Here is a 60,948-nt window from a genome sequence, read left to right on the forward strand (position 1 = left end):
AGGTTTTTTTTTTTTTTTTTATAAGGGCAGCAGGAGAAGAAGACAAGCTCATCTGCATTTAAATCAGACCTACAAACACATCGCACCATCCTGGCAAGATGCAAAACACTGTTAGCGTAAACGGTCACTGAATTAAACGACTCTATGTTGAGTCACTTGAATGAGGCTGTCACCTTTTGAATGAGGAGAGTTTAAAAACGGACGGAGACTCTGGAGCCTCGATACTCTGAAGGGTTACGTTTTCATTCATACCACAGTCTCTATCCTCTTCCTCCCAGGCCACAATCATGACAAGGACCTTTGGTGATTATCAGAGCTAGGAAACAGTTGGATGACAGCCGGTGTGGTGGCAAAGGAGAGTTATGCACTTATTTAAGGACAGTTGATTAAATAGAATCTTCCATGGTCCTCATGTGGTACCTTTTGTTTATCTGACTGCGTGGGTTCCTCGAGGTTTGACTCACAACTGCAGCCTTCTAACTCCTCCACCTCTTCCCTCCTACACAGGATGGAGGTGCTGAATGCACAAGATTTTATCCTCTTATCTTGTATATCTTATGTGTGTGCACATATATATTTACAAATATATATTTACACACACATATCCTCTCCTTTCCCCTCCCCTCCCCTCCCCTCCCCTCCCCTCCCCTCCCCTCCTCTCCTCTCCTCTCCTATCCTATCCTATCCTATCCTATCCTATCCTATCCTATCCTATCCTATCCTATCCTATCCAGGCCTATTTATACTCACAATCAGGGGAATAAGAGGGTGCTCTTATTTACCTCACTTGAAAAGGTTTGGAAAACTACTCACAGGATCACACAGTTGTAGGTGGGGATTTTAAATGCAACACTGATTTCATTCTGGACAGGACAGCTGAGGAGCCACATCCTCCATCCGATCCGGGTTAGCACAGTGTGAAATAGTTCCAGTTGGTTTCAAAGATTACCATTTAGTCACTGCTAAGTTAGTCGGTTCACCTGGCGTTAGGGTTAGGTCTCACTGGTGTGTTCATAACAAGCTTCTCCTGGAGAGCACCTTCTGCGAGAGCTTTAGGTGCTTCTGGCAGAGGTGGAGACACATGAAGCCCAAATTTGGTGACCTGAAGCTCTAGTGGGAGGTGGGGAAGGCCCAGATTCAGGTGGTCTGTCAGCAGTACACCTCCAGCTTCACTACTAAGCTGAGGATGACAGTAGAGGAGCTGGAGGCCAGTGTTAAAGACATTGATATGGGCGTACACACAGACAGTGACCCCACACCTGGTCATTGGTTCCAGGAGAAGAGGAGGGAGCTGATCGCCCTCCTGAGGGAGTGAGTGAAGGGGGCTCTGGTAGGATCTTGCTTCTTCCACCTGGAGGAGATGAACGCTCCAAGGTCTTTCTTCTTCAATCTGGAGAGATCGGTGACCAGGAGAAAGCAGACTCTTGGAGGGCAGAATTACAAGGAGGAAATGAGAGCCCATGTCAGGAGTTTCTATGGCAGTCTCTTTTGGGCCGAGCACTGCTGCAGCCTGCAGAGTCGTGAGGAACTCGTGGAGCACCTCCCTCAGCTGAGTCCCGATGAGAATACCTCCCTTGACTGCGAACTGACCCTAGAGGAACTGACAGTTGCAGTCAACCAGATGGCTTTAGGACAGGCACCAGGGATCGACGATCTCTCCACAGACTTTTAAAACCTTTTTGACCACTGCTTGGCCGAGACTTACACTCGGTGCTTTTGGAGTCTCTGACATCAGGATCTCTTATGGTCTCCTGTCAACGGGCTGTCTTCTCTTTGTTGCCAAAGAAGGGGGACTTGGCACAGCTGAGGAACTGGAGGTTGTTGGTCGTCCTCTGTACAGATTATAAAGTTCTTTCCAGAGCCTTGTCCAACAGACTGAAGGGAGTTCTGGAGAACCTTGTAGGCATTGTGTGCCAGAGAGGTCAATAATTTTCTTATTAAAGACAATATTTTCTTATTAAGAGGCATGATTGAAGCTTGTAAATATTTTAATGTGGATATGGGGATTCTTTCATTGGACCAGGAGAAGGCTTTTGGCAGGGTGGACCACTCATTATTTTCGATGTTGAGAGCTTTTATTCATGGGTTACTTTGTTGTATCAGAGTGCACAGTGTTCAGTTAAAATGGGGGCTCTCTCTCTACCCAGCCAGCCATCAGCGGCTGGGTAGAGAGAGAGGAGAGGGGGAAGGACACGTAGAGAATAGAATGGAGAGGAGAGGAGAGGAGAGGAGAGGAGAGGAGAGGAGAGGAGAGGAGAGGAGAGGAGAGGAGAGGAGAGGAGAGAAACACATACAAAAATACACTATGCAAGCAGCCGGCCGGAGGTCATCATGCAGCTCCGAAGGCGGCGATACCTGTAAATCAATACAGAAGGGAAGGGGGGGGGGGGGGAGCAGAAAAACTACACAAGAATCAGCATAACTGGTCTACTTGATGAGGAGGAGGAGAAGAGAGGAGAGGAGAGGAGAGGAAACCATGACCCAGTGGGGTGACAGAGGCCTGTCAGGTGATCATGTTTCCGGACCCCGGCAGCCTCGGCCTATAGCAGCATAACTAAGATGTGACCTAACGATTAGACGACCCCCTAAGTATGATAATTTGTCTGTCTATGATTGTAACTGGAACTACAGAATTAGTAACAATAAGCTTTTTCAAAGAGGTAGGTTTTAAGTCTGATCTTAAAAGTAGAGATGGAGTCAGCCTCCCGTACCTGGACAGGGAGCTGGTTCCATAGCAGGGGGGCCTGGGAGCTAAATGCTCGGCCCGACATTCTACTTCTAGAGACTCTGGGAACCACAAGTAGACCAGCATTCTGAGAGCGGAGCGGTCTATTAGGCTGGTAAGGTGTCACTAGCTCCTCCAGGTAGGATGGAGCTAGGCCTCTGAGGACCTTGTAGGTCAAAAGAAGGGTTTTAAAAATTATTCTAAATTTAACGGGCAGCCAATGAAGAGACACCAGTACAGGAGTTATGTGATCTCTTTTGTCAATACCTGTCAGAACTCTGGCTGCAGCATTTTGGATCAGCTGGAGACTTCTTAAAGAGGTGATTGGACACCCGATAATAATGAATTACAATAGTCCAGCCTGGAAGTAACAAATGTATTGACTAACTTTTCAGCATCATGCTGCGTCAGTAGTTTCCTGATCTTTGTGATGTAGGAAGAGGAAATTTGAAGACATCCAGGACTTTATGTCTTTAAGACAGGTCTAAAGCTTCACTAACTTCTCTGTCTCCTCTGGTTTCATGGATAAATAAAGCTGAGTGTCATCAGCATAACAATGAAAATTTATCCCATGCTGCCGAATAATGTTCCCTAAGGGAAGTTTGTACAAGGTGAAAACGATTGGTCCAAGTACAGAACCTTGAGGAACTCCATGGCTAACCCTACTGTATGAGTAGGGAACACAATGGACATAAGCAAACTGGTATCTATCAGATAGATAAGATCTAAACCAGTCTAGTGCTGTCGCTTTTATCCCAATCATATTAAGATTAAGATTAAGATTAACTTTATTCATCCCCGTGGGGAAATTGAATATGTTCCAGTCTCTGTAACAGGATGCTGTGATCAACTGTAAAAGCAGCACTGAGATCCAGCAGAACCTGCATAGAAACCAGTACATGATCTGAAGCTATACGAAGATCATTTGTAACTTTAATAAGTGCTGTTTCTGTGCTGGGATGAGCTCTAAAGCCTGACTGAAACATCTCAAACAGGCTGTTTCTCTGCAGGTGCTCCAGTAACTGAGTCACCACCACCTTCTCAAGAATTTTAGAGATAAAAAGAAGGTTGGATATTGGCCTATAATTTGCTAACACATCAGGATCCAGTGATGTTTTTTTAAGCCACGGCTTAATTGCTGCCACCTTGTAGGAGCGGGGTACATAACCTGTCACTAAAGAACAATTGATCTGGTCCAGGATAGAGCTGCCTATCAATGGTAAAACATCCTTCAACAGGTGTGTTGGGATGGGATCTAAAAGACACGCGGTGGTCTTGGATTTCTGAATTAGCGATGACGCCTCAGAACAAATATATAGGGCTGAAGGAGTTTAAGGGCTCGTTGGAGAACCTGTATGTTCCCACAGTCAGCACATCTGGTGATGGTCCAGTTGTTGGGATGGCCTGGTTAGCTTTCTCTCTGATAGCTAGAACTTTATCAGTAAAGAAGCTCATGAAGTCTTCACCACTAAGGAAAGAAGGGATACGTGGATCTAAAACACTGTGACTCTTGGTTAATTTGGCCACAGTGCTGAAAAGAAACCTGGGGTTGTTCTTATTTTCCTCAATTAAAGAAGAAAAATAAGCTGTTCTAGCCTTACGGAGGGCCTTTTTATCCAGGCTATATGATAGCTGTCTATTTTACAAGAATGCCACTTCCTTTCTAGTCTGCGCGCTTTCTGCAAAGTGAGGCTCTGCTGTTGGGTTAGTAGAGGAGCACAACAGTACCCAGGTGCCTGGTGGGCTGACAGTGTTGGGTTACAGAGGGTTATGAGAGGAAAAACTGGGAGGGAGTGATGGAGAAAGTGTGTGCCAGGTTATTTAAGTAGAAATGGCTGCTGCCCCACCTGTCATATAGGGGAAGTGGTCGCCAATAGGTTGTCTCGTTTTGACATAGACTCATCATGGTGACACCACCTAGAGGCTGGATAGAGAAAGTCCAAAGGACCAATTGATGTGATTCTGATGTGGCCGGCATTGGGTGAGAGCTGCAGTCCTTTATCTGCCTGTGAATGAGGGAGGTCAGGGGCTAGTGGACATCGCAGCAAAGATGGCATCTTTCCGATTGAACTTGGCCAAGAAAAGCGGACCGCTGACCTCCAGTGGAGGGTTATACACGGGACAATAGCCTCAAACAGGTACCGGACACATCTTGATCCAGAACTGGGGGAAGAGTGTGTTTTCTGCTCACGGGTGGAATCTTTAGAGCACCTTTTTGTTGAATGTTGGCATCTCACTGCACTGTTTGTTCTTTTAAAAGGATGGGTTGAGGGTTGAGGGGATTAAAACCGAAGCCAGTCCACACCCTGAGTAACTTTCTCTCCCCCTCTGCTAAGATAGCCATTTGCCATCAGCAGGAGGGTCCCCCTACATGAGCCTGGTCCCGCTCAAGGTTTCTTCCTGTTAAAGGGGAGTTTTTCCTTGCCACTGTTGCTTGTTTGGGGTCAGGCCCTGGGATTCTGGAAAGCACCCAGAAACAATTTTGATTGTAAAAGACGCTATATAAATAAAGATTGATTGATTGATTGATTGATTGATTGATTGATTGATTGATTGATTGATTGATTGGTTGATTAATTGATTGGTTGATTGATTGATTGCTTTGGCTAACCTGCAGAGATATTCTGAAGGGTATGTGGGTAGGGTGGGGATTAGTTTGTGTTTGTTGTTGGTTTGACCCCCTACTAACTTGCTGTGAAAAAGTGAGAACAACCTGAATATTTTGTTGTTGTTAATAGTGTAAATGGCATTTGAAAACCAAACCTCTCCCTCTCTCCTCTTTTCTCTTCTCTGCTCTCAGGGCTACAGACAATTATGATTACAGTGTCTATTATAATCCTAATTGTCTGTAGAGAGAGAAATGGTGTGAGCCTGTTTGGGTTAAAACCATTTCCCTCTCTTGCTGGTTGTACTAGACAGAAAACCTGATGCAGTCTCAGTCATCCAGGTCATGTATTATAAAGTTGTTCTAGGTGCACTCAGCATAACGTCTGCCCTTCTGGGCCCGGTTACAGGACAAAACTGAGTTTATAGTCATTTGTTTCCATAAACCTTACCCTGACTCTGTTTGATAGCTTCATTAAATCAGCAGAGTGGAGCTGCCATCAATGGAGGAACTCTGCACTGCAGGAACAAGTCCAGATGGAGCGAAACAGACAACCCTCACCAGCCCTGTACCAGACTGTCTGGTCCAGGGGGCAAGGCAGGCATCGGGCCCACACAACCAGAATCGGGAACAGTTTTATTCCACAGGCTGGAAGACTGTTGACCTCTCTGACCAAACAAGGAAAACTCCACTTCTACAGCTGCACATTACTTGATGCATGTTTATATGGTTATATTTTGATTGACGTTTGACACCAATCATTTCTAACAATCATTTCATTGTTAGTACTTGGTGCTGTAATTATTGTGTCAGCAATAAAATCTTCTATGTTAAATTCCTGGTCCGTTAGTCAAATTTTCACACAGTCGGAAAGCCAATCAGACGTCAGTGTGTGCTGCGTTGCCCCGGTGATGCATTTTCATCCTCGTTGAGCCCACCCACACTCCGAGACCTTGATGCTGATTGGCTGACAGAAGTTGTCGTTTTTCCGTGATTGGCTAAAATATCCTTCAATTAGTTACCGGGTTATATTTAGTTGATTGTATTATCGGATCAGGCTTAACCTGTAGTCCAACAAGATATAGTTAGGTACGTATAGTTTGTTCTTTTTCAGCAGCCTTTAGCTGGTACTTCCATGCCTATATCAAGCTTATAGCGAACCGTAACGGCAGAAGTTTGGTTATCTCAGCAGATCGAGGGTTTTCTACAGGGGACGTAAAAAGAGGATTTGTGAAATGTCTTCAGACGAAGACAGAGCCAAGGAAATACTGAAAGGCTTCAAACTGTATCCTTTTACTGTTGGGCGCAGAGATGTTGCTGTTCGAGAGTGCTGAGGAACATTAGCAACATTAGCAGCCACAGCTTGGTGTTGCGGTGGAGTACAGCTAGCTAATGCTAACCCCTCACTTTAAGGTGTCATTTTGTCCCCGAAGCCACAGAATTGTTAAATGTCCACAATGCGGAGACGACAGACGATCCTCCCGCAGTTGGAGCCTCGCTAACGGCTTCATGTGCTGAACGAGTGGCCTCTTTATCAGCTTAAAGCGTCAGGCTAAATGGACAGTGCGATTCCTAAAGTAGTCGGAACGTTACAAGGTGAGGCTGAGGTAGATTCAGAGCTGATCTGTGGCGATATTAGGCACCGAAACTAGGAAACAAACCTGGATCTTCTGCCATTTGGGCCACTAACAGATGCCAGCCGGATCAGCCCCGAAACTCTTGGTTGCTACACGTATTTCTAAAGACTTGACAGACTTGAAGCCCAGTTCAGGTGATTGGACAAATCAATTACATTAAAATGATGGAGGCTGAGGATGTGCCTCTGAAAAGCTCAGGCTTACAGGAGACTGGTGCAAATAATGCTCTTAAAACGATATTTAGGCTAAACATTGACAGCAGCTTTCCTCTGGAGGCTCATTAATGTGGATGTGTGCCTTCTGACATATTTCTGCAGGCACCCTGGTGGTTTGCACATCCATGCACAAGCAGCCAGGAGACGAGGTGTTTTTGACTTGAATCCACACTAACTTTCCTTTTACTGAGGAAGGAAGTCAGAAATACTGAACGAAAATGGCACCGGTGCCAAGTGTGACTGTGAGTTGGGCTTTTTCGCTCTCTGTGTTCAACAAACTCCAGAACAAAGATGTTTATGTAATGTTCTAAAGATTTTGCATGGCTCTGGATCATTTGTGGAACGTGCTGAGAGGATCAGGCTGATGTTAATTCCGGACACGCCACCTGGTTGAGGTTAAACATCCAGTAAAGTGACGGCTCGTCATCGTGGCACGTTATTAGTTATCAAAGGAACATTCCACCCAAAGTTGATGTGACTGAAGCAGGAAACATGGGGGATGAAGGTTTGAATGCTCTGGTGTGGTCCCAGTCTGCACTGGTTGGTATCTGTCAAAGAAGGTTGGTGACCCGACTACCGGGTCATGGGGGGGCCAAGACTCATCAGTGCACGGGGGGGTAAGCCTGACCTGGGTGGTCTGGATGCACAGGTTGCTGCGTATGTAGCTCCAGACAAATCCGCTTCAGGAAGGGTCTGGGAAAAACAACCACTTTCCCAAATCTTACTCCAGTCCAGTGACGGTCAGCGCCATTTAGTGGCCCCGTATCGGACAAGTGGTGATGCTGTCACACTGGATCGGTGCGGTTCCCTTCATTATAGAATAAGCAATAGCATTTTAATCCTGCTCTTTAGGACCTTCCTAAGATGGAAAAAGCTCCCTAACTACAATAGGAGCCACTGGAAATGTGTTGTGAGCGCAGCGGGGCGAGCGTGCAACAGCAGGTGTGGGGTCGAATGTGCGTGACACTAAGGACTATCTGAGGGTGACAGGATGCTGCCAGGAGATCTGCCGACGCGTGGCTGCACGCCTGCCTCTAAAACCACCACATTGCTAAGGACCCTTGGAGGTGATTCCTTTCCTGGATCCTCCACTTGCCCTTCAGCTAGACGAGCTGGACCATGTCCAGCCTGTAAAAACGTAAATGCCCCGCTTGCATCTGTCAACACCTTAACGCTGAATTCTAATGCTGGATTATTTTTCCAGTTCTTATCTCGTCAGCGTTTGTAAGGAGCAGAGCTTCCGCGGCTGTTGAGACAGCGAGCGCATGTGTGTGGGGTGGAGGAGTCGGTGACTGCCTCCTGTCTGCTTGCTGACAGTTGTATTGTCTTTTAATGGGGAGGAGGTCACAAACAGCTGACTGGCATGCTGCTGCAACAGCCAGCAGGCTGCACACCGAGTCCGGCTGTTGCTCCTCGTCCAACTGGGGCTGAATCTTTCTTTCCATACTCTCCACAAATTAGTTAAATCCATTCAGATTCCTTTAACCTGGCACAGGTCTGGATTTGGTTCTGGTGTATTAAATTATGGGAATTTTTACTTTCTGGATTTAAATGTGAACATGAAGAGTTTTCTTCTTTAGACTTTGCAGTAGTAGTGTTCCTCTGTCCTTCACATAGAGGTTCTGCCCCCCCCTTGCTGAAGGGTCCTCCTGGTCAGTGACAACTAGTCAACAGAGCAAAAAACAGTTGACTTGTTGAAAACATCAAGTTCAGTTGCAGCCATATTGAGAATTGAGGAGCCGAAGAGGGCTGAGTGTTGGAGCAGCTCCGAAACTCCAGCCAACAGCATCTAATCCTCTAAATGAGAAGAAGCTTTGCAGAATGCAGGAATTGGTCACGGCTTTAATGTCGTGTACAGTTGGAGGATCAATCAATCAATCAATCAATCCTTGTTTATATAGCGTCTGTTACAATCAAACTTGTTTCTAGGCGCTTTCCAGAATCCCAGGGTCTGACCCACAACAAGCAACAGTGGCAAGGAAAAACTCCCCTTTAACAGGAAGAAACCTTGAGCAGGACCAGGATCATGTAGGGGGACCCTCCTGCTGATGGCCGGCTGGGTAGAGAGAGAGGAGAAGGGGGAGGACAGGGAGAGGAGAGGAGAGGAGAGGAGAGGAGAGGAGAGGAGAGGAGAGGAGAGGAGAGGAGAGGAGAGGAGAGGAGAGGAGAGGAGAGGAGAGGAGAGGAGAGGAGAGGAGAGGAGAGGAGAGGAGAGGAGAGGAGAGGAGAGGAGAGGAGAGGAGAGGAGAGGAGAGGAGAGGAGAGGAGGAGGCCATGACCATCACCCAGCAGGGTGACAGGTCTTTCAGGATCAATTATTTTTAATGTTTTTATTTTAATTCTGTGTATACATGCTAATAATTAAGTGAAGCACCATCAAAATGCATGTTGATACATTAGAATTAATTGAAAAATGACTAAATATTCAGAAATTTCCTAGCTTGATTTTTAACCTAAAGGCATGAGGATGGACTGATGATGATGAAGGTGACAAATGATGCAGCTAATATTCACGTTACTTTCGCATTTGTCCGCATGGTTGGATCTTAACCTCTTTGTCAGAAACTGGATGAATCTCCGGGATGCAGAAACTGGTAAAGTGCTGTGGCAGGGGACCGAGGACCTCTCTGTTCCAGGAGTCGAACACGAAGGTACATGAGCCCTTCAGAACTCTGGCTCAGATCAAAGGTTCCCCAGAAGGAGTAACCAGGGGTCTGTAACTAGAACCCTTGATTTATTTGCTGAAAGCAGCTGATAATTTTTGTTGTTTTTTCGCTCTTTAACCAAATCATCACCTGAAGTTAATCAGTAATTTTAGATCTAAATTGTTGTTGTTGGTTAACCCTGGAACCAAAAACGTAAGACGGTTTGAAGTGGGCTTTTAGGTGGAGGGTAGTAAACAGGAAGTTAAGAGGAAGCCCCCTCATCTTGGAACACAACACCACAATGTGAAATAATGACGGTCACAACTGAGGGGGGGGGCGGTTGGTCCATTTGCTGCTACATCTTTGGCCTCAGCATTAGCTACAGCATTAGCCTCAGTGTTAGCAGCTAAACTTCAGTCTGCATTCTTATCCACTCTTTCTTGCTATTATTTCAGCTCGGGTCCCCAAGAAGATCCTGAAATGCAAAGCCGTTTCCAGAGAACTGAACTTTTCCTCCTCTGAAAAATTAGAGAAGTTCAGACTGGAACAGAAAGTTTTCTTCAAAGGACAGTGTCTAGAAGGTAAGTGCTGAGTGGGGCCGGCCTCGCGCTGAGCGGCGACGTGCATGTACACCTATAAACAGAAGTATGAAGCAGGAGATTGGCAACAATATAATGATCTTCTCCACCTCATATCATACATGAGTGGATCTGGTAATGCTGCTCATGACAGCCCCATAATGCAGGAACACTGCTCCCCCGTATCCAAGCACCTTCTGATGGAGCTGGGCCGGTTTAGGCAGCAGTTGTGGTGGTTTGTTGGTTCAGAGAGCTTGTCTCTACCTGGTTAACACTGGTCATTTCCCATCTCTAGAGTGGTTCTTTGAGTTTGGCTTTGTTATCCCCAACTCCACCAACACGTGGCAGTCTCTGATAGAAGCGGCTCCAGAGTCCCAGATGATGCCCGCTAACGTTTTAACGTGAGTCCTCACTCTGAGCCTTTTCTATTCTCTTTCTCTCTCCACCTTTACTACATCTGTAAATTAGTGTGTTTCATTTGTTTTTTTGGTTTTTTTAAAAATCCCCTGCATTTTTAAATTTTGGGTTCTAGAACCAAAACGACTCATTTTTCTGATTTTGTGCTTAATTGGAAAAAGGATAAAGGGTTTTTGTCCAATTTTGATGACCGTGAAGTGAACTTTGACCCTCTTCTGGTCAAATCAGCAGCCTGCAGTAAAGGCACCGAAACGTCACCAGCGCTGTTCGGTTGTGTTGAAATAGTCTTTAAATAAATGTGTAATTTTGGCTAATGCACTCAGACATTACCCACCTCATCATGAAAATGTAATCTTTCTGGATATTGAATTAAAACATTTTTAATTTGAGTGTATTACGTACGCCAAAAGCAAAAGTTGTTCATGTTATTGGACGTAGTCGTTGACCATGGATTCAATATCCAAACAGGATTCATGATGAGATGCTCATTTAGTAGTGTTTGACCCAGTAAAAGTACTTAATTCTAATTGTGGCAGCTCTCAACATTACAAAGACATGGGTCTGACTCAGGGACTGAGGAAGATTTTTTAAAAAAAAATAAAGACATTCAAATATCCAAAATGGAAGTTGGTTATTTGACTGTTTGTCTGGTTAAAACATTATTGCAGTGTCACATCTCTATTTAAATTCTTATTCAATAAAATCAAACAGCCTGTTGATGTTTCAGCTCTGTTACTGTTGGCCACGATCATTCACACATTCCAAAAGGAAGAACAGCGGATTTGACTGCAGATGGAAATGGAGTTCCTCCGCCAGTTCCTCCGTGGTCAAACCTTCTGGCCTCGCTGTCCTGCTTTTCCTCCCCCTCAGCAGCACAAACGTGGCCTGTTTTGCTGCTATCTGCTGCTGTCTTGTTTCATTTTTTGTGGCTGTTTGTGTTGATAAGGTTTTCTGAGTCTAACGCTGGTCTCTTTCAGTGGAAACGTGATCATAGAGACCAAGTTCTACGATGACGATCTCCACGTCAGTACCTCCAGGGTTCGCCTTTTCTATGTCTGACCTCCTGACCACTTACTACCTTCCTACGCGTGGACTTCCTGTCAACTTTTAGTTCTTGGTGACTTTGAGTCAACACTTGGGTTTGAAAGCCATCTGCAGCTTTGTATTTGGTCACCCTTCTTTTTTAAACATGACAGATCCTTGTAGATGTGTGGAAGCGTCGAGACCATCGTTGCATCTTGTCCCTCAGAATCTTCTAAGCTTGATTTGACTCAGGAATAGAACTGGATAGTTGCAACGCTGCTTAATGTGTGTTGCTGTTTTACACATCAGGTCCTGTCTGAAGCGCCGCGCTCATGTTTCAGGCCATTCCTTGTAGTTAGTGGCTTGTAAAAATCCTGTCTTATCAGTAGAATGAGGCTTTTCCAGGTGTTTGTCATTTTTAAATTTCCCCAAACTGTTGAAAGAGATGTCGAAGTTTACATTGACTGTTTTTGTGGTCTCCCTTATTGAAACATGTCTTATTCTTTTCATGCACCACCATAAAAATTATGTCAAAGTAATGGTATCTTTACTGTACTCCAGGGGTGTGCGTTGCCGCATCATATCATCTGTCATACCATTTTGTATGAAAGCGTCCCAACATTCAGCATGTTTAACTACAGGAAGCAGCAGCTTTTCTCAGCTGTGCAGTGGATGTTGAAGCAGGGACACACATGCAGCAGGAGCGTCTTCTGTCGTAGCTGTTCAGCGGGATTAAATGTGAAAAACGTCTTTAATGCTAATATCAGCTCATTTCTGCTGCTCTACTGGCACCACCACTTTTGTCATCTCCCAGTTTGCCCTGAGAAGGCAGAAACCATCGGAGCTGTTTGAAGACGGACCACGTGTTGGTTACGGAGTGCAGGAATATGTGAAAACCGCTTTGATCTCCGACATCCGTCCTGTTTTCTGATTAAAGTCACAGAAGATTTCTGATCAGTTCTGCGTGAGTAGAAGCAGGCCGTGCTTTCGTGTCGCTATCCAGTCTATCCCAGCTGTAATGCAGCTCATTTTTATAACGGACTTCCCATCAAATTCTTTTCTTTTGTTGGTTTTTTAGCTGAGATGCTATGTAATATAGGAGTGTTTTTATTATGACAGTTGTGGATTAAAATCATCCAATGTTATTATAACATGGTGCTTTGTCTCTTTTATTTTTTTATTTTTTTTTAACAAACAAAAGCGCGAACAGAGTGGCACAACAGACTCCTCACTGCTGAGGTGAGAAGTCTGACATTGAGGTGCACAGCTAATGCAGTGTCGTAACAGTCCTAAGAGGTGTGACGCATGATTAAGGAATCTGTGCAATGTTGGAATATTGGCCATGTCTGTGAATCCTCAGCTCCAGGAGTCTCTATAGAGATTCTATAATCTCTATAGGATTATAGAATCTCTCCATTTTCTCCAGGATTTTCTTTACATTTTTTGGTGGCACGCTTTGATGAGAACGTCATCGTTTCCATCATCAGTTCCTGAACTATTTCTCTCAGTTCTGTTCCTGTTGGAGGTTCCTTGCTCAGACATGTCCTGAGTTACTGACTTATGATGACCGATGAGGATTAACGCGCACAGGGGAATCGTTACAGACCACCTACCAGGATCAGGACAAGATGATGAGTGCTTGGAGCTTTGATGTGAACAGTCCTTCATCGAAGCCTCGGCGGGACTGTGGAATACTGTCAAGGCCACCCCTGTGGTTCTGCTCAGGCTCAACCCTTCCTGATCAAATCATCACAACAACTGAATTTAAATGTCCGTAATATCGGCGTGAGCGTGAGCTTCTGCTGTACAGATGGATGACAGACATCATGATGTCACCAGAGCAGATGGTTCTTCAGATGACCACAGGTGAACGGATGAATCATCTGAAGGCCACAAAACAGCTACACATACTTCAAATAACAAATCAGCAAATTGATTTTTTTGCTAAAAGATTAGTCTAGATAACAATTATTAGGACTAGTTTTACTCAGGACATTATTTCTATTGGTCCTGAATAGATGACACTCATATTTAGTCAGTGTGTTTTAAGTTACAAAACACTTGATATCTTATTTCTTCTCCTTCTTCGGGCTTTTCCCTTCGGGGTCGCCACAGCGAAACAGTGGCCTCCATATTACCCTATCTTCTGCATCCTCTTCTCTCACACCAGTTACCTTCATGTCCTCTTTCACTACATCTATCAACCTCCTCTTTGGAGGGTATCCAATATCTTCACCATCTCTCCTCTGGACCTGTCTGAACCATCTCAGTCTGGCCAGTCTTGAACATCTTGAACACCAGCTTGCATGTACAAGCTTCTTCACCTCTTTTCCACTCTCTTCATTGCTCTGGACTGTTGACCCGAGGTAGCCTCAATCCCTCACCTTCTTTATCTCTTCTCCCTGTAACCTGACTCTTCCAATTCGCTCCCTCTCATTCACCCACATAGACTGCGTCTTCATTCATCTCTTTTCCAGGGCAAACCTCCACCCCTCTAGCTTCTCCACCTGTTCCCTGCTTTCACTTCGATCACAATTTCATCTCCAAATATCATAGTCCATGGAGATTCCTGTCTAACCTCGTCTGTCAGCCTGTCCATCACCATAATGAACAAGAAGGGGCTCAGAGCTGATCCCTGATTCAGTCCCAACAACCAGCCTGAACTCCTCCGCTTTCTGCAGCTCCACAAAGACACGATACAGCTCCCTCTGACCTTCTCTAGCAACATCCTCAAAGCAAGTACTGCATCATTAGTACTCTTTTTGGCATGAAACCATATTGCTGTTCACAAGTGCCCACTTCTGCCCTTAGTCTAGCTTTAGTGACTCTTTCCCATTTCATTGTATGACCCATCAGCTTTATTCTACTGTATTGGCCACAACTCTGCACGTCTTCCCTTGGTCTTAAAATTGGCCACCAGTCCACTTCTCCTCCATCTCCTCCTCTCAATATCTAAGATCCTGTTAAACAACCTAGTCAGAAACCCTATTGCTACCTCTCCTAGACACTTCCATACCTCCATAGGTATATCATCAAGTCCGAGTGCCTTTCCACTCTTCATCCTCTTCAATGCACTCCTCACTTCATCCTTATTAATCTTTGCTACTTTCTGGTCCATGACTGTCCCCTCTTCTACCCTTCATTCTTTTATTTTCCTCATTCATCAACTCTTCACAGCACTCTCACACATCGACTTTCACCTTACGCTGCATCTCCCTGTCTACTCTCTATTTTTCTCTATTTTTAGCTAACCCCTTTCTCTGTGTACACTCCTGCACCTCCTCATTCCACCACAAATTCTCCTTATCTACTTCCCTTCCAGATGACACACCAAGTACTCTGCTCCCTGTCTCCCTGATCACACTAGCTGTAGTTGCAGCACCTCCTGACCATCCAGAGCCTGTCTCAACTCCTTCCTAAAAGTCATACAACACTTCCTTTTTCAGCTTCCACCATTTCATCCTCTGCTCTGCCTCTTCATTTTCCTCATTACCAGAGTCAACCTACACACCACCATCTTAGTCTGTCTACACTTTCACACAACACTACTTTCCAGTCACTGATCTCCTTCAGATTACGCCATCTACACAAGATGTACCTGTGTACTCCTACCTCCGCTCTTATAGGTCACCCTCTGTTCCTGCCTCTTCTGGAAGACAGTATTCCCTACTGCCATTTCCATCCTTTTTGCAAAATCAACCATCATCTGTCCCTCTGCATTCCTCTCCTGGACACCACCTGCCCATCACCTCTGTTTCCTGGACCAACATGTCCATTGAGTTCTGCACCAATGACAACTCTCTCCTTTCATCAAGGTCCAACCAGAATTTCTCCTTCTCCAGCTCACAGCCTACTTGTGGAGCATACCCACTAACAACACTGAACATCACACCTTTGATTTCTAGTTTCAGACTCATCACTGACACTCTGACACTGACACTCTTTTTACCTCCAGGACATTCCTAAAAAAACTCCTCCTTCAAGATAACTCCTACTACATTTCTCTTCCTATCTATACCATGATAGAACAACTTGAACCCTCCTCCTAAACTTCTAAACTTGCTACTGTTCCACCTGGACACACAGTATGTCTACCTTCCTCATCTGCATCATGTCAACCAACACTCCACCCTTTCCTGTCATAGTTCCAACATTCAAAGTCCCTACTCTCAGTCCTAGACTCCTGGCGTTCCTCAACTCTCTCTTCCTACGGACACACCTTCCTCCTCTGCTTCTTAGACCAACAGTAGTCAAATTTGCCCTGGCACCCTGTAGGTGAACAGCACCGATGGCGGTCATTGTTAACCCGGGACAATAAGGCACTAGCTTGTACCCCCCTTGCAGCTACTTTATCTTATTTATGTAAAGCTATTTTTCTTCATATTATTCAGACAACTTGTTTTTCGGATCTTTTTTTTTACAATCTGCATGGATGTAGTGAAATATAGTGAGTCTCACATTTACGTTAGAATGTCAGGTTTATTTATCAGCTTACGTCAATGAAAGATACCTTTGATGTAAAAATAATTTTGATATTAACTCTGATGTAACCTGGACCTGCATATGCGATTGTCAACCCATAGAAGAAGAAACGGCATTTTCCAAAACTCCATGCTGCTCAGGGAGGGCAGCGCTCCTCAGTGATTGAGGCTTGAATAAAATGGAAAGTGCTGTGCAACAGTGTGTAATGTTGAAATGTCTGCACAATATGTTAAAGTTGTCTTTGTATTTCAAAGTCATGCTAAAGGAATGTCACTTATGTAAAAGAAAATTGGAGTTTTAAGAGTCATTTATTCTTTCATCGGCTCTTCACCACATTTTACAATGAATGAGGTGCAGTGCATAAAAATATGAAATCACAAGCTGTCCCCTTGAAAGCTGATGTTTGGAAGGCTGCCCCTGTGGCCCATACCTGTTGCATTTCGGCTGCCTGTTGCATGCTACATCAAGATATATGATACATGTTGAACCCATGTAAAGGTGAGGAGGAACCCTGAAAGAGAACAGGACAAAAATGTACCTGGAAAGGACACACGTACCTGAAATGTCCACTAGAGGCCCCCACTTACATGGAATGTCCTCTACACAGAAGCCTAATACCAGGGAACTCAGCTTGAAACCACCTGATAGTGATCAAAATTTCCTAATACTGTATCAAATATTGAGAGAGCAGAGTCCAAGTTACTGAGGAAACTGATCCTGAGGCATTCGGTAGCCTCTTCAATCTACCTCAAAGCACAAATAGAAGAAACTAACAGCAACAACTTAAATGTGGAGAGTTAAATATTAGATCTCTTTTGTGTAAATCCCTGTTACTGCATGATCTGATAGTGGATCATCACATTGATTTATTCTGTCTTACTGAGACCTGGGTTCAGGAGGAGGAGTATGTTAGCTTAAATGAATCTACTCCTCCTACCCATCTTAATTATCATATTCCACGTGTTACAGGTCGAGGAGGGGGAGTGGCAGCAATCTATCACACCAAGTTATTAATTAATCCTAGACCCAAACACAGCTCCAGTTCATATGAAAGCCTGACTGTTGGCATCACCCATCTGAACCGGAGGACAGAAAAGCCACTTTTGTTTGGAGTTGTATATCGGCCCCCTGCTGGGCCACATTCAGAGTTCCTATCTGAGTTCTCTGATTTCTTATCTGACTTGGTCCTTACAACAGACAAAGTCATTATCATTGGAGATTTTAATATCCATGTAGACGTTGTAAATGACAGCTTTAGAAATGGCTTCATTTCATTACTTGAGTCAGTTAGTTTCCTCCAGCAGATAAACCAACCAACTCATAACTTCAACCACACCCTAGATCTAGTTCTGACTTATGGTGTTGATGTAGAACATGTGTCAGTGTTCCCTCAGAACCCAGTCCTGTCAGACCACTCTTTGATCACTTTTACATTTATGATTAAGGATTCTTCTATCCTCAGAACAAAGTCTTACTATAGCACATGTCTTTCAGATAATGCTGTAGCTAAGTATAAGGAAGTGATCCCTGCGTTGATCCCAGGACCACCGTGTGTTTCCCCAGGGATCAATCATTATAATCTTAGCCCTGCTGATGTTGACTCTATTGCTGAAGGTGCAGCAACCTCACTGAAAATCACGCTTGATTCTGTTGCCCCCCTGAAAAAGAAAATAGTAACTCAGAGGAGGTGTGCCCCCTGGTATAATTCACATATCAGGACCCTCAAGCAGAAAGTGTGAAGACTGGAAAGGAAGTGGCATTCTTGTAAAATAGACAGCTATCATGTAGCCTGGAAAGACTGTCTGGCAGTTTACAAAAAGGCACTCCATAAGCCTAGAACAGCTTATTTTTCTTCTTTAGTTAAAGAAAACAAGAACAACCCCAGATTTCCTTTCAGCACTGTGGCCAAATTAACCAAGAGTCACAGTGTTTTAGATCCACGTATCCCTTCTTCCCTTAGTGGTGAAGACTTCATGAGCTTCTTCACTGATAAAGTTCTAGCTATCAGAGAGAAAGCTAACCAGGCCATCCCTACAACTGGACCATCACCAGATGTGCTGACTGTGGGAACATACAGGTTCTCCAACGAGCCCTTAAGCTCCTTCAGCCCTATATATTTTTCTGAGGCGTCTTCGCTAATTCAGAAATCCAAGACCACCACGTGTCTTTTAGATCCAATCCCAACTCACCTATTGAAGGATGTTTTACCATTGATAGGCAGCTCTATCCTGGACCAGAACAATTGTTCTTTAGTGACAGGTTATGTACCCTGGTCCTACAAGGTGGCAGTGATTAAGCCATTGCTTAAAAAAAACATCACTGGATCCTGAAGTATTAGCAAACTATAGGCCAATATCCAATCTTCCCTTTATCTCTAAAATTCTTGAGAAGGTGGTGGTGGTCCACAAACACTGATGCTGTTTACAAGAAGGCCATGAGCAGACTCTATTTCCTCAGGAGACTCAGGTCCCTCAGTGTTTGCAGCAGGATGCTCCACATGTTCTACCAGTCATGGTTAGCACCATCTTCTTTGCTGCAGTGTGCTGGGGAGCAGGCATTAAAGCAAAGGATGCCAACAGACTCAACAAACTCATCAAAAAGGCAGGGTCTGTTGTTGGCTGTAAACTTGCAAACTTGGACGAGGTGGTGAAGGACAGGATGGTGTTGAAATTGCGGACAATCATGGACAATCCCTCCCACCCACTCCATAACACAGTGGACAAACTGAGAAGCAGCTTCAGCAACAGACTCCTGCAGCCTCGCTGCTCTAAGGAACGGTACAGGAAGTCATTCCTGCCGTCCGCCATCAGACTCTGTAATTCATCGAAACCCATTCAATAACAACAATTGTTTAATGTTTATGTTGTAATTTTATTTATTCTATATTTATGTATATATCTTATAATATGTGTATATTATATTATGTATATATTATATATACAGTATATGCTCATAATATATGCTGTATATATGCTTATAATGCTTATAACATTGTAATCTTAATTGTATTTTATTTATTCTATTTCTTTACTTTGTCAATACAAAACCTACACTACAGTTATATTAATCCATGGTTAGGCTTCTACTACAATTCAATTTTCCTACGGGGATTAATAAAGTAAATCTTGAATCTTGAATCTTGGTGACTCAGTTACTGGAGCACCTGCAGAGAAACGGCCTGTTTGAGATGTTTCAGTCAGGCTTTAGAGCTCCCCACAGCACAGAAACAGCATTTATTAAATTTACTAACAATATTAGAGCTTTAGATCATGGACTGGTCTCTATGCTGGTTCTGCTGGACCTCAGTGCTGCTTTTGATACAGTTGATCACAGCATCCTGTTACAGAGACTGGAACATGTGATTAGGATTAATGGGACAGCACTAGACTGGTTTAGATCAGATTTATTAGATAGATACCAGTTTGCTCATGTCCACAGCATTCCCTCTTCGTACAGTACCTGTCCTGGCCCTTCTCCTTTATCTCTACCCAACAGCCATCAGCAGGAGGGTCCCCCCTACTACATGAGCCTCGAGCCTCAAGGTTTCTTCCTGTTAAAAGGGAGTTTTTGACACTGTTGCTTGTTGGTGGTCAGGCCCTGGAATTCTGTAAAGCGCCTAGAAACAATTTTGATTTTAACAGACACTATATAAATAAAGATAGATTTGATTGGATTTGACATGCTTGGAACACCTCCCTATGGAGTCGTCCAGGGAATTATCCACTCCAGTACTCTGGCTGAGACCTTCCTCAGGAGGCTGAGAAGTGTTGTCCCCCTATAGTTGGAAAACGCCTTCCCGTATCCACCACATTGGACTGCCACTCCCGCGGCACTATTCCCAAATGCCATGTGATGTTGCCTAGGCGTGCCAGCCAGGATAGCCCTACAACATCCAGAGACTTGAGGTACTGAGGGTGCATCTCATCCACCCCCGATGCACTGCCACCAAGGAGATTGATAACTACCTGGGTGACTTCGGCATGGGTGATGGCAGAGTCCACCTCAGAGTCCCCAATCATAACTTCCTCAATTGAACGCGTGACCATGGGATTGAGGAGTTCCTTGAAATATTCATTCCACTGTCCATCAATATTCCCAGTTGAGGTCAGAAGGTCCCCGCCTGCACTATAAAGAATGTTAGCAGAGCACTGCTTCCCCTTCCTAAAGTGTTGGACAGTTGGCCAGAATATTCTTGAGGCTGACAAATAATCTTTCTCCATGGCTTTCCTGAACTTCTCCCAAACCTGAGTTTTTGCCTACCAGAAAGCCCATGCTATGGTATCCGCCTACTGTTTGCGGAGTTCTATGGACCAACATGGCCCGATAGAACTCTGTCTTCAGCTTAATGGCGTCCCTTACTCCCGGTGTCCACCAACAGTTTTGGTGCCTGCCGCCACAACTGGCACCAGAGACCTTGGGTCCACAGCTCAAGGCTGCTGCATCAGCAATGGAGGCAGAGAACACAGTCCACTCCCACTCAATGTCCCCAGCCTCCCTCAGGATCTGGGTGAAGCACTTCTGGATGTGGGAGTTGAAGACCTCACTGGTGGACAGCACAGCCATATGTTCCCAACAGATCCTCACAATACATTTGGGTCTGCCAGGCTTGTCCAGCCTTCTCCCTTGCCAGCAAATCCAACTCACCACTAGGTGGTGATCGGTTGACAGCTCTACCCCTCTCTTCACCTGAGTATCCAAAACATACAGCCAGAGGTCAGATAGAACGACAACAAAGTCAATCATCAAACTCCGGCCCAGGGTGTCCTGGTGCCATGGGCACTGATGGACACCATTATGCATGAACATGGTGTTTGTTATGGACAAACTGTGATGAACACAGAAATCCAATAACAAAACACCACTCGGGTTCACATTGGGGAGGCCGTTCTTCCCGATCACACCCATCCAGGTGTCACTGCCCACATGGGTGTTGAAGTCCCTCAGTAGAACTATGGGGACCCCAGTCATTGCACTATCAAGCTCTCCAAGAGAATTACCTGTTGATCTTATGTGGTTCTCATCTACCTGTGGCTGCTTTGTCCACTCCTGTTATCATGCTTCTGAGAGGAGGATTCTCAGAACCTTCTAATAAAGTAGGTATAGACCTTCACACAACCTGCTGCTTCCAAGACTCCCCTGTTGTCCAAGGGAACTTTCAGAATGTTACCCATTTACTCCATCTGTTTGCCTGCCATTTACCTTGCTGATAACTGTAAGTAAAGGTCATTCCTAACTTCACCTCAGGTGTTTTTGTGCTAAAACTGGCTCCATTTTGACAACAAAATTCAAAGTTGCCAAGTTTGTTCACAATTAACAAGTACGCTTTTGTTATTCCTTGATGAGTTTGCTCTTGCACCAAGACAAAGAAGTGTAGATGATGGATTTGAGTTAAGTGACTCTGCATCCAGAGTGCCTACAGATATTAGTTTTATAGTGATATAGTGGAGACTTCACCCACAAGTGTAGTTATCCATATGATCTAAGTGGAGTGTAAGGGCTGGTTGGGAGGAGTGCAGTGTATCCATTATAGTCTTGCTGTAAATGGAACTCTAAAAGTAGCATTGCAGGAGCCAGCAAAACCCATAGAATGGGGAAGGCAGTGATGGACGGGAGGCACAGACGCATGCAAGCATGACCCATGCTGTAGGTCACTCCCTGTAGCACTAAAGTTTAGCTGGTGTCTAGAGGTTAAATGATCGTTAGAGGTGGATCCCGCCCAATTAGGATTTAGCGATTTAAGTTCACCCTTTAAAAGGGGAGAGGAATAGCCTCAGCCTCCTCTACATACAGTAGAGAGGGGGCTGGTTCCACAGCAGGGAGCTTGATAGCTAAAGACTAAGATTGTGTGAAGCATGAATAAAGCTGGGCTGAGATGTCTAAACCAGAATTTCTCTGAATGATCCACTTGGAAGGAGAATCACGACTTCATGTCAGTATTTTAAAATTAAAGAAGGAAGATACCTCATTTTTAAATTTGAGCTGTCAGATTCAGCCAAATTACAAGAAGAATTATCTCATGGCTCTCTACAGTAATATAATTATGCTTTTTAATATCAGTATTACACCAGTTGTGATGTTGTCCAGACAACTTTTAAAGCCAAATCAAAAATGTGATTGTATTTCAGATGGATGTAACAGCAACTATGCATTGGAAAATTGACTGTTATAGTCAGGAAATATTACATTAGTTATATTTAGGAAATATTTTGCCAATATGTATTTGAATTAAAAAAAAACAAACATACAAAGTATCACATGTGTATCTAGAACAATTTAAACAATTGTTGGTCTAAATATCTTTTAGGTCATCACATCTTACAGCAAGGTTCTACAAGATCAGACTTTTCTTTGGAACTTGGTTTACAAGCTCGTCTCGAAGGACAGTTTCAGTTGATAAGCCTGACCTTTCTGTAATTTTGAGACACTTATTTTGAATTTCTCTGTAATTGAAATATAATCTCGATAAAGGGTTATGTGAAACTAGTTTTGATCTGTTTTTTTGTAAAACTTAAATCATGGTTGCAGTCGTGACAGCATTGCTACTTTTATACTTGACTCTGAATGTGCATTTTTGTGATCAAATAACACTCGACTACATGCATGTGCAAATACAGAATATGCCAATAATGAGACAGTTTGACCACTTTCAGAAGAAATGTTAGATGTTAGATGTTTCAGTTAGAAATGTAGGAAGCAAGGTAATAAATCGTGACACAAAAGGGGGACAAAACAAAGGTCCATACTCCTAATAAGCCTGAGAACGCGTAGGGGTCAAGTCTCCGTTGCAACAGCGACATCTTGAGGTACATCTGCGTTAATGCAACGGAGACTAAAACGTTGCAGACATTACATTTCAAACAAAAATTCTACCCATAATTATAATATTGTCCATAATTATTTTCCTACACACAACTTAATAGGATTTAATAAATAATGACAAATTCTAGACATCCAGTTTTAATTCAAACATATGAACATCATCTACAGCAACAACTGCAACATCATCATCTTCAACATCAGCAACAATAATAGAAACTCCACCAGTTCTCCTGGCTTAGACTCAGCTTGTCTTTGACCTCAGCCCAGCTAAACTTAGCAGCCTTCTCCCTCCGAGTCTTTCTTGTTGGTTTCCGTATTCTGGTCTGCCTGCGGCTTCTTTATCCACTCCTGTACTCACACACCTGAGAGAAATATTCTCATAACCGTCTACCTACATTCAGCCTGCTGCCTCTACAACTCCTCTTCAGGCAACAGAAACCATCAGTCTGTTACCTGTTTAATTCCTCTGTTTGCTGCCAACCCACCTGCCATTTATCCTGCTGAGAACTGTTTCAGTAAAGGTCATTACTGAGAGCCATTGGGCCTATTTGATCCAGCCAGGCCTGCTTCCTGTTCTTGCCAATGTTGCCTTCAGTGTGGCCAGCACCACTGCTGCTGGCAGACTATCTTCAGTGCTGCCCCTCATGTTGTGGATGAAGAGACAAACTACACAGATTGGGGAAAGACAGATGCCATTTTTTGTGCAGAAAACCTTCCTCTTACCAGAATTTCTAGGTTTTATTTACAGCTCACTGGCCTTTAAAAAAGTTGTTTTTGCTTTTCACTGAAATCTGAATCTATTTATGTTAAATTCTGACAGGAGGCAGAGTATTTAATACAGGGAGGAAGGACCTTAGCTGTTCCATGCTGCTCTTCAGTAGTCTTTTTATTATGTGTGTTGGCAGCAGCTGCCTTTAGCACCACTACACCACTGCATGGAAAATGATACATCTGTAGCATGTTGCTACAGATGTTGAACCACCTGAGCCTCTTACAGTCAACTCTGACCTTTCTTGTGAACTGTATCTGCATAAACTGTATATTTGGTCCAGTCCAGTTTATTATCAATGTAGATGCCCCAATAATTACTGTTCACAATTTTCACCTTAATTCCAATTATGGTAACTGGGATTGGAAAACCCCTACAGTTATTTAAAACAGCGACAAACTCCTTTATTTTGCTGGTATTGAGTTGAATGTGGTTTCACCATCGTCATTTGAAAACTTATTCACCAGTGTGAACAGGAAGGGAGACAGTCATTCTCCTGTGGTGCCCTGGTGATACTGGCGATCTGTGGGGTAGTCGTAGATACATGTCAAAATACTCAGATCGCCAAAAAACAGTGAGGGAGAGGCTGTCATCAGGTGTTTGAACCACTTTGAAAAGGTCTTCTTAGCATACTCAAAGCCAGAACTCATTGCACCAAACAAACGGTTATAAAAGGTAATGGTGGTTCTATGAATGAAGATCACTACATCACTGTGTAGGGCTCTCTGTCTAAAAGTGGGCTGTTTCAGGGGACAGTTGGCCAACTAACACCTCCACCGTCGGGCACAATCAGAGACTACTTATACAGCTGTGTGATAACCTGCACTGTTTGAGACCGACCCAGCCTAAGGACTGCCAATGCAAGCTTATGTGTTGTCCCTTACTTATAGATCCAAAGGTGTAGTGAGGCAAAAACACTCAATACAACCATTCCCTGTTAAGACATTTCCTTTGTTGAAGAAAATTAAAGTATTGTGGGAGAACAATCAAAGGGCCCTATGCTGCAAAATCAATGTCTTACTTTCCAGTGTACTTGTTGAAAAAAATAAGGTCCACATTAAACAACACAAGCAGTGGGGGAACATCTACCACACTGGCCTACTTGCAAGACCACAGAGGATGTCAGGGCCAACAGGGCCCAGGAGAGGCTCAACCCGCTGCCACATAAATGTCTTTAAAAGGAGCCCCATGGAAAAGTTCCAAGAGGAAGCCATGCCTCTGGTGAAGTGGGTCACAACCCCTCCACTTCTCTCCCCAGTAGGAGTGGCTTTAGCAGCACCATAGGTCAGAACTATGGTCTGGACAACCCAGTGGGCCAAATGCTGTTTGAGCAAATTATGGCCCCCCTGGCACCTCCAAAGCAGGCACAGAGCTTGTCTGTAACCCTAATTGAGGCCATACAGGTGATTTATGCCCTTACTGGAGGGAGTCAGTGCAATCAAGCCACCTGTAAAGAGTCATGAGGTGGAGGGTGAAAGGGCTCTAGAACCACGGGCTGCACCACAAATGACCTAGCGGGCACCTAAGGAAAGAAGACTGGATTTGGAAAGAGAGAAACTGCAAATCCATTCTTCTACCTACCTCAAAGATGGATACACAGACAAGACATCTAGTTCAAAAATCATCTTCACTGAAGACATGGCAAGAAAAATAACTGGTTTGTGGGACAGAGCTCCAACCCCATACTGGACAAAGGCTCAAAAGTGGCTGCGAACTTATATTTCTGCCCTGAATTGGTATGTGATGGTCAGATATGGCCGCAACATAGCCCTCCAAGGTGGACTCAGCCAACCGTCTCTCCGACAGTGACTGCAAAATTAGAGGACCCCTTGTATTCCACGAGAGACCTCTTCCTGCCTGCTGGATGACTATATCACTAAGACTCAAGGTGTAAGGTGGATTCCATCCAAGGGACAGACCTGTCGCCTGTAAATCCTTGGATTCCAGAGCCAGAGATGTCCCCAATCCTGCAATCTCCTCTTTGACAGGGAGGCATCACAGAATTTTCTGCCACAAGCCTTTTCATAGTCACATCTACAGTGGTTGTTACCAAATCAGGGTCACAAGCGAAACCCTGGCCCTCTCATCTTCACCTGGGGGAGGGGGTATGGCATAAAACAACCCTTTGGGCCACTGCCCCACCAAACCATTTACTCTGAATGTCCTTGCCAGACCTGCTATGGGATACCACACTATTCAAGGTAGTTTTCTGTGTCAACTGGACTGTTTTTCTTCTCTTTTGAAGATGTTTCGCCTTCTATCCAGAAGGCCTTCCAGAAGGCTCATCTAAATTCCAGAGAGCCCAATGTTTCCACACACAGGACCAAAATATTTTTGTGGTGATAAGTTGCTTGGGGGAGGATGGGTGGGAACCCAGTTAACCAGCAGCAGCAGCTCAACACGCCTTACATGGTTAGCTTGTTGACTCCAATACTAACAATGAGAGTTAATGTCTATGCACATATTTAGCCTTCAGCTACGTTAGTATAGAGACCGGGTTTTGAATCATAAATCAGGTTTAAGATTAGACTTCAAACCTTCCTCTTTGAAAAGCTCGTCGGTAATTCTGTAGTTCCAGTTATTATTATAGTCAGATTAATTACCATATTTAGAGGCTCATCTAATAATTAGGTTAACATCTTAGTTATGCTGCTATAGGCCGAAGCTGCCATAGTCCAGAAACATGATCACCTGACAGGCCTCTCAACACCCTAGGTAAATACATATAGACCTAGGCAGTTTAAGTCTTGCTGTTTAACAGTCTTGTCAATTGTAACCAGACAGATGATCTTATGTACTTCTGTGATTCGACTGAAAGGAGTATGTCCCATGTAGACAGCCACATCTTTTGGCCAGACTGGTAGGAGGGTGCAGAAATTTGACCTCGGCTGGTGGAGGCCATGTATCGGTTGATGAAGTGAAGGAGGGTGGAGCGAGCTTGAGCCCAGGTTTTGTCAGCATCGATGGACAAAGGCTTGAGTGATGGGACAGGCAGCCTCCTTTCCCAAGGCAGGAGTGGTGGTTGGTAACTGTATAAATACTGGAATGGTGCTAAGAAGTAATGCAGAATAAGCTGACCATTCTCTTTGTCTGAAGGGAGCTTGGGCAAGGGTACAAAGTGAGTGAGCTAACTGAACCAGAAGACCAGATGGAGTTGGGTGAGAGGACTTGTGTTAAGAGCACACAGGGCAGGCATTAGTGAAATCTGTGCACACTGAGCAGAAAGACGCAGATGACAGTGATGATCTGTGTCACAGCCCCTTTTCCCCAGTTCCCTCCTGTCCCAGTACTTTTCCACTGCCCTGCTCACACCACACCCTCTGATCACCACACCTGCTTTCAGTCACTGATCACACACCTGCTCTCAGTCACTGATCACACACCTGCCCTCACTCATCAATCAGCTCACCTACCAGTGTATATATTCTCCAGCCTCACACTCACTCAGTGCCAGATTGTTCTTCTGCTTTCATGCGAGACTTTCCGGCGTTGTTTCCCTGCCGGATTACCCGTTACCGACCCTGCCTGTCTCCGTTCTGCCTGCCTTGCCTTGCCCTGCCCGGACAACCTACCTGCTTTCTGCCCCTGACAACGACTTCTGCCTCAGCGTCTCTGGTTCCTGTCTGCTCACCTGGTTTAGACTTCTCCGCCCGGCCCCGACTTCGCTGCTGCTCGTCCCACTCCCCGAGCCTGCAACCCATAGACTTTGTGCGGGCCCAGAGCCTGAAGAACGGACTATTTCCTGTGTTTCCTGGTCTGCCTGAGTTCCTGTTTGCCCGTGTGTTAATAAAAGTCATTACTACGGTCCAGCTTTCCAGAGTGCTGCATTTGGGTCCTAACTGCACCCGTCACAGTACAATCTGGCCAAACATGGACCCAGCACACTCGTCACCACCTCAGTCTCGTTTGGACCAAGTGGAGGGAAGGCTCCAACAATTCGAGGCCCAGCTAGCCTCCAATGCTGCGGAGGCTCAGCAGACAGCATCGGCCCTGTAGCGGGCATTAATGTCAGTAGCCACCCAGGTCCAACAGCTGGTGGTCTCAGTGTCACAACCGGCCGCTCCTGTTCCTGCTCCAGCTCCTCCTCCTCCGGTTCCTGCTCCCCCACCAGGCACTGCTCCAGAGCCCCGGGTGGGAACCCCAGAGCGTTATTCTGGGGACCCAGAGGGCTGCAATCCGTTCCTCACGAACTGTTCAATCCTGTTCGCTCTGCAGCCCTACACCTTCGCCTCGGAGGTGGCGAAGGTCGCCTTTACCATCAATCACCTGACTGGCAGAGCACGCCTGTGGGGAACGGCAGAGTGGGAGAGGGGCACACCGGCCTGTTCCTCTTTCCAGGCCTTCTCTGCGGAACTTCGTAAGGTTTTTGGGCCTGTTTCTCTGGGTCCGGATGCCACCGGGGGACTCATGAGCGTGAAGCAGGGAAGTCGGCCCATTGCTGACTACGCTATCGACTTCCGGACCCGGGCCCGGCTTAGTGACTGGAACCCAGCAGCCCAGTGCGACGCCTTCCTCAATGGGCTAGCGCCAGAAAGAGAGGCCATGGAGGTCTACATTAATGATGCTCTGGCTGCCGGGATTATCCGTCCCTCCTCATCGCCTGCTGGGGCAGGGTTCTTCTTTGTGGAGAAGAAGGACAGGTCCCTGAGGCCCTGCATCGACTACAGGGGCCTCAATGAGATCACGGTCAAGAATCAATACCCTCTCCCACTCATCGCTTCAGCCTTTGAGCTGCTTCAGGGGGCCATGGTCTTCACCAAGTTGGATCTCCGCAATGCCTACCACCTAGTCCGGATCCGGGAGGGGGACGAGTGGAAGACTGCCTTCAACACACCCACTGGACACTATGAGTACCTGGTCATGCCTTTCGGCCTTACTAATCCCCCGGCCGTATTCCAGGCACTCATTAATGACATTTTGAGAGACATGCTCAACAAGACTGTGTTTGTCTACCTGGACGACATCCTGATCTTCTCCCGTTCCAAGGAGGAACCCGTGCATCATGTCCAGGCCGTCCTCCAACGCCTGCTGGAGAACTCGCTGTTTGTCAAGGCCGAGAAGTGTGAATTCCATGCTACCTCCGTCTCTTTCCTGGGATACATTATCGGTCAAGGCAGTGTGGAGATGGACCCCTCCAAGGTCTCTGCCGTCACCTCCTGGCCCGTCCCCGAGTCCCGGAGACAGCTGCAACGGTTCCTGGGATTCGCCAACTTCTACCGAAGGTTCATCCGGGGATACAGCACTGTGGCCGCTCCGCTCACTTCTCTCACCTCCTCCAAGGTACCCTTCCGTTGGTCCCAGGCTGCCGAGGAGCCATTCCAGAACCTCAAGGCCCGGTTCACCTCAGCTCCCATTCTCCTGGTTCCTGACCCTGAAAGGCACTTCATAGTAGAGGTCGATGCTTCTGATGTGGGGATCGGCACCGTTCTCTCTCAACGCTCTGCTGATGACCAGAAAATGCACCCCTGTGCCTTCTTCTCCCGACATCTGTCTCCGGCAGAACAAAATTATGACATTGGGAACCGAGAACTGTTGGCGGTGAAACTGGCGTTGGAGGAATGGCGTCACTGGTTAGAGGGGACTAAATTGCCCTTCCTGGTTTGGACGGACCACAAAAACCTGGAGTATATCCGGTCGGCTAAGAGACTGAACTCCCGTCAGGCCAGGTGGTCCCTGTTCTTTACCAGGTTCAACTTTTCCCTCTCCTATCGGCCGGGCTCCCGCAACGTCAAGCCTGACGCTCTATCTCGCCAGTTCCTGGGAACAGAAGACACTGCCCTCAACCCAGACACCATTCTTCCTGCTCCCTGCCTTGTGGCTTCTCTCACCTGGGAGATGGAGGAGCGTGTAAAGGCTGCCCTGGAGAACCAACCTGGTCCCAGCTCCTGCCCTCCTGACCACCTGTTTGTCCCGGACGGTCTGAGGTCTGACGTCCTACAATGGGCCCACGGCTCCCGGCTCACTTGCCACCCACGGATTCAGCGCACTAAAGAGGTCCTGCAGCGGCGGTTCTGGTGGCCCACTTTAGAGGAGGACACCAGAGAGTTTGTCAACGTCTGCCCGATCTGCAGTCTGCACAAGTCCTCCCGCCAGGCCCCTGCCGGCTACCTGCAACCTCTGCCTGTGCCACATCGACCCTGGTCCCATATTTCGCTGGACTTTGTTACCGGTCTGCCACTGTCGGGCAGATTCACCACTATCCTGACTGTGGTAGACCGGTTCAGCAAGATGGCCCACTTTGTGCCCCTACCCAAACTTCCGTCGGCCAAGGAGACTGCTGAACTTGTTCTACAGCACATATTTCGGCTCCACGGCCTTCCGTCGGATGTAGTCTCTGATCGGGGTTCACGTCCGTATTCTGGCGGGAGTTCTGCAGCCTCATCGGGGCCACCGTAAGCCTGTCCTCTGGGTTCCATCCTCAATCCAACGGCCAATCGGAGAGGGTGAATCAGGAGATGGAGACGGCGCTTCGCTGCATGGCGTCCAGACACCCCTCCACTTGGTCCAAGCAGCTACTGTGGGTGGAATATGCCCACAACACCCTAACCAGCTCCGCCACTGGACTTTCTTCCAGTGCGCCTATGGCTTCCAGCCGCCGCTGTTCCCAGCCCTGGAGAGGGAAGCTTCCTGTCCGTCCGTCGAGGCTTTTATCCCCCGTTGCCGCCAGACCTGGACCCAGGCCAGGGCTGCTCTCCTACGAGCAGCTGACCGTTACTCGATGGCAGCCAACCGCCGTCGCTCCCGGGCTCCCACTTACCTGGTGGGGCAGAAGGTATGGCTCTCGACCCGAGACCTTCCATCAGGTTGTTTATTATCGAGAAGGTCATCAACCCTGCGGCTGTCAGGCTCAAGCTGCCCTGTGCCATGCGGATCCACCCAACCTTCCATGTCTCCAGGATCAAGCCGGTTCGAGAGAGTCCGTTGATGCCTGCTTCTCAGCCGCCACCACCTCCACAGATTATTGATGGGGGTCCTGCCTTCACAGTTCGCCGCCTGCTGCGCTCCCGCCACCGTGGAAGGGGTCTTCAGTATCTCGTAGACTGGGAGGGATACGGCCCAGAGGAGAGGTCATGGGTCCCGGCCCGTCACATCCTGGATGCGCAGCTCATCCGCGAGTTCCATCACTGTCACCCTGACCAGCCCTCCAAGATACCCAATGCTGGTGGGGGTGCCAATTTAGAGACTCTGTCCTCCCTGTCATCCGAGGCTTCCAGCGACGAGGACGAAGAGGAAGCTGAGACGGAGGCCTCTGAAGAATTTTAGCCCTCCTCCAGGCCCCCCTCCACCCACCCGGCTCAGCTTGGACTTTGTTTTTGGGACGTCAGGGGCCGTCCCTTGAGAGGGGGGTTCTGTCACAGCCCCTTTTCCCCAGTTCCCTCCTGTCCCAGTACTTTTCCACTGCCCTGCTCACACCACACCCTCTGATCACCACACCTGCTTTCAGTCACTGATCACACACCTGCTCTCAGTCACTGATCACACACCTGCCCTCACTCATCAATCAGCTCACCTACCAGTGTATATATTCTCCAGCCTCACACTCACTCAGTGCCAGATTGTTCTTCTGCTTTCATGCGAGACTTTCCGGCGTTGTTTCCCTGCCGGATTACCCGTTACCGACCCTGCCTGTCTTCGTTCTGCCTGCCTTGCCTGTTCCCTGGACTGTACCAGTGTTCATTACTGGTATTGTAACACTGAAATAACCACAAGAACCATAATTAAATTGGTCAATGTACAAGATTCAAAGGAACTCACAAATAATCCCAGAAAATTCACTGAAAGACTCACACCACTCAAGCCTTAGAAATCTGAATTACAATACCCAGCCAATACCAACAAAAGGATGCAAACAGCTAAAGGCAAACAGCATAGCCTGTTTTTCACCCTTGTCCCTTATGGATACCAATTACTTTTAGGAGACAAAGCTTCAGATGTCTTTGGTTTTGTAAAGAGAAATTATCATCTAAACTGTGACACATGAAATTAATTAAACAGGAGTGTGCCAGCACCACTCAGAACTGGCTTGAAGAAAGGGAAAGGTCTCAAAGGACTCAGAGGGATGTCTTTGAAAGAGTGGGAAAACTTACAGACTAGGTGAATCACATGTGTCAAGAAAAAGAATACAGGTGCCATAAGAGTCCAAAATGAAAATATTAAAGAGAACATTATCAGATCCCAAAATGAGAAGAAATTTGTCAAATGGATGGAGCTGATTTTAGTAAATTAGATGCATCACATGGATTCTGGAAGTGTTAGGATTCGGTGTTTTTTGTATTTTTCCTGGTTCTTCCCCTCTCCCTGGCAAGCAGGTCTGAAATACCACCTCCTTCACCTGCAGCTCATCTGGGGTGATTGGCCTGGCAGCTTTAAAGAGCGGCTTGTTTGGCCTCTTGTTGCCAGATTGTTGTAGATCCTCTGTGGTAATGCTTGACTCCCTTTAGCTTTGTTTTTTGAGCTTGGAATTTTGCTAATCTGCCTTCCTAGTGAGGTTTTTTTTTTTTACTTGTCTCACTTTTGTCTTGTTTTTTCTATTCCTGTAGCTCCTGGTTCACCGCTGCCCTGATCAGCCTCATTTGCCTGCACAGCAACATCTGCCATTGCACACATGAAAGTGTTCTTCCAGAGACACTGAATACCATAACATGTAGTGACAATGGCCCCCAGTATGACTGTAGGGAATTCCACAAGTTTGCAAGGCAGTATGGATTGGAATATGTCACTTCTAGCCACTTGTATCAAAAGTGTAATGGGCAGGAAAAAGAAGTAAAAAAGGCAGTTGACAGTAAACCTAAGCCTTTACCCTACCTGGTTTGGTTAAGATGCTAGGCTACATCTCTGGACCATGGAGCCTCTCCTGCTGAGCTGATGATGTATCACAATCTGTCCACCAAACTGCCAAGACTACAGAAACACACTAACAGCCAAAAGGCTACATAGACAGACAGAAATGAAATGGTGACAAATGTGGAAGGAATCTGAAACATCTTCAAGAAAAGGATTCTGTTAGCACTGGGATAGAAAAGCAACAATCCTCAGTGAAGTCATACCCAGGTAAGGTATCATTTTGGTGGAGAATGCAAAGGTTCCTGAGGAGTCTGTCAAAGACTCAATTCACTGAAAATCAAGAAGAGTTCAGTATCTCTGAACAAGAGGTTTCATCAGCAAGGCACCACTGTAAGGTTAAGTGCTAAGCAATTTAATTTAACACTTTTGGAGAAATGTGTACCCTCCCCGTGACCCTGAAAGGGGTAAAGCAGGACGAGACAAGACACGTTGGAGAAATGTGAATGTCAATTAAGAATTTGAGAATCTACAATATGTTGGGACTTTTAAGAGTTTTGATTCATCTTATACTCGTTTGGAAGAGGGTTGTAACAATATAAGTGCCAACATAAGTGTCACCAATAGATGACAGTATAACATCAGTAGGTCACTGTTGGCGTGCCTGTTGTAGTGGCACAGGTATGAACAAATTGACAGTTCAAACAAGTATTATTCATAAAGCAGAACATTACATGTGATAGGCTTGATCTGCTGGCAGCGAGCCACCATAACAGAGCACAGCTTGCAGAGAACATTCCAGTGGTTAACATTTCTAAAAGCCTGCAACAGCGACTGAGTGTCTGTCTTCGGTCTACCAAATAAATAAAGGGTACAAGCAAGGCCATACTGTGGGCCAACAATGAGGTTCAGATTTTTTAAGATATGCAGCAGATTGGAGAATCCCGAGGGAGTTACAGTCAGATTCCAAAAGAGGTTTTCAAGGTTTGATGGCTACTGCTCCCATGACTGGACTCTGGATGGATGGATGGATGGATGGATGGATGGATGGATGGATGGATGGATGGATGGATGGATGGAAAATGTAATTTGCCATTAATAAGCGCAATGATTCTGGGTGAAACACCACACAATGTCTTAATACTAAAGTCAAGAATTTTTATAACACAACTGGCCAAATTTGTATCATCAAGATTGCAGTTCATGTTTTTACTAGAACCTGGCTTGATTACTGCGATTCCCCCTATGTTGGGCTTAGTCACACTTTACTAGAAAAAAAACAAAAACAGAGCTTGTTTGTCCCATTTTAGTCGGACTTTATTGGCTTGCTGTCCATCTTTGTATTGATATTGCAATCAATTCAATTTTTTTTTTAAAAATGTCTTTAAGGCCTTACCCCAGTGAACCTAGTCAACCTGCTTCATCATCGGTTCAGGTTAACAAGCAATCTTTAGCAAAAATTTTAGTGGGCTCTAAACTTTGTAATCGGCTCCCTGTATACATCAGCAGGCTGACTCACTTCCTGTTTTTAAAATCTTCTAAAAATACACCTCTCTTCAGCTTTTAACCCTATGAGATGTTGCCTTTTACTATTGCTGTGTTTTATTTCTTTTGTGTCATGTTTTCAGTCTATGTACCACTTTACATTGTTTTGTGAAGTGCTTTATAAACAGGCTGATTGACTGATGTATTAACAATTAACTCATCTGACCAAAGGACCTGTTACTATTTCACTGGATTCCAAGTTAAACTAGTTCAGCTGAAATTGGCTCAGAATCTAAAGATTTTATAGAGGATCAGTTGCCTTGTTGGTGCATTTAAACAACAGGCAACAGTCAATGTGAAAATGAAACGAGAATCTAGTCATTCTATTTGGGGACACCAACTCTGCTAGAACACGGATTGTTTCATGTCTTTAATCAATTAACCATTCAGTTAGCATTAATTTGTAATGATGTTGTGCGACATAAGATTTTTAAAATTAACATGAACTGAATATCGACACATCATTTATTTAAAGTGTTATCCTTTAGCATGTTGTTAACGTCAAATACGATCACAGTACTAACAGTATAGTATTCTCATAGTATCACTAGCAGCAATAGTTAGATCGAGCAGCAGTTTAGCGTAGTCGACGTTTTCTCTCAGTTCAGCTCCAGTTCCACTTTCCGCTGCAGATCCTGTCCGGGATCGCGGTGCAGCCTCTCCCCGACACGCCCCCTCTCACCGCCATTTCAACGGCTCCGTGCAGTTGATCCTGTGATGGCGGAGGAGGGAGAAATCACCCGGGAGGACGACGGAGCCAAAGACGACATTTTATCCTTAGACACCAAGTATTTGTTAACTTGCTAGTACAAGCTTGTCATTTTAAATTGACATTAAAACATTAACAAATACTATTAGACTATTCTCCTTTAATAACCATATCTCTTTAAAACGTGAAAACAATGTCAATTAAATGCCTGTACAATAAACAAATTTCTAGGTCAGGGGAATTTGAATCTCTTCTGAGCCCAATGCGTTGTAAAGCAACAGTTCTAACATTTAAGTTGCTTATCCAAACCTTTTTTAAACAGTGGAAATCAGTAGATGATTCAAGACCACAATGGTATTCTGGAGATGATTTTTGTCAGCTTTTTTGGTATTTATATCTTGAGAGAAAGGGTGTATAATTTGCCCTTGTGGCGCAGCTTTGCTGATCGTCTCTGATAAAATGACGCCACTACGCCTTTTTACTGGGTGACATTGCAGCTTTCTCGTGACCGGCCATCAGTCAACACGTCACCCAAACGTCGAGTGTCTGCGCCCTGCTGCCCCCTGCTGGTGCAGGTAGAGCTAAAATGATCGCTAAGTGTCGTCAAATACAAATGTTATCTTAACAGTGTAAACAGACATAGGATGGCGTTAGAATCCAGGGCGTTATTGCGTTTAAGAGACCAACACGGCCGCAGTTCAGTCCAGAGTCCACCCCGGAGAGTCTTTCCAGCCCAGACTGCGTCGCTGCCTCGTGCTGAATCGTCGCTTCCGGGCTGACAGACAGTTCTGTCGTCCAATCAGCGCACGCAAAGCGTCAACCGTGCGTTCGCTCCAGTTCACCCACCAATCAGCGGCGCTTTTCCGAAGTGCGACGCCACACGCCCTCGGAGCCTCAGCCCGCCATGTTAGGACCGATCATCGCGCAGCTCTCTTCCGACAGCTGGCTGTGGAGTTCTGACTTTAAAATACATATTTAGACCAAAATAAGAGCGTTGCTGACGAATAACGCGAAAGAGTGCTAAGTAGGATTTAGGAAAAAAAAATAAAAAAAATCACTGTTTATTCTTGTCCGGTCGAGCCTGTTTGGTTGTTTGTGTTGAAAGACATTTTAAACTGCTTTTTTTTTTTTTAGATATAATGTTTAATAAAATCTGTTGTGGTTACATTTGTTTCCAGCCCTAATTCTTCCCTGCTCCCTCCCACCTGTCTGCCCTCCTTTAATTCCCAGTCCTGCCCCCCTTCTTCCTCTCCCTCATTCCTTCATCCGCTCCTTTTTCTCCATCTCTTCCAATGGTCTCCACTCGTCTCCAGCACAGTCTCTGGCTCTCGGTCCTTTTCTGCCACACTACAGGAACCCTGATCATTAAGTTGTAAACTCGTGCAATTTCTAAAAGAGAAATAGTTATTTTCAGTTGGTCTCATAATATTGATATGACGGCATTAGAAGGAGACTATGATGACAAAACATGATCAAACACTATTCAATGAATGTGTATTTAGTGTTAAATAAAACTTAAGGTGTACTACTTTAATGTTAAAATGGTTTAATAAAGTAAATTTTTGCAGCTGATAAGATATTTTGTATGTTAATTTGACTTGATGATTATCTCAACCACACATATTTAACATCGCTGACATTATTAATATACAATTTCACAGGAAAACATGGAAGTCCCACAACAATCAGACATCAAGGAAAATCAAAATCCAACATAAAAGTAAGAAGGATAACTTCAGTTGAGCTGGTACACAGCAGCAGAGCAACAGCAGCAACAGAGCAGCAGCATAGCGGCAGAGCAGCAGCATAGCGGCAGAGCAGCAGCAACAGTAGCAAATAGCAGTAGCAGCAACAGCAGCAGAGCAGCAGCATAGTGGCAGAGCAGCAGCACCAGAGCAGTAGCATAGTGGAGGAGCAGCACCAGCAGAGCGGCAGAACAGCAGCATAGTGGCAGAGCAGCAGCATATTGGCAGATCAGCAGCAGCAGAGTAGCGCAAGATGGAATGTTGCTTATTGATGAACATCAATAAGCATGAACATCAAATGGGCCTTATTTAGCCTGAACCCACACCATCCCACAGGAGGTCATCATGTTGTGAGGAGGTTACTGACTACATTTCCCATCTACTATTATCCTTGTTGACTCTCAGCCACCCTCATGTGGTTGAGGGTTCAATTTCTGCTATTACATGTACACATGGCATCAACAGTTTTGTTGCAACCCAAGAGGAACTAAGAGCAACATGAAAACTAGATCAACAAGTGGTTTTAATAAGCACCAACAGCTGGAAGCCAGGTTCTGATGACATCCTTGGTTCTGGATAATTCAGTATTCTGGGGTGTTCTACAGCTGGACTGTCAGTGATGGAAATCAGGGTTCTTTCCCATCAACCACAACTACATAACATTCTAAATAGTAAATGCTAAATATGCTTATATAGTGCTTTTCTGGTCATCAGTGACTAGTGGGAGAGATCAACATTACCAGTCTACTTTCATCCACTCACACTCACATTCACTCTCTGATGGCAGATTATTCAGTCAGTGTGTAGGAATCACCATCCATGCATGTTCACACACCGGAGACAGCGTCAGGATTCCTGTCAGGGTTCAGCATCAACTCAAGGTCAATGCAAATTCTGCCACTCTCAGCTAGAGCCCAGTCATAATTCTAATCATATTAGCATAGGGCACAGTAAGACAGTATCATCTTTGATTACATACATGTTCCACAAACATGACAAACATAACTTTAACCAGTGATCATAAACCACCTTAATTAACTGGGATTGTGTCTAAAAAAGAAAGCGCTTTGTGTTTTGTATGACTGGATTCATGAGTGGACACTTTTGAAGGTGCTATAGAAGTTCTGATTATTATATAGAGACCCCATGTGAAGCAGCTTTACCTTGCCTTCCATTCATGTTATATAAATGTGTAATGCTCAAAACTTTAACCCTTGGAATTATATGCTCAAAAATGTTTACACCCAAGGACAACCTGGGAAAATTCCCCAAGTTAGAACATCCATATATGTAGAAACAGGCGGGTGCACACGCACACGCAGGAGAAGGGTGCCTATTGTTTCCTCCGACCAACAGCAGGCTGAATCGTTTTGAAGTGGCTCCACCAATCGGCGCGCTCTTGCGGACACCTTTCCCCGCCCATGGCGCTATAAAGGCGGCAGCTCCATCAGAAGGTACGCCGCTGGGCTGCAAGAAGAGGAACGGCTGGAAGCACCACAGAAGAGCTCTTTGCGCGTAATTTATAGGTTTTGCAGTTGTCTGACTGGATACTCTTTTGCTTTCATCCCATCATGGCGGACAGTAAAGTGGAGAGCAGCGGGGAGCTGAGCGCGAAGGTACGGACACGACGCCGTTTCCTCCCTCTGCTGCGTTCAGTTGGGGCTGCGTTAGACTGGTCATAAACCTGCTCTAAAAGCTGTTGGTCTTTGTCTGGTACCAAACAAAAACAGCATTCATTCTGTTCAAATTAGTCGTGAACTCGTGTGCCCGAGGGTGCACAGGAACCCCAGTGAGTTGGAGAGGCAGGTTGTCGGGGAATAAAAGCCGAACAGTCAGACCCGGAGCGGCTCCGAGCCTCCGAGCCCGGCCCGTGGGTCAGTGACGGGCTGGAGCCGCTGCTGAGCTCGGCTCTGCGGAGCCATGTGTGGGATTACCGCCTGGGTGCGGGATTGCTCGACAGCGATACACATGATCGATCGGATTTCCATTTTCATACCCGTTAAAATCTGTAAATGCTTTATTCCAAATGGTTTTTACTGGGCGCTTGCGGGCATATCAGCTGCGACTTCCTGCAATATTTATACTTAATAACTGTCAATGTGTCGGCTTGGGGATGCAAATGTAAAGGGGTTTGGTGCGAGTGAGTGGGGTTATTGCTCGTTATTTCGCCATAATGTGCTGGGTATAACATCTTTCGATGGTGTTTATTCATGTTTGTGTGTCGCCTGATTCCCCCCACGGCTCTGCTGCCTTCCTCCTTCTTCATTATCGTCATTGTCTTTTATTCAAGGACTGTTTCGGTCTGTCCAACCCTCCACATCGGTGCGCGTCGACGACTCACGGCCGATAAAAGCGCGGATTAAAATAACCAACCCAACATATATCTATATCTGAATTGTTGCGGTGGACTGCTGGATCTAGATCTAAAGTGTAGATTAATCAATTTTAATATGCCTCATCCAGGCGGTCGTGAGAGGCGCGCACGCTCGATCTCACTGGCGCAGAACAGGAGGGAAACCGTCCGTTTACCAAAAAAGAGTTAAAGAGAATGTTTCTGAAAACCAGAAAAGGTGCGTGTGTCAGGTTACGTGAGGGTCGAAGCGCCGGTGACAGTTCCGGAGCGTGTGCGTGTTTCGGCTGTGTTGCGCTTCTGGTCACCTTCATCCGGGCTGTGCTCAACACTTCGGAGCCGCTTTAGAGCCCAACACTGAGCCGTGAGCAGCCTTATCCTATTTGCCTACACTTGCTCTAATTAGCTGAGGGAACAGCACCGGGTGCTGCTGGGAATTGTAGTCTCGGTACTGGTGCCAGCGGCTCCGCACCATTATGGCTGCGTGGAGTGAGCCGAAGCCCAGCGCCTACTGAGCAGCCTCCGCGTACGGTGTCAGGTTTCACCCCGCCGGGCGGAGCCGGGGCGCTTAAACGAGCCGACCAATGGGGGCGTGCGCGTGAAAGCGCCGCCTGTTTGGAAAGACGGCGCGCAACTCTGTTCATCCGCAGAGGACGAAGATGGAGTGAAAGCGCGGCGGCGGCGGTGCGGTCGATCCACGCACGCACGCACGCACGCTCGGTGTTCAATGTTTATTCTAGTGCATCGTCTTAACATTGTGTGTGTTTGGTCAGAGTCGGTGGAACTGAAATTAAAGTATCACCACGTGAAAAAATAAAAAGCAAATTAAATGTAGAGATTTATTTCTGTAAGGAACTGAAGGTTAAATGATGGGGTCCTGCCATTTCTGTATATTAGATTAGGCAAAAGTGGACTTTATGTAACATGGATATAATCTAAATAAACAGATTAGTGTGAAGTGACACAGGCAAAATGAACACATCAATCAGCTTTGTTTAATGCATGAAATAAGACCGCCAGCATCTACGGGGTTAATACCTGCTTATTTTCAGCTTCAGAGCACAAACGTAATCAAGCAACACAGCAAAGAAAGTTGCATCTTCATTTTGTGCAGACATCACTTATTGCAACCTGTGCTAATTTTCATAAACGTGTGTGTGTGTGTGTAGGAGCTGAAGGACAAGAAACAGACCGAAGAGGCAGAGAACGGAGAGGATGCTGCCGCCAATGGCAAAACTGTGAGAACTCGTTCTTGTTCCCTGCACAAATGCTCCAGTCGTTGCGATTACCAGTGAAACTGTGTTACATCATGGCAGGACGAGGATGATGCTGAGCAGGACAACGATGTAGAGGAGGATGAAGAGGACGTGGGAGAGGATGAGGAGGATGGAGAGGGTAAGTGCCAGCTGAGAGGCTGGCCTGCCACTAGTTGGTCACTGTGAGGAACTGCAGACTGACGATTAACGTCACTTCTGAGGACGTAGAAGGTTCCTCCAGAGACACGGGGAACCGTCAGCTTAGCTGCTGCTCATCAGCCTAAACGTGTCACTAGTGTGTGTGTAGGCCCATAATCAGGGGAACAGGGTTCAGGTGTGCAAATGTCATCGATCTCATGGGCCGCACGCCTCCTTTATTCTCAGGGGATGAAGATGATGATGATGATGACGATCTGGATGGGCCAACAGGGAAGAGAGCAGCGGACGATGATGACGACGACGAAGAGGTTAGAATGAGTGCCAAGGCTTCACCCAATCAGGGACATTTAAGGTCCATTTAGTCTGAGAGGTCAAAGGTCAGACTGCAGCAGGGTGAAAACCCAGATGACGAGTAAAAACGCTGTAGTTTAAAATGCTACAAGATCCCTAAGAGATCTTATTATGCCAATAAAGTAACAACTTAATCATTTTAGCCTTTTTAAGCATCATACAGCCAATCATGCAATAACTGGCTAGTAATCCATTTTCTGTTTTTGACCCGGTAAAGTCATAACCAGTCAGGTAATAACTAATTGGTTGCTGCACTACTTTATACACGTATAGTTTTCCACTCGTGCACGCTGTGTCCTATAAATGTCTGTTGGACTAGTTTCCCTCACTGTGTCGCTTCTGACCTGCAGGATGAAGTTGAAACCAAGAAACAGAAGACAGATAACTAGCTCTGAGGACAACACCATCGAGCAACAGCCAGTTTTCCAGCAAACCTTCAACACCTCAGTCCTCCCTTCTTAAAAAAAAAAAGTTTTAAAACAGAAAATGTGTTTGTATTTTTATTTACATTTTATATTTTTGTAAATATTGTAAGGGGTTTGGCCATTTTGAAATAGTGATCTGTCTGGGTCCCAGGTGGTCCGGTTGGTGCTCTGAAGACATCCCAATGCTTCTCCAGCCGTCCACACTCAAACGACCAGTAAAGCTCCCGGTCTAGCATTCCGTCCACAGATACAGCTCCTCACATGATCATAGGATTGTAGTTATGGTAGGAATTTTAAAAAAAAAAAAAAAATTTTTTTTTTTTAGTTTGTATGAGGTTTTAAGGATATGATTTCCTGTCTGTCATACGCAGATTTGAATGTTTTCTGTAATACTTTTGTTCAACAATAAATCTATTTTGTTTGTATCTGTGTTAGTTTCTTCCTGTCAGAGGTTTTATCTAGTTGCAGCAGGAACAAGAGGGCCAAGCAGTGATGTGGCATTTTCAATAGTGAGTAGAGCTCATGTCAGTTCCACTGGCTTTCTATTCCGTTTCAAACGAGTTTATAGGTCATTTGTTTGGATTTATATCTTGCATTAAGCTCCTGGAGGCTAAATGAATTATATGCCATGTGGTTGAGGATTATTGACAATTGTTGAAGACTTCATACTTTTAAATATATTCATCTTGTCAGGTTGCATCTGTCCTGGATGACAGTATCAATAAAACTTTGTTCAAAACAGTGCCGAGGTTGTGTGTTCTTTTAGCCATTTTGGTCCCGAGTGTGTGACGGGCAGGAGGCTTTGTCAGCACAAACTAGAAACATCGGAAAAACACTGAGCTGCACCTAAAAGAGTCCGCATCCACTTCTAGAACAGCACCAAGCCCAAACAGCAACAGGGCTGTTCGGGGCGCCCCAGATCCAGTCCACGAGGGCTGAAGTCCAGTCGGTTTTTCTGTCCTACCAGGCGGAAAAAGGCTTCCTTCTCAGAAAGCAGTCCCAGGTGATCCAGTTTCCTACTTGGTTGGACAGAAAACCCGACTGGATCACAACCCTCGTGGATTGGATTTGGGTACTCTTGCTCTAGGGGAGTACGTCACACCTCGTCTCTGGTTCCTCTGTACGAGCTAAAGGAGCAGCCCCACCTGCCCTTTAATGAAGAGTGATGTTCTAAAGTGTTTGGTTTCAAACCCAGTCCAGAACCATCCTGGCTGCTGAGAACAAGCCTCTGCAGGTTTAAAATAAAAATAAAATCCAGAGCAGAAGAAACAAAAAAAGAACAGTCTCACTGAGAAAGCCTGTTTCCACTAAATGGAGTCATCATTTAATGTACATTTAATGAAGCTGCATCAAATCAAAACATCTTTATTTATCAGCTTCTGTTTAAATCAAAATCGTCTCTAGGTGCTTCCAGATTCCAAGGGCCTGACCCCCAACGAGCACCAGTGGCAGGATAAACTATCCTACGAACAAACCTTGAGCAGGACCAGGCTCATGTAGAGGAACCATCCCGCTGATGGCCGGCTGGGTAGAGATGGAGGAGAAGGGGGGAGAAGGGGGTTGGACGGGTGGAGGAGAGAGTAGGTGTAGATGATTGAAATCCATTAATGACAACAAGCTGTCAGTGTAAGGGATGATTGGGTTAGCAAGGTCAGGCGGGGATGCGGCTGCGCAGGTACTCCATCACCGCATCGGTTCCTTTGGCCACGATAGCTGCTCGGGGGGCGCGGAAAGGATTCCCTTCCAGACTGAGACACCTATGGGACAAAACAAGAGCACTTGATCCAGGCTCGTTGACTCGTGGCACCCCAGCCGTACATCAGAAACGGTTCCAGACCCCTCCCATCTTGAGATCGCTGCCATCATTCCCATCAGTGTCCCGACACTGGGACTCACACTGCCCTCCACAGTCAATAATTTAGCTTTGTTAGACGCTATTTTGGTCTCCGAGATCAAATTGTGATTGACGGCATTTGAGGACAGATAATGAAACTAGAATTGATGAAGCAACAGTGAGACACACATGACAACCCGTCCCCCCTGAGCCTAAACACACCTGAGGCTGGTACACAGACCCAGCTCCGGGGGGATCTTCAGCAGGTCATTGTTTGACAGATCCAGGGTTGACAAATGACTCAGCTTCATTAGGTGACTGGGATCCACCCCATCCACCTGGTTGTTGCCAAGCAATATTGTTTCCAGGGAAACAATTTGATAAAGGACCCCAGGGAAGGATTTGAACCTGTTGTTGGTAGAAACGACACATGAAACTCACCCCTTCATCCTGTGACCAGGAGGGAAGGATGTAATTGGACTTGTAGCTGTGATATATGTTAGCTGTCCTAAAACACTCAGTCAGACAGACATTTTATATTGTATTCCATTTGATTTAGTGTCAAAGACCAGTGGAAACACTTCCATACCCGTTGTAATTGAGGATAATGGAACGCAGTTTTGTTAAGTTCTTCATTTCTGCTGGTAACTCAGCCATCTGATTATTCCTGTAATAACAGATGACATTTGGAGATGGTTGAGTTGGGGGGAGCAGGACAAACCACAAGCTGGCACATCAGTGGAGAGCAAACTGGTCTGGGATCAGGCTTTCTGGAAAACATCTACAGACGATCTGGATCGTCAATAAAAGTGATTCGGAAAGAATTGTGGAGGTAATTATTGAAAGAAATAATAATAATTTAACCCCCCCCCACACACACACACACACAATTTAATGCTCAAATGGCCAAAAGTGCAGCTTCTTCAGCCACTTTCTAAATATTGGAGGTGAGTTTGTTCTCTGGTTCCTGGATCCTCAGTTTTCAGGGACACTGACAGCGTTAAGCATTAAAGCCTGGGGAAATGGGTTGGTTCGAATGGAGCTGTAAAACCACAAACCTGCCAGAGGAGGGCAGTAGAGGGCAAACCAGGTCCTATATATCTCTGTAGATTCTCAATCATCCAGGTCATAGTTATCCAAGGTAGTTTTCTTTGTCATCTGGACTGTATTTCTTCTCTTTTAATCAAAGAGAAGAAATAGGGTCTTATTTAAACTATATAAACTAGGGTCCTATATAAACTAGGGTCCTATATAAACTAGGGTCCTATATAAACTTGGGACAAACACGATGGGCGATGCTGAAAGAATGGATCATTGCAGTGATCCGAAGAAAGGTGGATTTTACGGTTGTGACCTTTCTTTGTTGCCTGTTTGAAATCAATCAGAGCTTGAACTGCGATAGCAGTCAGATATACAGTATGCATGTGTGTATGTGTGTGAGAATACCTGAGGTCAATATGAGTCAGCTGCAACAAACTACAGATGGGATCACAGCCGGCCAGTCTGTTGAAACCCAGATTTATATCTGACAATGACGACTGAAATTCCAACAGCCTGCACACAAAGCAGAGGAACAGTCGGTGGAGGAAACAGCCGTCATGTTGGCAGAAACAACAACGATGAGATTCTGTCTACCTGGGAGGTATCGACGTCAACAGGTTCTTGCTGAAGTTAACAGCTGTAACACCTTGATTGACTGCAGCATCAAACACCTCATCAGGAATGGCAGCAGTTTGCTTCTCACTACACACAGACAGGAAAGGGAACGTTCAAATGAGACGGAGGAAAGTAGCACAAAACAACGGTTAAAGTGTGACTTTTATTCTGCCGTTAACAGAGTGGTTGCAAAGTTCACTGAAGAATTTAAAATATGTATGAAGAGTTTTCAATACTGGTTGAACGAGATAATCAAAGTTAGAAGTGTTCACCAGTGTTGGATGTTTTAAAGTAAACATGCGGATTTGTGCCAAAATCCCATTCAACTAAGGGAATAAAGGCTGGTGTTAGTCCTGGGGCTTCCCAACAGCCCTTCTTCAACAAACACACTATCGCCGTTGAATAAAATGACCACAAACAGAGCACGTGGTGTGAGCGTTAATGCTAGCAGGGTAGGGTATTATCTAGGGGTCACTGACCTGTACTGCAGCATCTTCAGCGTTTGAATGTTGTGAAAATTGACTTTAGCCTGGCTGGGTAATGTCATGGCTGTGGGTTCTTCAGCTGCACTGGCAGAACTCTCTACACACACACACAGACACACACACACACGCAGCAGGGGACGGTGATCCAGGACTATGTTGTTGAATCAGAAACAAGTGAAACGTACCTGTAATCCTTCCTCTTAAATATTTCAGAAGTTCTGTGGTTCCTTTCTGTAAGAATCAGCAAAAATGATCGAACATTCCAAGAATGTTGAGAAACGTCAGTAAATAAACTGCTAGTAGTTAGAGAGGTGCAGAAAGATCACGCTTGATGCATTCACAGCAGTAGAAATGGAGTCACCTACAGTCAGCAAGTCTCTCCTGAGGCCTCGCAAAGGGTTTCCCTCCAACAAGAGCACCTTCAGATGAGAGAGTAGCCCCAGGGATGCTGGCAGGCTGGCAAAGATAGCAGGTGAGGACGCACATGTACGAAGATACTTTAGGCACCTTAAACCATGATTTGGTTCAGAATGTCGGTGTTCCCGTCCAGAGGATGTTTGACTGCTCCCCGGATTATGCCCCCAGCACCTTCAGTCTGCAGGTAGCAGCGAAGGACTGTTAGCGACCTACCTGCTGATGTCATTGTTGGTGAGGTCCAGGCGGGTCAGAGAGCTCAGTAAGGTGATCTCTTCAGGAAGGCTTCGGATCTTATTGTCTCTCAGTTCCAGAACAGAGATGGCTGTCAGAGAGGATAACTGTTCTGGCTCCAACTGCTCAATCTGGTTGTTCCCAAAATATAAATCCTGCACACAGTCAAACAGGAACAGATGATGGACTCTTTGTCCAAAACACCTGGGAATATTTGCTAAAACAAAGGTGGCACTCACACAACCCAACCGTACCGTGCACCAGCACAAGTCCCTCCGAGGAGGAGATTCTTTGGCTAGTGTGAGTGCAGCCACGCCCGCTTCCCCCTCACTGCGTGGCTGGAAGTGGTGTGTCGGGCACGCTTGTTCGCACGTTTACCTACCTCCTGATGTATGAACCACATGAATCGCTGCCTTTGCGCTCAGTAAAGGTGGACTCATGAAAGTGTGAGCTACGTTTTCACGCTGCTGCGGCGCCGTGCGTGTGTCCTGCCTAGAGGTAAGATCTTAAGACCGAGCCCGAGCCCGACCCAACCCGAAATTCGGGTCGGGCTTAAAATGCGTAAAATGTCAATCATTACGTTCGGGTCGGGTCGGGCCGGGCTTCTCTCTCGCTGACTTTTTTTTAATAAATATTTGTTTATAAAAATATACACTAAAACGTTGAAACAAAACTATAGAAATAACAATTTCATAAATCTTTTACCATTTATTTGATTTGCGTTATTCTATTTAAAGCCTAGTGGGCTGCAGTATTTCTCCGCGTAATTAAGCGAGTGCGCATCAAGATTTCTCTTTCACTCTCTTTGTCTGGCCTCTTATTCTGTGTTCCATTCATTTATCATGATCATAAAAATATGTAGATTATTTTAACCTTAAAAGATCTTGCGTTTTTTCTGCCCAAAATACTATGGGATAAATTTAAATTTCGGGTTTGCTTCGGGCTCGGGCCTGCAAATCAAGTAAATTGGTCGGGCTTGGGCTGGGTCGGGCTTTAATGCCCGCGGGCCTGGGTCGGGTCGGGCTGGATTTTTTAGGCCCGATCTTACCTCTAGTCCTGCCTAGTTGTGATTACGTAGGGCTGGGAGGACCGTGTGCGCGTGCTGGCTCGCTAGTGTGGGTGCAAGACAGCAGGGGGCAGCGGACATCCGTGCTTTAGCACGACACACAAGAAATGGCCCATGTGCGAGTGAATTTGTGTTCCAACATTAAACCTCATAGTGAACTTTGATCCAAGGCAGGTGACAGAACAACTACAGATGGGACAGACTTCATTAATACAGTACAGTAGAAGAATCATGAAAACCATAAACCAAGCTGGGAACCTTGCTGTTGATACCTTGAGCACTGGAGATTTGAGATTTGGAAGGAGATCAAGCTTGTTGTGTCGGAGATAGAGCTGTTCCAGTGCAGACATCTGCGACAGGCTGGCAGGAACCTCCGTTAGCTGGTTGTTGCTGCAATCCAGCATCTTCACCTCTGTCAATTCAACAAGTTTTTGTGTCAAACAGGGCTAAAAAACTGCTCTCATTTCACAAAATGTCTCACATCCTTTAAATGAGTCTCAGCTCACACTCCAAACAACAACTGTATTTCTGTTTTCAGGGCCGTTTGACCTTAGATGTTTTCCATTTTCATATACACTCACTGAAAACTGCACGAGACAGTAGATAACAGACAGACTTGCCAGTATTTGACAGAGCCCCTTTTGCCTGCAAAGTGCTGGAAACACTTTCTGGTTCATATTGACATGACAGCATCATGCAGCCTTTAAAAGAAAACGTAATTTATTCTCATCCTGTGTTTAAACTCATGTGAGACCATAAAAGCTGTTTGTCCACGACTGACTCAGACACTGCTCTAAAGGATAACGTTAGTGACCGATAGCGTTGGCGGTGCCTGCTAAATACCAGTTAAGGGTGGTTAACACAAATAAGTGTCCAGATATGAAACACTGTTTATGTATCAGTAGAGATCGCTCCATTCCCCGGGCAGAGGGCCCCCCTTCATGTGTTACCTCTGCTCTCGTGCAGCTCTCTTTATGGCGCTTCTGAAACATTTTATTACACAAACAGCCCAACCTGAATGGTAAGCAGCAAACATCTCTGCCACTGCCCCACATGTGTCTGTTGGGAACTATTTTTATAGCATATTTAAGGGTCAGGGTACAACCTGCACAAGTTCCCAGCTCATCAGAGGGCCGACATACAGACACAGGCAGCCAAACACACTCAGATTTACACCTAAGGTCAATTTAGGTTCACTAATTCACCTAAACTCTTTACTGTCATTGTTGCTGTTACTATCATCATTATTAACTCACAGCACAGCAGCAACAACAACAGCAGCAGCAGCACAGCAGCAGCACAGCAGCAGCAGAGCAGCAGCAACAAAAAACACATACTTGTGAGCTGGCCGATGCTGTCAGGCAGCCAACTGAGCTTATTGTGGGACAGGTTCAGTTTCTGCAGACAGGTGAGACAGCCCACATTGGCAGGAAGGTCTTTCAGTTGGTTGTTGGACAGGTCCTTGAAAGGAGAACAAAAATAACCACACAAGTAATAAAACACCAGTAATTAAAACAACGCACTGAAAGAGCCATAGGGAATCAAAGAGTTGTATTTACCAGCTCAATCAGGCTCTTAAGGTGTCCCAGTTCCTCTGGCAGGCTCACCAGCAGATTGAACTGGAGGGCCAGGCTGGCAAGGTTCTTTAAATTGGCCACCCAGGCTGGTAGTGATGTCAGCTGGTTATGACTGTCGCCACAGCCGAAGGAAAGTAAGTGTAGTTGATATTTGTTAAAAACAACAAAAACAAAAGCACAACCATTATAATTCTATTAGGAGTTTTGGAGTGTTTGTGCCTTTTTATTAAGCAGTTTACAAATGCTAAGAACTCATATATGCACATGCCACCCTGGGTTACTGCGCTTTCTTTGTGGGCTGGGGGAGCATCTCTGTTAGCAGCAGTGAAAACAAACGTTTAGCTCAGACGGGGAGATGGAAAGGCCCGTGGATCTATCCTAGGATGCTGGAGTCTACACCCTGAAGTGTCCCAACAGTCATATACTGGATGTTGTTCTCTGTACTGCAGCTGCAGTCATTCACTGCGTGTCAGTACATGAAGGTCTGACTGCAGCAAAATCTTGGGTGTGTGCAAATTCAATTAAAGAGGTTGTTTTTGTAAGAATTGTCACTGTAATCAAATCGCTCCACAGAAAGTGAAGAACATGCTCAAACATGAAGGGGTTGGAGTTGAGTTGCTGTGCACCTGAGTCGCAGTTGCTGCAGCTCCTGGAGCTCCTGGAGGGCCTCAGGCAGGCAGCTCAGCTGGTTGTCATCCAGCTGGGAAAAGGGTTGCAGCCAGAATACAGAAGTGCTGTTAGATTATATTCCCTGGCATGAGAAAAATGACTGATTGATGCCGAAAATGGTTCTTCGATTAAGAGATGGTGCAGATGAAAGTATTTATTATCACAATATAATGTGTCCTCCCTCTAAATGACAATGTCAATGTCAAATGCCCCTAATCAATGTTTCATGTGGCCTTCAATGCTGGTGCCAGAACACCTTCAGAGCACTGCCCAGGTACCTTTGAGCAAGTTAGCCAACCCACAAAATCTCATATAGGGCCTTGAAATGAACTGAGGACTCATCTGGGGGGGACCTGCTTTCACCCATTGTGGACCCTCACCATGATTCCACCAAAGGAAAGGAAAGCAGGAAAGCAGCACGTTCAGGAAATACCATCAGGCCAAAAGCTGTGCACGGGACGCACGTGGACTTTCACAAGGCGAGTGAGAGATTTGAGTGGCCATCACAGTCTCCTTAACCTCCGTATGGTTGAGCAACTTCAGGATATCGTAAATGTGCTGTTTATATAAGACTGCCTGAGGATTTATGGGACCTGGAGCTTCTGGCTAAAGGAAGAAGCATATTTGCCCTTTATTTTCTGGGGTCTCTTCCACAACCACACAATGCAAACCTCTCTCACTATACAGGAGCCCTCTCATTAATTCCTTTATGCTGATGTTGGGTTGAATGGTTGAATGGTGCTCACCCACGTTTCTGCAATCTTATTCCTTTTAACAATGAACTTGTTGTAGTTTGACGTTGGACAGGAACAGAGTCGCTCTTACTTACATCGAGGACAGTGAGAGCAGGAAGCAGTCTGATGTCGTCAGACAACTGTGTCAACTGGTTGGAGGCCAGTAAAAGCTTGGTCAGATCCGTTTGTTCCCACCAACGGTCGGAATCTCCGGAGAATACCGTCTGCTTGGCTTCTTCTGGCACGTCACAGTTTATTCGATAAACATTCTGTGGAACTGAGACCCAATTTGAGGGAATGCAAACTTAAAATGACGTAATGTGACGAAGCACAATCAACCATGACTTTCACCTCTGTCCTTTATTGCTACTACAATTCAATTTCCCTACGGGGATGAATAAAGTACATCTTAATCTTAATCTTTCCTGCTTGTATGTGTGAATTGGCAATTATTAATGTTGCGATGTATGTTACAATTCTGTTTTTCAATCGTTAGACATGAGCTTTGAGGTGAAATTATAATAAAAGTATTAATTACTTTAAAAAAAATTAAAGACATCTTGATCGATATCTCACAACAGTACACTATAATACAAAATATTCACAAGAATATTTAGGTCACAACCCTTTCACAGTCTCAGTAAACTCACAAGCTGCCATTTAAGGAAATAACACATAAAGCATCCAAAATATAAAATAATAATACTAGAAATAGGCTACCTTCAATCAAACCTCGCCCAGAAAGGTTGAGCTGGCCGCTCTTTCGTGCAGCATTCAGCAGACCATTAGGAACTGTGGGTTCGGGCTTTTCTGTCCTAAAACCCGCCAGGAAATCCACTTTATCTGTTTTCTTGAAACGCGACATTAGCGGTGTGTTGATTAAAACAGGCTGAAGTTGGGTTGTTTTCTCGGCGCACTCCCGCTATGACGTCACCTCCAGCCACAAAAACAAACAAGCAGACATCTTCCGGTCTCTAGCTGCCACGTTACTGCATACATGCAGCGTTACTGCCCTCTGTGCTTATCAGAGGTATTACAGCAACTGGACCCATCGTATAGGAAAACTGCAGCGTACAGAGAGCGCAGAGCTCCGCCAAGAAGGTGCGTGGTACAAAATCAGCCTAAGGGCTCAAGCCTGGAAATTTTGGCTATCCTGGATGAATTTAGCTTCAAGTCTAAATGTAAGCAGTTCAAGTTTATCAGGTATAAAAACAACCCACATGTAAAAAGACAATGTTTGAACAAATAAGAAGTCAGATGGATGTTGGGGTGTTGAATCAATCTTGTTTGAATTTTCATGCAGTAGTTTTGAAAGAGTTTTGTGTGTACTTTGTTTATCATAGTGTTTAAAAGGGTGTCGGCTGCAGAAACAAAACAGAAAGCGTTGGAAATTGTTTGGAGTCATGTAAGATTGTGAGTCCTTGAAGGACATCTAAAGGAATCAGACCAAATATGGAAGAGAAGGTGAACACAAAGAATAGTATCCACAGAAGGAGCCGACCTCCAGGTCATGTTCCTAATCTGATGGGTGTTTGACGATCAGGACTCTTCCTCATGAACCAAGACACAGTGTTCAGGGACCGTGGCAAGACCCCAGAAGCTTCTGGAAGTAATTCCAGTATTCTGTTATAAATAAAAATCACACAGTTCATTTATTCAGAATTGATTGTTTGTCTATTTCTTCTGGCGCGACAAACGTGTAAGTAAAGAAAGTTTCCAAAACATGGTTTATTCAGAATCATTAACTACAGAGGCTGCACTGATCAGCCCATCAGTCTCATCTTTCCCTCACTCATGAACAACACCTTGAGATACTTGAACTCCTCCATCTGAGGAAGGACTTCTCCACCAAACCTGGAGAGGACAAACCACCCTTTTCTGGTCAAGAACAATGGCCTCGAATTTGGGTTTGCTAATTTTCATCCCAGCTGCTTTGCACTGGACAACAAACCGCCCCAGTACATGCTGGAGGTCCTGGTTTGATGAAGCCAACAGGACAACATCATCTGCAAAAATCAAGGATGAAATCCTATGGTTCCCAAGTCAGACTTGTCGAGGATTTTCTTCAGTTAACACAAAGTCAGAATGCTGCTTTTAAGAGTTTAATAAGTCAGTCAGAACACATGCAACAACAGCATGCAGATGAGATTTCTGCCCAATGTAACAAACATGTCCCTTTTATAATGCTTAGCAACTACGCCTTTCTCTCAGTACTTTTCCATCTACTTACTTCATCGTCACAAGGTTAGCATGATAAACTGTAGCATTTTGAAGGTTGCTGACTCGCACATCTTCATTATTTTCTAAGGAGTCTTTGTTCTACAACTCGTGACACCTCGTACACCTGCACACGCATCATCAAATGAACTTGCTTGACCTTACTGGTTCAAATGATCTATGCTAAACAAAAATAATTTCTTTTACAGACTCCCTCCAGCCCCTAGCTACTCCGAGAAATGCTGTCCATAAAGATTATGAACAAAGGTCAGCCCTGCTGTCCAACATGCACTGGAAACAAGTCTGACTTAGTGCCAACAATGTGAACCAAGCCTCCGCTCCAGTTGTACACTGATCAAATGGCCCCCTTAGCAGAGGGCCATGGACCCCAAAGCACCCCCCCACAGAATACCCCGAGGGACACAGTTGAATGCCTTTTCCAGCTCAACAAAACACATATATCCATATACTGGCATGCGTACAAGCTTTTCAGACCAGAATGTGCAGATGGTGAGAAAGGAAGCCACTATGTTAGTCAGACGTGGTTAGATCCCTAATGGAGTTGTTGGAAAACCAACATTCAGCACCATGGTTTCTGTGGGCCTTTGCTGTATCAGGATGGAGTGGTGGTGATCATGGAAGTAGGAGTGGAGGAGCAGCTGTGGCTTTTTGGGTTTGTCCTGGCTGGAGGAACATCCACAGCAATTTAATGGAATTCGGCAACTCGCTGGAGGGGTGAAGCAGCAGAGCATGGGTTAAGTTGATCACCGTACGGCCCCAGCTCGAGGCATGAGTAGGCATGAGCATCACAATAATGGCCATAACACGTGTGCGTACACAATACAGGGGCATAAAACCAATGCATCTTGTCTCATCTTCTTGATCACTTTATCCCTTTCAGGTCTTGGGCGATATCTACGAAGGCAGAGCTCATCCCTGGATTGCGAGTTCATCGCAGGGCCCTATGTGAGCATTTGGATACCTTGCTCATCATAGCAATGCACTGGTAGTTAAAAGGAACAAGTGATTAATTTTGTGTGAACTGTGCTTGTTGCTGCAAATTGTGGAGTGTCTGAGTAACCAGGAGGCGTTGGACATAACCATGGAAACTGGAAGCAGAGTTGAGGGTGACTTGCAATCTCAGAAATGGAAGATCAACATGACTGAAAAAGCACTTGCTGTTAAATTGCCAAGGGTGCAAATAGAATGAAAGACAAAGCTGAACAATGCAGCCAATATAGGAAACTCACCGAAAGATCTCATTACAAAGGTGAATAAAACAATGGATCATGATGCTTTGAATGAATTGCTGGTGGTGTGTAATGATGCAAAATCAATGTATGGACAGCTGTTGGGTTAAATTCCACAAGTTCAACAAGAAAAACATTCAATTTTAAATTTAAATGAATGTCTTCATGATGCAGAAATGTAGGTTTCAAAGTTTAAAGGTAATACAAAATGTTGGAGTTCCAACCAATGAAGTGAGTGCAAAGAAAATGGTATTAATCATACTGGTGATGTCCCAAGCAATACCCACACAGCTGAGCTGGTTGTGGACAACCTTAACCCAAATAACAGCATTTCTAATGTGGGAAGTAAAGGACATAGTAAAAGTGGAAGATCAAGCACCTTTTCTGCAGACATAGAAGCTGAAGCAGAAAGAGCTGCTTTTATTGCTAGCTTGGCTTGGAAGCAGAAATACCTGCAACAAATCGAAAGTTGGCAGTATTGCGACCCACTGGTTTGAATACTTCCAGTTTTAGATCCAAAGATGGATGAACTCTTGCCTGGAAAATGAAAAAATGTATATCAGCCTGGGTTCACCACAACAACAATGTTCAATAAATCTAAATAAACCACTCAATATGCAGCCTAAGGAACATGGCCCATGTTTAAAGGAGCTGTTGAACATTGGAACAATATGCACAAGGACAGACATGACATTCTTAAAATGCTGTTCAGGAAAGAGCATTCCACATTCCCAAACAGTCTGTCTGATGTAATCATCAATGCTATGCAGAAAAGGTACCCAGCACAAAGGAGAGGCCTGGTTTATTCCACACCACGGAGTCTATCACCCAACAAAGAACACTGGTGTGTGACTGCAGCAACACTTGAAGGAACTCAAGTCATTAAAGTAATGGCTGCAACTGCAAACCCCAATACAAGCTGAAGGTCCTGGCTTAGCAGTTATGCCAAATTCCAACATGCACCAGAAACGGGTCTGACTTACTGCCAGCAATGCGAACCATTCTCCTGCTCTGGTCATACACATCAGGAGAGCAACCACCACCCCGGTGTGCACTCCACAGGCTCCAGAGACACAGTTCCCAACCACTGTTCAATGCTGCAGGAGCATGTCAGCCAAGTTAGTCACAACCTCCAGAGACATGAGGTACTCCGGATGCTGTAAGTGGTGACCTGTTGGGCCCAGTATAGTGTGGTGATGGAACATTTTGTCTGTATTTTGTGCCCCTTATGTGCCTTGACTGACAGCTTGCATTTTCTTTTGGACAGGAGCTATCAGGTCAGTGTGGGGAAGTGATTGACTGTTTTCTGCTGTGATGTTCCCTTTCACTTCTTTTACAGTAGTGCCATTGGTATGGGTTTTCAGCCAGGACCCTTTCCCCATCCCACTGACCTCCGCCTGGTCAGCCCTCAGTCCTGTGCCCAGTCTGTACGTTGCTGGCGACTAGATTAAACCCTTATAGAGCCCCTTAAGGATTTTATACTTACTGTTACTCATGACCATTGTGCATTAATCTATACTTTAAATAAATTGGAAAGTTTCAAACAATAATTTTCTTTTTTCTTCTTTTGGAATGATCAAGCACACAGTACTGCTCCTTCTGATTGAGTCTTATTCAAGCCCAAGCTACCCCTCATCTGGTTGTACAGGTATGGCAGTGAGAAACATGAGCATTAGAAACAATGGCTGCTCTGCTCACAGTCAACGTTGCTGTATAGAACCTGTACACTATACCAACTACCTCAAAGTAGACAGGAACTCGTCTGCTGCTCATATCGTTTGATTGGATCTGCAGCTTTAAAGAGCGGCTTCTTTCTCTTACTGATCTCAAGATCCCACCAACGAAACACTTGACTCCACCTTTTTGGAAAATGTTTTGAAAATTGAACTATTGCTTGCCTGCTTTTGTGAGGTTTTCCTGTCTCACCTTTGTCTAGTTTCTTATTTAAAGTTTGCCTATTCTATTCAGCCTTGCTCTTGTGTGCAGTTCCTGACACCACTTCTAACTCTCGGCAGCTTTAAACTTTGTTATTTTTAAATAAATAAAACCTTTGAATCATCTGATTTGTCCGTGTCTGCATTTTGGTTTGAGTTTCTGGCTTTTGCCAGCTTAACCCAGAACAGAATGAACTTGTTAGCATCTATACTGTACTGTGTTTATTCTTCTTCTTGTTTCCAGAGGAAGCTTAAGCCCAGAGCTATTTGCTGGTGAGAACATGGCAGGTAAAATCATGACAACACTTTTAGCACCAAAGAGTAGATTCAGGAAGAGGTCTGGTAGAAAAACTGCTAAGGGAGAAGGTCCTCACAATATAGTGAGAGTGGATGGTGGAGGGGTTATATAAGTAAACGCTATAGCTAGTCCAATTGGTATTAGTGCCGTCCATGTATGTGCATGTATACACCTTAATTAGAACTAGAAAATGCATGTGCGCATGCTTCATAACCTCCATGCTGGCTTATGGAATGTTTGGAATAAAAACATTCAAGATAGCTGGTGTTAGCATATGGCATTATTGTCTGCCTATTGAAATTAACATGACCACAAGGGAGAGTGTGCATTTTAGCTGCACAATAAGTAAAGCTTACATTACCTACAGGATGTACAAAGCTGTAAAGTTATCTATCTTTCTGTTATTCCAAATGTCGGTCTGCCACTTGAAACCAATTGTTTATTATGTAATGTAATATGTCAACTGGAAAAGGAGGCCATATTTACTCGCCCCATAGATCCATATGGTGTCGAAGAAGAGGATGTCTTCCCATCAGTTATCTGAATTTCTTCTTTACATGTAAACTGGAACAGGGAATGAATTCCCTCAAGTCACCACAGTCCAATTCTGAGCAAAGCTCATTTAAACTGTTCACGCAAACATAGTGACTGTTAGCCAGAAACTGAGATAAAAAAGGGTTATGGTGAGGGTGTACAGTATATCTGGGAGGTCCCATGGAGACGTCCTTGGCCAGAAGAGGTCAAAAATTGCAGGTGCTTAATGAACCCCATGTTCAAGAACATAAATAACCTGTTCCTTAATAAGGCACTATATTCATCCAGTATTCATAAAGGTATTGGATGTTTTTTGCTTTCAAAAGCATTATTGCAAAATGTCAGTGAATAAACAAACAATAAACATTGGGACCATGATGAATGGATAGTACTTTATGGACTGAAAAAGTACTTTATAGGCTGCACTGATCCCCAAACACCATAAAATAGTGTTAATGTGTTGATTGTCTTAGTAATCAAAAGGTAGTTTTAATATAAACCACAACCACCGAAGAAAGTATCCAAGTAATATAAATGGGTCCAAAACAATAACCCACCAAGAAAAGGATCCACAACAAGGCTGCATAGGTGAGCAGAGAAAAACGGCACGATCGGGTGGAGAAATAATGAAGAGGTGCAGGCGGTGTGGTACGGCTGTGGAGGGGATTTCAGTGAACCTGCAGCACTAAGCCATGACCATTACTATTACTACACATCCTGGAAACAAAACAAACCAAAGAGAGAAAAACACACTGAGAGAAACCACAGAGCAGGAACCTAACAGTACACCACCCCAGCCCACCCCTTCCCTTTGAAGGGCGGCTCCTGGCGACCCACCCAGCTTCCCTGGATTTTTGCGATGGGACTCTGAGATAAGGTCCAGGTCCAAGATGAAGGAACGTGGCATCTGTGGCCGTTCTTCCAGCCAGTAACCCTCCCAGTCCACCAAATACTGGATCCCCAGCCCTCAACAATGGAAGCATGGTGCATCAGCCGGCGCATGGTGAAAGCAGGGTGGGGGTTTGGATGAAGAGACAAATGGACAGAATGAGACCAGTTTAAGCTGCAAAACATGAAAGAGTTGTGAGGAAGGGGATCACACTAGGCATACCCCAGAGTGCTTCACCACTCTCTCTATGGGGAAACAGGCCAATTAAATGAGCCAGTGACATGCAGTAAAACATTTAATTTTGACAACCACACTAATTGACCTGGTTGGTAGCTTGGAGCTGGAATATGATGATGGGTGGCAGAACGCTGGTTAGAGGCCTCCTGTGTCTTCTTCCAGGCCTCCCAAGCCCCATGGAGGCACTCCTGAACCAAGGGGTCCGCAATTTCCCATTTCTGGATTTTAATCAGAGGAGGCTGGTATCCCACAGAAGCTTCAAATAGCAACATCCCAGTAGCTGAGCAAATGAAGGAGCTGTGTGCGTACTCCACCCAAGTTAGGTATGTACTCCAGGATGTTGGCTTGGAGGTGGCAACACTGTTTCAGTCTCTTGGCCTGCCTATTTGACTGAGGATGGGTTGACAAACAACCAAAACCTTCCAAACTTGCATAGTGACTTGGGGTCACAGTCAGAAATCAGGTCTGAGGGAGTACCGTGGATCAGCAAGATGTAGGTGAGCAGAAGCTGGGCTGTTTCCAAAGTGAAATTTATGTAGGGCAGGGAAGTGGGCAGCTTTGAAACGGTCTAAAACAGTCTTCTCCAGTTGCCAAGTGAGGGTGCCCACCACTCACTCGGAGGGAACGATGGTGCGTGAAGCCAGCTGGAGGTGGTCTGTTGAAAATTGAGGGGAGAAGGCTTCAGTATTAAGGTTTGAGGACCCTGGATGGAAAGTGATGGTGTAGGAGGAACCTTGAGAAAAATTAAGCCCACCCGGCCTGGTGAGGATTCAGCCTCTACCGACTGGATACAGGAGATTTTCTTGTGATCTGCCCAAACTGTGAAAAGTTGCTCCTTTTGAGGTCCTGGGTTCTGGGTCGTCTGTTTGTTTTTTTTCCAGCAGGAGGCTTGGAGGAGCTGATGATTTGCTGCAGCTGGCGCTGCAGGCAGGCACACCTGTCAGCAATCTACATCAGGCCACCTATTTAAGGACAGAGCACCTGTCTACCAGCCTCGGAGAGTTTTCCGCTGGTCTCCATGTTGCCCTGCCTGAGTGGAGAGTGCGCGGGACCAGCTCTGGAACTCTTTGTGTGCCCTGGAAGACTGAATGAGTGCTTCCCTGTGGTCCAGGAGGACTGCCAGTTTGATTTGTGAATAAAGACTAGTTTTTGGACTTTTTATCACTGTGTTTTGCCTGCTTTCAGGTCCTGTAAAAAACCCAAAATCCTAACAGCTCCACTCTCTCCAAGAGATGCCGTCAAGACCTGAGGGTCAGTTTGATTGGCAATAACTCCTGATTCTCCACATCGTAGCTTTGCTTAGAGGCAGTGAACCTGTGAGAATATAAAACACAAGGATGGAGCTGTCCATGGGGGCCATCTGAAAGTAAACTAAACACCGTTTGCACCTTTGTTGCTAATAGGATCTCTGTCATACGAGAAACTACAACTGTTGCACAGTGGAGGTACATCACAACAAAACAGAACTCAGCTGATGAAACCTCTCATGGGTAAAAATTGAGCATCTTCTTACAATCAACAGATGGATCAGAGGCCTGGACTTTCGTTTTAAAAGCAAAAAGGACAGATGGGGGGAAAAAATCTGCAGCAACAACGGTGGTCGACAGACAGGAGACTTGTAATGGTCTCAACCACCCCTCAGGGATCCTGGCTGTTGGAGAAGGGACTTAATCCCTTCTGACTTGGACTAAAGAGTGAACATCCCCCCTCACCCTAAAAAACAACATTGGCATTGAACAAAAACCTTTGATTTCATTATTCATTTTCATTATACAGTATTATGATGCAGAATGTATAATTTATAATGAATATTCTATAATCAACAATTATAGAACTAAAATAATGTAGATGATAGAAATGTCTATGGTCCATCACATTAAGGCTCCTGGGTGGTTTGATGATGCATCTTTCTTTAGGTAAGCAGAAGTAAAAGGCCAAACCCAAACACTTGTTTTTCATCCATTATGAGGACCAGCAGGTACTGTATTAAGGAAACAGTTGTGATTATTGCCATTATATTGCGTTTACTTGGCTCCATTTATTCCACATTTCTTCTGAAATACAATGATCTGAGAGAAAAAATGTTCTTTTGCTTCAGAAGATTTTTGGCTCCACATCCAACAGAAATCAGTGATACAAAAAGAACACCCAGTGTTGTGTGTTGAGGAAGATTGGCTTTTATAACATTGTAATATATAATCCAAAATTTGTGTGCATCTGTATCAGACCTCAAAGATTTTCATCAATATCCAGAATTCTGCTCTAAATATACAGAAGTCAGAAGGACTGAGAGCCGAAATGGCCTTTGAAATGCCCTAAAATGCAAAAAATGTTTAAAGGATTAAAACATAAATGTGACATACAAGCCTAAAATTGTTCCCTACATTGAGAAAGAATGACAGAATATACCACTCTGCAAATTACACAGTAGCTGCCCCTCAGGATCTAAACACACATGTTTTATATGACATAAGGCGGCGTCACAGGGGCGGTGGTCTGTTTTCCTTTGGGTTACCGATAACCCCAGGTTCCACTGGGAACATCTGGAACAGCAACACTCTGTAGGTCTTCAACGTGTGTTTCCAAATGCGGACTCTAGCTGCAGGAGGAAAGATTACAGCATCGACGACCCTGCAGCAGCTCATGTTTAGCTTATGTTGGATGGCTGAAGGCCGAAAAGTTATACACACCAGAAGGAAACCAACAGAAAGGGAAGATATAATAGGGTTGTTCTGCTCTGTCATTGTGAGGTCTACTTAGAGAGTGTGTGTGTGTGTGTGTGAGTGTGTGTGTGTGTGTGTGTGTGTGTGTGTGTGTGTGTGTGTGTGTGTGTGTGTGTGTGTGTGTGTGTGTAAACCTACACTATACTTGGATTTAAGGCTGCTGTTTGAGCCTGATTGGATGGATGTTTACACCTCTGAGGTAGGTTAATTGACTAATTATCTGAGGGGGCTGGGCTTGATTGATTGAACTACTAATTACAAGACTGCATTTTCGTTTGTGTTCATAGAGTGGTGGGAGGTGGGCTGTGACCTGTTTCTATGGGTTCCTTATAAGGGTCTAGTTCTGTCGGCTCCCAAATCTCAGTGGGTCAGCACAAGGCTCCTGAAGGGATCCATATATTTTGTGTAAGGGCCCCCGGATAGGCTGCATGTCACTGGTCGATCACCAGGTTGGGTGATACGATTTGACAATTTGTGTTGAAACACATATTGGCTTTGGCTGTGCATGTCACGACCTGTCACGGGTCGCATTTTATGGAACACGGCAGCGCCATCTGTTGGTTTTCTGTTATAAATATTACAGCTGAATGCTGACGACGTGGCCTCACCAAACACTTCAGCTGCACTACAGCAGAAAAGAACGAGTTTATTTCCATGAGTTTAACCAGTTTTCCTCCCTGAAAGCTGCTTGAAGTGTGGACACACGTAAAAGCCCCTACTATGCCTCTCCTGAGCGACAGCCCACTTGTGGGTGGGTGGGTGGGTGATTATTTTATGTCTAAACGAGCACCAAAACGTTAGTGATTTTAAACGGTGTGTAAAGACTGGAAGAAGAAGCTGAGCAGACAAAACCCAAAGCTCTTCAGTTGAAGAAGCTGAATGAACGGAAAGTCCTCTGTGTTGAGGGAAAGATGGAGCATGGAGACACAGTGAAGAGCAGAGGACAAGAGGAAGAGGAGAT

General features: G+C 45.2%; 3 protein-coding genes and 2 long non-coding RNA genes across 7 annotated transcripts; 3 read left to right on the top strand and 2 right to left on the bottom strand.

Moving 5' to 3' along the window:
- Positions 1-6,350: 6,350 nt before the first annotated feature.
- pde6d (phosphodiesterase 6D, cGMP-specific, rod, delta) lies at positions 6,351-12,996 on the top strand. Of its 3 annotated transcripts, none has more exons than XM_011614410.2 (6): positions 6,351-6,419; positions 6,520-6,615; positions 9,745-9,833; positions 10,283-10,408; positions 10,701-10,806; positions 11,800-12,996. In XM_011614410.2, the coding sequence occupies exons 2-6, from the start codon at positions 6,566-6,568 to the stop codon at positions 11,879-11,881; spliced, it is 453 nt and encodes a 150-aa protein (XP_011612712.1). In that variant the 5' UTR covers positions 6,351-6,419; positions 6,520-6,565; the 3' UTR covers positions 11,882-12,996. The 3 variants fall into 3 exon arrangements, with proteins under 3 accessions (XP_011612712.1, XP_011612713.1, XP_029684522.1); XM_011614411.1 differs by having other exon boundaries at positions 6,352-6,419; positions 6,523-6,615; XM_029828662.1 differs by lacking the exons at positions 6,351-6,419; positions 6,520-6,615 and adding an exon at positions 6,666-6,926.
- A 19,726-nt stretch (positions 12,997-32,722) lies between these two features.
- On the top strand, positions 32,723-35,093 carry LOC115247178 (uncharacterized). Its single transcript, XR_003886230.1, has 2 exons — positions 32,723-32,966; positions 34,874-35,093. It is a non-coding gene; the product is annotated as an uncharacterized lncRNA (long non-coding RNA).
- LOC115247177 (uncharacterized) lies at positions 34,606-35,690 on the bottom strand. Its single transcript, XR_003886229.1, has 2 exons — positions 35,260-35,690; positions 34,606-34,953 (listed from the first exon to the last, which is right to left on the bottom strand). It is a non-coding gene; the product is annotated as an uncharacterized lncRNA (long non-coding RNA).
- Positions 35,691-38,122: 2,432 nt separating this feature from the next.
- ptmaa (prothymosin alpha a) lies at positions 38,123-41,977 on the top strand. The gene is made up of 5 exons (XM_011614412.2): positions 38,123-38,311; positions 40,215-40,283; positions 40,362-40,440; positions 40,686-40,768; positions 41,162-41,977. The coding sequence occupies exons 1-5, from the start codon at positions 38,267-38,269 to the stop codon at positions 41,198-41,200; spliced, it is 315 nt and encodes a 104-aa protein (XP_011612714.1). The 5' UTR covers positions 38,123-38,266; the 3' UTR covers positions 41,201-41,977.
- A 555-nt stretch (positions 41,978-42,532) lies between these two features.
- Positions 42,533-50,857, bottom strand: lrrc40 (leucine rich repeat containing 40). The gene is made up of 15 exons (XM_003973780.3): positions 50,626-50,857; positions 50,001-50,182; positions 49,129-49,202; positions 48,485-48,614; positions 48,263-48,386; positions 47,198-47,337; positions 45,842-46,014; positions 45,577-45,667; positions 45,397-45,442; positions 45,206-45,308; positions 44,706-44,813; positions 44,517-44,624; positions 43,660-43,737; positions 43,293-43,478; positions 42,533-42,993 (listed from the first exon to the last, which is right to left on the bottom strand). Exons 1-15 carry the CDS (start codon positions 50,768-50,770, stop codon positions 42,888-42,890), a joined length of 1,794 nt encoding a protein of 597 aa, XP_003973829.2. The 5' UTR covers positions 50,771-50,857; the 3' UTR covers positions 42,533-42,887.
- Positions 50,858-60,948: the final 10,091 nt, after the last annotated feature.

The sequence above is a fragment of the Takifugu rubripes genome, chromosome 20 (assembly GCF_901000725.2).
Source record: "Takifugu rubripes chromosome 20, fTakRub1.2, whole genome shotgun sequence".
Classification (NCBI taxonomy): Eukaryota; Metazoa; Chordata; class Actinopteri; order Tetraodontiformes; family Tetraodontidae; genus Takifugu; species Takifugu rubripes.

What these genes read in the sequence shown, in the direction of transcription:
- pde6d (XM_011614410.2), top strand. Translation starts at nt 6,566, where the DNA reads ATGTCTTCAGACGAAGACAGAGCCAAGGAAATACTGAAAGGCTTCAAA. An exon ending in TCCAGGAGTCGAACACGAAG is followed by an intron (nt 9,834 to 10,282) that starts GTACATGAGCCC and finishes CTATTATTTCAG; the next exon opens with CTCGGGTCCCCAAGAAGATC. An exon ending in CAAAGGACAGTGTCTAGAAG is followed by an intron (nt 10,409 to 10,700) that starts GTAAGTGCTGAG and finishes TCCCATCTCTAG; the next exon opens with AGTGGTTCTTTGAGTTTGGC.
- lrrc40 (XM_003973780.3), bottom strand. Translation starts at nt 50,770, where the DNA reads ATGTCGCGTTTCAAGAAAACAGATAAAGTGGATTTCCTGGCGGGTTTT. An exon ending in TCAAATCTCCAGTGCTCAAG is followed by an intron (nt 46,015 to 47,197) that starts GTATCAACAGCA and finishes GACTGTGTGCAG; the next exon opens with GATTTATATTTTGGGAACAA. An exon ending in CTGAAGATGCTGCAGTACAG is followed by an intron (nt 44,814 to 45,205) that starts GTCAGTGACCCC and finishes GTCTGTGTGTAG; the next exon opens with TGAGAAGCAAACTGCTGCCA.
- ptmaa (XM_011614412.2), top strand. Translation starts at nt 38,267, where the DNA reads ATGGCGGACAGTAAAGTGGAGAGCAGCGGGGAGCTGAGCGCGAAG. An exon ending in GCGGGGAGCTGAGCGCGAAG is followed by an intron (nt 38,312 to 40,214) that starts GTACGGACACGA and finishes GTGTGTGTGTAG; the next exon opens with GAGCTGAAGGACAAGAAACA. An exon ending in GGATGAGGAGGATGGAGAGG is followed by an intron (nt 40,441 to 40,685) that starts GTAAGTGCCAGC and finishes CTTTATTCTCAG; the next exon opens with GGGATGAAGATGATGATGAT.